This window comes from Mytilus edulis, chromosome 7 (assembly GCF_963676685.1).
Source record: "Mytilus edulis chromosome 7, xbMytEdul2.2, whole genome shotgun sequence".
Lineage (NCBI taxonomy): Eukaryota > Metazoa > Mollusca > Bivalvia > Mytilida > Mytilidae > Mytilus > Mytilus edulis.
In genome coordinates this window covers 26,712,994-26,778,741 of record NC_092350.1, presented here as the reverse complement: position 1 = coordinate 26,778,741, position 65,748 = coordinate 26,712,994, and the positions used below count along the sequence as shown (strand labels likewise).

General features: G+C 31.5%; 1 protein-coding gene across 8 annotated transcripts; it reads right to left on the bottom strand.

The window, feature by feature from the left end:
* Positions 1 to 5,220: 5,220 nt before the first annotated feature.
* On the bottom strand, positions 5,221 to 43,874 carry LOC139481154 (ras association domain-containing protein 9-like). Of its 8 annotated transcripts, none has more exons than XM_071264292.1 (3): positions 43,562 to 43,874; positions 18,873 to 18,992; positions 5,221 to 7,538 (listed from the first exon to the last, which is right to left on the bottom strand). In XM_071264292.1, the coding sequence occupies exon 3, from the start codon at positions 7,536 to 7,538 to the stop codon at positions 6,006 to 6,008; it is 1,533 nt and encodes a 510-aa protein (XP_071120393.1). In that variant the 5' UTR covers positions 18,873 to 18,992; positions 43,562 to 43,874; the 3' UTR covers positions 5,221 to 6,005. The 8 variants fall into 8 exon arrangements, with proteins under 8 accessions (XP_071120393.1, XP_071120391.1, XP_071120395.1 ...); XM_071264290.1 differs by lacking the exon at positions 43,562 to 43,874 and adding an exon at positions 30,898 to 31,178; XM_071264294.1 differs by lacking the exon at positions 43,562 to 43,874 and adding an exon at positions 22,397 to 22,521.
* Positions 43,875 to 65,748: the final 21,874 nt, after the last annotated feature.

Genomic DNA, 65,748 nt, shown 5'->3' with positions numbered 1-65,748 from the left:
TAGCAGTGGCGGATCCAGAAATTTTCATAAGTGGGGCCCACTGACTGACCTAAGAGGGGACCCGCTCCAGTTACGCTTCAGTGATTCCCTATATAAGCAACCAAATTTTTTCCCAAAAAGGGGGGGGGCGGTCCCCCTGCCCCCCCTAAATCCGCCTCTGAAATAACCCTTCCCAACTGTGCTTAGTAGTTGTTCGTATGTTGAGTTTCAAGAGTGCCCACTCACATATGTAAGGTAAAACAAATTCAAATTGCAAAGCGATGAGTAAAATATCAAGTTGAAGTCCTTAGTTAATGTCTGTCATAGTTGCTTTTTTTAATTTGTTGTTGCAACTCATACTAAATCATGATGTGGTTTTGTCATTTGAATTATTACACAGTAGTTCCATATTTTCCCATCTCCTTGTGCCTTCAATAGCTAACTATTTGATGCAAGACTGTTATACAAATGAGAGGATTATCGAGCTATAAAACGGCCAGTTCGATCTAACATATTCTACATAAGAAAATGCCAGTACCAAGTCAGGAATATGACAGTTGTTATCCATTCGCTTGATGTGTTTGATTAGGGACTTTCCGTTTTAAATTTTCTCGGAGATCATTATTTTTGTGATTTTACTTTTTAATAAACGGAATAAGTTAAGTCCAACATGTAGACCGTCCAGTAACATGTAACTGTTCAAATATTTGACCATTGGCTTTTAATGGATTGCCTTGGACTGCTTTAATCTCTTTGGTCGGGTTGTTGTCTCTATGACAAATTCGGATTTCCCCATTTCTAATCGCAATTTCATTACACATATACATCGGTAAAAACGCATCATGTTTCAATATTATCAAATGTAACCTTTTTGAATTCATTATAAAAACTGAAAAAAAATCAAACAGTGACCAGACCTGTATCTCATTTTTCATGAAGGCAAATTTGAATTCCAGATATAATCATTTCCATTTTCCTTAAAAATTATAGAAAGTTGTTATATTTTTATTATTAGATTTAAAATCAAATATAACCAAAACAGTAAACTTATATTATACTAAATTTAGACCCTAATATGAAAAACAATTTTACTCTGCTTCGTTCTGGACGATTCTCATGATTTATCTGCAATAGGAATGCTCCAAACCAAATGTTGTAGACTAGTCTTTAAGAATAAATTAAGGATGTAATAAATACAATGTATAACGTGGAGGGATTTATACATCATCCATGTTAAACAATAGGAAAATAGTTATGTCAACTTTATTATTGACTCGAAGCCATAGTCTTGTATCGTGTTGTTGAATTTATATGAATTGTCGCTCTTTTCATTGAGTTGTTTTATTGAAACATTGACTTTCTGCATGGGCAACTCAACTCCATCTTTGTACTCAGTAAGGATTTTGAACATAAATATGCGTGACAGTAGCTGTAAAAACAAATTTAGGTACTTAGAAATAAATCAAGGAAATGTAGTTTCCACATTGCTTATAGTGACATTAGTTTTTTTTTTATTTAATCACAGCCGCTTAATATTAACATTATGACGATTGTACTGTCATGAAAAGACATGATCAGGTATTGGCGAAGAGAAAAGAATTCCAAATAATCACCAGATTCGTTTTTTATATATTTTTTTTTAATTTTTGCTGTTAAATCATTCAAGTTAGTTTGGACTACGAGTTAGTATTGTGCCGCTTTCATTACGTTACGATTTGTGCTTTTGACACTTTTATCATATATATCGAAAATAATTGATTTCTTCACAAAAAATAGAATCTGGTGATCCCATATATATGTTATACAATTAAATCGGACATGTATTGGTAGTTTAAGTTGCATCCATCTTCTCCTTTTCATATTTCCGAACGGGTGCTTTTACAGTTAGAGTTCTCATCTTTATGTAAGATGTTGTCTGCAGTTTCAACACATCGACAAAGACGAATATGTTAGGATGGCTATATCGTAAAACTGCTTGTTCCGGTAGGCACGAAAAGACTCGGCACCATTCGTTGTTCTCTTTTCCTCGGGTTCAGGAGGTGATGCCCAAATGGTTGGTGGAAATCTCGAATTGCCATCTATATAAAATTCCAATATATAATCGGCAGACTTCATGCATTTATCCATAGTAAGATGGAGCATCGGCTATTAATTCAACCAGAGACATATACTACAATTGTATTATATATATGTCGTTGATTCAACAAAGCATTCTTCAGTCATGTCAGTTAAAATGTAGCAAGTAGGCCAAACCAAAGATTTCTCAATGAAATTTAACTAATCCTTACCCGAGTCAACTAGTTATATCTAGTAAATTGTAGATATAAGATTAGAGCATTTTCTTCATTAAAAAGATAAAATGAATAATTTATCTAATATATATTCAAATATTTATAATTTAACAAGTAAATTTTCTGAAAAGTAATAAATACAAATTGCGGAAACGCATACTTTAAATTTGCGGAAAACTTTAGTATTGGGACTTTGAAAAATTAGCGGAAATGTAATACGCCCAAATTTTCTGTTTTCATTGTTTTATCAATCCATAGTCAACGACGTAATTGACTTGTCGCTCTTTTTATATGATGCTGTTGTGTTTATTGTAGATTTAAGTCTAAAACAAATAAAAAGACAATATATCAATTTTTATTAAAATATATTTAAGCGAGGTCATATTTTTGTGTAAAGCAAAACGTTGTCATGTAAGGTGTGTGGGTGTTTGTGTCAACTATCTTGTTTTAACAATATAATAAACTGTCTAGTCTAAATCAAGCTCTAACGTGTTACATTTTTTTTCTTCTAAAATCGTATCCAGCTTTAAATGTAGAAGGGAAAATCTAGGTTAAAGGATTATTTTACCATGCTTTTTTTTTCTTTGGTTACATCTTCTGACATCAGACTAGGACTTCTCTTGAACTAAATTTTAATGTGCGTATTGTTATGCGTTTACTTTTCTACATTGGCTAGAGGTATAGGGGGAGGGTTGAGATCTCACAAACATGTTAAACCCCGCCGCATTTTTGCGCCTGTCCCAAGTCAGGAGCCTCTGGCCTTTGTTAGTCTTGTATTATTTTAATTTTAGTTTCTTGTGTACAATTTGGAAATTAGTATGGCGTTCATTATCACTGAACTAGTATATATTTGTTTAGGGGCCAGTTGAAGGACGCCTCCGGGTGCGGGAATTTCTCGCTACATTGAAGACCTGTTGGTGACCTTCTGCTGTTGTTTTTTCTATGGTCGGGTTGTTGTCTCTTTGGCACATTCCCCATTTCCATTCTCAATTTTATTTTTACATATTTCAGATGACATCCTTTCTGTTACTTCTTTTTTTTTTTGTCCCATTTGATAGTTTATTTGTTTTTATACGTCCCTGGCTTTCAAGGGTTTGGGGTTGTACCTGATGAATTAAGACCGGTTAAATTAAGTACATCAAGAAAAGCACTTCGGCTGCACGAAATTTCTAAAGAAATTAGTTCATTTATTAGCAATTGATCAATACCACTGCTGGTGTACTGTTAGCACCCAAGGGTATGATCAACTCAGTAGCCAGTACTTCGGTTTTGTACTGACATGATTTATATTCAAAATTTTCTAAAAAAAAATCGTCGTTATTTACAATTTACAACTCCCTCAGGCAAAGCTGAAATTTGATATTTCGACTCTTTTATGATCTCTTTGGTCACAAACAGTTCCTAAAGTGAAACGTTTTATGCATCTATGGCTTTCACGTTAATGAACGAAGGCATTCCTGACGAAGTCTTATTTGGGGGGGGGGGGGATTTGCAGACCAGTAGTCAGTTCTTCCGTTCTGACATGATTTATTTCAAGCAATATACTTTTCTAAAATATCGTTTGTGAATTAAGCCTGAAAAAATAAACTAACCAATATTGTGCTTCATGCAGTTAATTGATTCTATTAAATTTACATGTTTAATGTCTGCCTATTGAATCGCTTATATCTTGGTAGAGTAACGCAACCTATGTTTCCGTACTCCTAAGTTTCCCAGCCTCAATGAATTCAATAAAACGAAACTGCAAATGTGATCATGTTGGTGGTTTCTTTTCTGCAAGTCTGGATTTATATTATATATATATAAAAGAAGATATATTATGATTGCCAATGAGACAACTGTCTACAAGAGACCAAAATGACACAGAAATTAGCAACTATAGGTCACCGTACAGCCTTCAACAATGAGCAAAGCCCATACCGCATAGTCAGCTATAAAAGGCCCCGAATTGACAATGTAAAACAATTCAAACGAGAAAACTAACGACCTTATTTATATAAAAAAAAAAACGAAAAACAAATATGTAACACATAAACAAACGACAACCACTGAATTACCACTGAAATATGTTGGTATTTGGTCGTTGCAATAGATTTCCAGTGTAATGTTTCACCTTAGAATGACTTGGCTATTCTAATGATGTCCTGTATCGTTCAGAATGGTTTGGCGATTCTATTGATGTCCTGTATCGAGCCCTTATACATTTGTTATGACTGACTAACAAACTTTTATTTTGAGATTACTGTAGTGTCGTATATACACTGAAATTTGCATCTGATATATTAGTATGTGCTATCGTTGGGTAGATAAGTTATATAAGTGTTGAAAATCCCCAAATATATAAATATCCAAAAAGTATGCCACTGTTATAAAGAACCTTACAAGTCAATGGAGCTTATTGATGTTAGGGTCCTGAATGGTAAAGTTGTATAAGTATCTCTTCGAAAGTTTTGATCTGATTTCATGCCCGGTAAAAATGCCTCTTACCACCTAAATTTTTAATTTCTCATTGAATGAGCAACATGACGGCCAAAACAAGATGTAAAGGAACAGTTTTACTGTTTACCTTTTCAGAGCACCTGGATCAACTACCGGTAGTATGTTGGGTTTGTGTAGCATTTTTAGTAACCATTGTTTTGGAGACACATAGTTGCTTGTTTTTCTCATGGTGATTTACTACCTGTATTTCATCGAATCGTTGTTTTGTTTTATTGTTGTACCTTTTTGCTTTTTTGTAATATTAGTAAATGTCTGCAAGGTAGAATGATAATCTAACACTCGGATGAATAGTTGTCTCATTACAATCATGCCACATACTTTTTTTTTATTATTGACTAGAAAATACGCCGCACAGTTAAAGGGTTAGTGGTCTCAAAGTAGTCTCTCTTAAGCTTACGTAATTAAATGACTATACGTTTGTGTTTTAAAATAATGCTTAAGAACAAGTATATTTCTTATATAAACGATTTAATTCTTGTATATGCACAAATATCAACAAGTTTAAATATCTGATAAGATAACAGGAAGAGACAGAGAGAGAGAAAAAAAGATAAAAGAAAGAACATTTCAAACTACGAGTATGAATACACATTCAGTTAGGAAGTTCGAAAAAAACTGAACACAAATGGTGCTAACACGAGGTACTGAATGCTATAATCGTTGCTTACACGTGTGAGTATTAATGCTGAACTTTGCAAAATTTTCGTCTACATCTAATATGCATCTATATGTATATAATTTTAACGCATCAAGTTTTTGTCATATATTCATTTATAATTTAAATGTCAATGAAGACTCTGATCGAATCGCTGTGAATCAACACGTACATGTACTTTTCATAGTAAATTTCGTTCACATCCCTCTCAAATTTAAAGTAAAAAGAAAATCAAAATTATCTCGATTATTACAAACTATGTATAATCATAAAATATCCGGATATTTGCAACAGAGGTGGACATACCTCATTTTTTGCCAAAATCCCCAAAAATGTGTTTCAATCTATTCTAAAAATTGGCTTAATATCCAAACATTTGTAGCACATTTAAATATCTAATGACATGATTACACCCTTTCCAAAAAAGATGTCACTCTGTGTGTGCTGATAGAATTTGGAGTGCAACTCCCAAGAAACATCTACATAATTAATCATCTTTTAAGTAAACCTTGGTCAATGTTTATACTAGTGTTTCTAGAAAATTGTATGGCGTTGTGGCATCGTCACTGTGCATAGAATGTTTATACTAGAGTTTCTAGAAAATTGTACGGCGTTGTGGCATCGTCGCTATGCATAGAACTAAGTCCTGTATCGGAATTTGAATCGTCGTCAACAACTTTGGCACAACAATCTGACCGGGAATTATTGTTCATTGTAGCACTAACAAAACCATCATTTTTTAAGTGACATTCTGATCTAGACTTATAAGAATAAATCTCAGATTTAATTCTTTCACTAATTAAACTATCGTCAAACATTTTGCCATGCGGAATAAACAAACAATTCCGCCGGTGTCCATTTTTAGGTGTACTTTCTTTGCTATACCCAAATTGGGAATCGTTGGATGTATTGTCTGTGTCGATCGAAAATGTATCGTCGTTGTCAATGAAACTCTTTTTAAAAGGATCATTTGTTTGACCTGAAACACCGGATGCACTGGAAGTTAAAGCATAATCCTGACTAGGCACCATTGTTATAGTTTCTATGTTTACATAGTCTGCAGAAGAGTTCGAAGGTAAATCGGTTGCCCTATATTCTTGCACTTCACTCGAAACTTTGTTTTCATTTTCAAATCGGTCTAGTATTTCCAGTTCCTTTTGAAGTGTTTGAATTGTCTTTTGTTTATCAGATAATACTTTATCACAAGTGTCTATTTCACGAGCAATTTCAGCTGCCTCATATTTCTGCATCATATTAGCAGATACAATTCTATTAAGTTCGGCCTGTAAACTCGAGAGTTCTGTTTCAAGTTCACTGTTGCAGAACTCTTTCTCAAAAACGTTATCGTTACCACAAAATGCTTGATTGAAGGAGGCTTCTTCGTTAATTTGGTAGGATAATTCCTGAACTATAGAATTCTCCTTTTTGATTTTGGATTCTAATTGAAGAACTCGTTCACAAAATTCAATATACATTTCTAAACTATCTGGGCCAATCTTTCGAAGAAATTCGTCCATGCTATCCTCCAAACCCCCTTTCAAATAAGCATCTTGAACATAATCCGTGCCATTTGTTTGCATTCGTGTCTGATGCACGTTTGTTTCGTATAGTTCTATTTCCTTATCTATTCCTTCCAATCTATATCCCATATCGTGTAGTTTTCGTTCTTGTTTTATCACAGTTTTTGCTAAATCGTCTATTGATTTCAACCTATTGGAGGACTTGTGTTTATGGGTGCTTTCTTTCGGGTGACTACTATGTCCATCTCGAGTTTTGTGACGCGATCGCCGCCGGTGCCTTCTAGCGTGAAGGAATTCACCGTATTCATCAAATTCGTCAACGTGTCTCATTGAAAGTTGAACATTTCTCTGTTCTTCATCCCAAGCCTTCCATATTTTTAGAATTTTTGTTCGTCCTTGCAACGGTCTTTCAACATCTCGCCATCTCTCGTAAACTGTATATTTGTCTGTTCTTTCGTCTTCGTGTTTTCCGTCATTGTAGAGTAGCGCATAAATGACATCATCGCACGTCGTTCGTTTAGTCAAACCAGTCACCCAGCGCTGAGTTCCAGTAAACCACACTGGTATTTCGGTAACCGCCTCTGTGCCTTCCATCTGTAAAAGATACAAATCATTGTTAAATATATGTTAAAAATAATGTCGGACTCTGCGTACTATGCATACTAGATATATGATCATTAATGGTTATATCGTTTTAAGACTAAGACTTTATCGTCCCATGCAAACCATATGCTTTTCTCGAAACTGGATTACCTGGCGCATTATATTTAAAAGTCATTTTGTGTGAGAACATTACGTGTGAACATTATGAAATAAACGATGCACTTGAATTGTAGAAGTTAAGCTACACAAACAATTCTTCACAAAGCTGTAAAAATAAACATTAGCAAATAATAAGGTAATGGTATGATTGGGCATGCATACCGTTAAGCGTTAACTATTCAATATTAAGTAAAGATTACACTATGATGTTCACTTTTTGCCTGTCAAAAGCACAGCTAATTCTTTTATGCCAAATTCAATACTGTTTATTTGTATAGAGTGCTTTCAATACATGTATTTGTATGCTGTTTTGTTCGGATTGTATGAGATACAGACCTGTATAAATACGGATACATGTTACACAGCTGTTTCACTGATAAATTAGGTAAACAAAAAAAGTTAACAAAACAAATTTCGAAAAATGATTTTTTTTTTTTACATAACCCATAAAATATATTTTCTTCTACAAAATTTTGTTTCACGTAATTTCAGTTTTTTTAATTTTTGGTTCCCATAAAGACAAAAAAAATCTAGATACTAGTATTTATAAACTGCTCACGTCTTACTTTGTTAAAATCCAATTAAATAATTTCCGAAGTCGTATCTTACCATACATGAGTACACGACAAAATGAGAGATTTCTATAAATGAATGTGTCTATAACTATCAACGGAGGAGGGCTTCATTAAAATAAACTTTTATGTTGCTTTTAGAGTCGAAAATCTCCACACCTGAGAAAATACTTTGGCACAATGGACAATCTCAAATGTCACAAACAATATACTGTTATGTATATTTAAAAACTTTTATTCAAGGAAAATAATTCTCCTCTTATTTTGAGGTTTCTTAATCTGTTCATATACGTAACAAATTGTTTATCTTTCTAGATTTCAATTTATTAAAAGTTGAACTTTAAATAATCATCTTACGATGATTTTTCTGTATACAATAGACTCTTGAGTTTATTCAAATTAAAGTGAAATAACTTTTCTGTTTGAGAACTCGGTAATACATTTCGGTGTACTATAAGCATGATTAAATTTAGATTAGTAAATATTTAAAAGGTCAATTGAACAGGACTTTAATTGAGCAATACTGGATTTTTTAAGTTCTTACAAAACCTCAAATTTTTAGAGTACACTCGATCTGAGAACAGAGGGCTTATGTATATTTTGCCGACGCATTGTATAATGTGACTATGTTAGTTGTATTTTAGTCCTTTTTATGACCATCAGTCAATATAAAAGGCATATCCAGAACTAAATAAAATTGGAAATGGAAATGGGGAATGTGTCAAAGAGACAACAACCCGACCATAGAACAGACAACAGCAGAAGGTTACCAACAGGTCTTCAATGCAGCGAGAAATTTCTGCACCAGGAGGCGTCCTTCAGCTGGCCCCTAAACTAATATCTATACTAGAATGTATGTACGAACAAAATCGGATTTAGAAAAAAAAAATACAAAACATTTAATCGTACTTTTTGAACAGCAATTGAAAGCAAAGATGTTCAATTCATAATATCTATTAAATTGTTGATTCTGTATAAACTTAACAAATTGAAATAATGATATGTGCATCTTAATTTTCAACAGAAATACAGAAAGATTATTTTCAGTTCGGGAACTTCCTTTTGACAAATATTTGCTCTCTTTACCTACTTATACGCCAAATATTGACAAGTCTAGAAACATTATGCCACTTTGAATTATATAACGGTGTTTAATTTCTATAGTCATTAATGTATCAAATTTAATTACAAACTCTGCATATAATCATTATTATGCATTAGAATAGAAAAGACTTGTCAAACTACACCATATAGTCGCCCTATATGTAGAATATTACCATATTACTAGTGTCACTTTCATGTTTAAAAACAGGATAATATAGACGAAAACTGAAACTTAACAATTAATAATTCAAGTCAATTATACTCCAATAATATCATTTACGTGGGGGTTTCATAGGAATTTGTAAATAATGCAGCGCTATTTAGTGGTTAAATATCTGGTAGATGCCAAGGCCCAAAAAGTTAAGCGTTTTGGTTGAAAAATTATTTTTTTAAACCTACAACTGATATTTATCAAAGTTTAACATTAAAATTGTCTTACCTGAAAAAACTAGTCTTTCTAAACCGTATTAATTGGAGATGCCAAAACTTAACCTTAAACAAATTTTAGTCCTAGGTGAATGTTCGCTTTCCAAACAGTATAAAGATTTTTTCGTGTGCGATGCATGCCTGCACACGGTAACTTATAGATCTCTTACATCACAGACTGTTTAATCGAGTGAAACTCTTCAACAACAGACATAGATGATTGGTAATTTTGAATGGGTAACACAATTTGCCTGTGGGATTTATGTCAAATTTGGCATAAAGCATGACATATATTTATTGCATTAATAATCTGTTTCTATTAAAATGTAGTATATAGCTATTTGGTTTAATAGAAAAATTAGATATCCATCAACAAAAAAATATATTGAAACAAATTTGTTATCAGATTTTAATTTTCTAATAATAAAGTTCATAACTAAGTTACAAAATTGCAACTTTATTCAAATTGTAGATATATTTGTTGATAAAATCGAAAGCAAATTTGGTTTTATTGGTTATAATGAAATTTTTAAGTATACAACCAGACAGGGAGTCAATAAGTCTATTGAATACTATAATAAATTACTGTTTACAAATGAAACTCCTGAAAAATTATTAAATAGTACTGAATTAAATTATGATATAATTTTACAATGACGATAATTACCCTTCAAAGTTTTCTGTCCACATTCCGCTATGTAGACAATGAACTCGATAATGGAAGAACTGAGGAATGTGGACACTCACCTTTAAAGGAAAATTATTGTCTTTTTCTTGGCTTTCGACTGGCTAAACCGTTTTCATGAAATTTTAACTAGCTTTATTGTATTAAACTACTAACATGATCATCTTAATATTTGTTCACCGTGGAAAAGTCGAAAAAGATGCAGAAACAATCGTCTAGAAAAATATACATGAATATTTTACCACTTTAAGAAAAACATATAGAGAAGTTTTGGAAGACATTGATGCTTTCGTTTCCCCGTCAAAATTCTAAGGGCCATAACTTTGTAAAATGGAAGTCACCCGAATCCAAACGCGAACTCAATCTGTAGCTTACTTAAAATTATATTCATGCAAATAAAAAAATAACAAGATCAATATTTACAGACATAGCAAATAACTTCTGACAAATGATGGATTTCGGCAAAAAAAGAATGACAGAAAATAGGACATCTGTAGTAACATATACCCAAGTAGTGGGTATAAAAACCCATCACTCTTTTAACTAAAAATGAATGTCTTATCTATAAAATTCATTATGCATTTAAGGGATCAACTAGCATTAATTTAACCGCTCCTAATCACTATATCTTCAAAGCCTCTCAATCTAAACCTAAATTTTAATCCGATTTTGACTTTGGTAAGTATTTATTTGAAAAAAAATAATTCATAATATTTAGATTAAGGTCGATGAATCGTTAAAATATAAAAACCTCATTTGCTTATAAAGTTACTTAAATAATCCATGAAATCGTTCTTCTGTGGTTTACCATAAAGAAATAAGAAAAGAATTTAATCTTGTTTTGCATACAAAGATTAAACACCTTGCATGAAATCTCTGTGCTAATAAATAATACAATTGACGTGCAACTAGCGTTAAAACGGGTATGGCAAATTCAGTCGCTCCCTATGTATACTCTAGTGCACAAAGTATACTTAATATTATATATAAAGGCGCAGTTATATTTTTTTACTTGTATACGTATTTAGTTTTTAGATATCAAACTATCGTTAACGTTATTATAGAATTTTTAACAGTTTGATGTTCTCCTGCCGTGTCACTGAATATAGATCTACCGCAGTTATATTGAAGATGTAACCAAGAGTTTACATGGTGCATTCGATTTACTTGTAAATTGTCAAAATGTTTTACTTTAAAATTATTTACCTGCATTTGCTTCCTTAAAATCTCAGTATTTGGAATATATTTTATGTGTACAAGGTTTTATGCATGCGGCTAAATACTTTATAGACTACCATGTGTTTTTTCTACCACACAAACATTCAACAGTTTGTCCGCAGATGCTGGTAAATACTTGATGACAAAACATCTCATTACTTATTTCTTAACCTGTCTAAACATACATTGTAATATTTACCTTGGTATATAAAGGTTAATTGGCCCCATATCTAAGTTCGCCGTAGGTCCGAGATCGATTCTAAGGCATTGTGACAATTCTTTCACCTTTGTACAAAGACTTGACTTTTTCAGATAATAAGAAATTTTATCTCACCTACCTATGGTTTAACAATAGGACCATTTCACACCGATAGTATACCTAATCTAAATAATGACGAAGGATTTTTCCATAACCTTTATTGTGATTACCCGAAAGATGACCCGATATGTAATTTATCTTTAATAAAGGTATCAAAAATAACAGATTAAGTTATTAACTTAACAAAACAATAGATAAACACCGAGATATACTACACTTCCTCCCTATTGTATTCGGGTGTCAACGGTAATTTAGGTTTACAAGTTTAGACAATAATATTTTTGCTTCTACATTGACACGCAGATGAAGTACATTAGAAGTTTAAGGATTATGTTTAATGCGCCCATTGTCTTAGGTGTTCGAAGACTATTTGCTTGCAGAGATAAGTATCTGCTACCTGAGGCTATTATTTGTGACTTTGTCATCATCAGTTTTATAGTTTGTTATCAACAATAATAGCGTTCTAACTTCTATTAACCTAAAATGCGAAAAAAAAATTCTCTGGTCAATGACACAGAGTTGTCAAATGTAGATCCTTTTATGGTAAAATGCTTTAAATCCACAGAGTTCAGTGATTTGCAAAAATAAGTTTGCATAATAATTAAAATTCATTTGTTCAAGCAATATAAGTATGATAAATTAAATGTTAAAAGTTTATATATCGTAATTAGAAGACGCAGTCAAAGGGAAACTTCACACTGCACTGACTTGCAAACATATATCATGTTAGAGAAAAACGGTTTTAATTCAGCAACACAAAAGAAGAAAATAATCGAGTTGTATATATGAACCGTAGTCCAGTTAAAGATGAAATACTATACGTCTCGAATTCAATTACAAAAGAAAATACAACATTTGATATCAAAAATAGTTAAATCAGATATACAACTTCAAACAGATCCTTGACGAAAATATGTAGTTGTATTATTTTTCTATCTTATATTCTAAAATTTAAATATATATTTAATTGTTTATGTCCATGTATACGTAATTATCCTGGTGCACTCGATTCAATGCACAGACACAAAAAAGATTTCAGACGCAATAGGAGGCGGTGTTAAACAAACATTATTTTGTTCCCAAGAACAATAAGAACTACGAAGATTACTTTGACAATATTTACTTATTTACTTTGTATTGTTATAACCTATCTATTATAGTCAATATCTCCTTCAGATTTGATGGTACAGGGCTGATCTATTAAGTTCTTCTGTTGTGTTTTCAAAACTTTTTGTATGTCAACGTACGGCATGACAAAGCGAAAGATAATGTAAACAAGGGCCTGAACCCAGCATATAACAGACAAACATGATCAAGGATGTAGCTCGGTTGACAATTGAACAACTATGCATAATTCTATGAAGAAAAAAATATGCTTACCTAAATTTTAATTCCAAATTAAATTGTAAAGATATGCACAGAATTCCAATTAAACCTATCTCCTTCAAACAACTTTTAACAAATGCACTTCCCGAAGTAAGTCTTGCAATTGCCTGTGAGTGCCTGAAGGTAATAGAACTACCGTATCAATCACAGTGATCGGATCAATCGATAACAACGATCTGAGCGATCCTATCTTGATCTTATTTGTTAAAAGAACCGCTATGATTGACCAAGTATTTGTAGTTTTAATGTTTAAATTAATCTTGAGGGCGTATACGTTTCCCTTTCCATTCAATTGTTTCCTAATCTTCATTTATAGTCTGTAAACAACAGTACACGAGTAAATATTATTGCTTTTATTGTACCTACTTATTCCAGACAAAAGTTAATTATTCGTAGGTAATAAAAATAGTTTTGGTATTTGTATGCTTTGATGGTCTTATATTCCATATTATTCGACCATTATGCTTTTGAGCGACGAACAAAGGTTCATTAATTTTACATATTTAAGCAAAGCAAAAGTTCATGTTCTCAGTTTAAAACTATTATTGAACTACGATAAAATACGTATTTTTATCTAAGACACGTAAAAAAACATCCATGTGAATTGAATTTATCAAGTTAAAATACTCTTAAAATGTCAACTTTCTTGCACCTATTACTTTTTTATATTGTTTTAATTATTATAATGGGGGAATACTCAAAAGATAACAGACGATGTTGAAGCAACAAAGTGCAATATTATTATGTAATGATAAAACGCACACACTTATTTATTATTCCATAACATTTTATATAATTATACGGATATAAAATTGTGTTTTCACTGCCTTTTTAATGCACCTAGTTATGAAATTGGGTTATAAATCAATTTTGCTTTAACAATTTGAAAAGACCAACAACATTTTTCATGGCCATAAATTTTATAAGTGGAATCTTATAAAAATATAATTCAATGTACAAGATAAACGTCTGAAGAAATTTTATTAAGATATTCTTACAAGTTAAAGGTAGATATTTACAAGTTGGTATAAGGAAGTCAATTATTTAGCCAAACATGCAGTTTCGAATCGCTGTTTGATATATGGGGTTTGAAATGTATATTTGCAAACTTTAAGTAGGGCAATATAAGTCCTTGCAACTCAAGTGTTTACATGCTTTTTAAAATGCATTGTATTTTATGTTGTTTGGTTTCTTAGCAGATACCAAGACTGCATCGGAAACTGATAAGTACAGCTATTATAAAGGTTCCTAAAGAGAGACAATAAGGGATTGACATTACATTAATTAAAAGTGTCTAGCTATAGTTGTCAAGTTACTTTAATTGTAAAAACCTGACACCTGTACTCAGAAGTGACACAATCTATGCTTCGTTATAAATCTTCATATGTGAAAGTTCAGCAGGTAAATTTTATAAATAACTAATAGTATATTCGTTTAAATAAGAAGACAAAGAATATTACATTTGAGACCTTTTGTTCTTGTCTTTTCACAACACTCCGCTACTTACAAAAGCAATGCATTAAGATGACTTTGTTAGTCATATACTATCAGTTTTTTTTAAAGTTTTGTATAAATAAGAATTGAGTGAAACTACAATAGGTTGAAACGTCAGGGCAAAGTAACAAATTCATGAACTATATATGTATAGCAGGCAAGAGTATACAGTAATTACTATAAGAATTAAGATACAACTATCCATGAGAGTTAACATGTATAGTACTGTAGTAATCAACTTAATGCAATCGTACGGCTTTCAGCAATAAAAATAAAATACTGTATCGTATAGCCGGTTGTAATAGGTTCCGGACATTTTTTTTTATTTCTTTAATAAACATTTCTTTTTAAAAATATGTACTTAACCCAACTTTAAAAAGATGGGTAAAAATGATAACTTCCTAATACAGATGTTGGTTGCCAAAGACATAAAAAAAACAAGGCTATTACATGGCTGGTATACATTAAAGTTCCCTGTTATACAAGTTACTTTATCGTCAAATTGATTGGAAAAGACATAAACATGTCAACAAAACTGCTTAAGATGGTGATCGATGGTCCAAGTAAACATTAATAGTCCAAGTGTCGCCCAACCTTTAAACTTCAAATTCTAAATCCACATAAAAGTTTCATTGCATAAGAAAATTTGTAACTATGAATGAAAAATTCGTGTCAGAATGTTAACTTTGAAAGTCATAAAATCCAAGAATAAGTATGTACTTAGCAGTCCTTAGACATATATTTGAGAGTTTCTTGTCTATTATTATCGAACAAACTATTTGAACTGAAGTTTGAAGAAATGGGATCCAAATGTTCTTTACGTAACCATGGCGCCAATTCTTTCATTTTTATTACTTATATGACCATTATATTACAACACAGTCCGATTCCGTTGCCTTGGACGAACACGCGACGTGTTCTGTATGTAGTTACAAAAATTCCTTACTTCTAGATACATTACATGCCTGCATGGTTGGATTTTTTTTTAATTTTAAAGGTGTAAAAACTACTCATCTTCTCCTCCTTTCGAAATAAGACCTATTAATTTGCAAAATTACAGTGATAAAAGTTTTGAAAAAGTAGAAAATTGCACTAGAAATTTGATTACAAATAAATGCATTTGAAATTCATTGCTTCTAATCAATTACGTTTGACACTATTTCTTCAAAGAATTTATTTTTTTGCATGTATATGTCATTTTCAGTTATAATTTTTTATTTATTCTTATCCATATCAAAATTAAAATAGTCGCAATTAACCCGTTTAGTTTATTTATAATCCAATAAAATAACAATAATCGATCTCTTGAAATCTTTTTACAGAAAATCTATTTTACCTGCTTTGATGTTCGGTTTGTCGGTTTGTCAACGTAAAATTAATTTCTTACGACTCAAAGTGACAGTTTCCATTTAATCATCTTAAATTATTAATGATGACATTTTAACAGACATGCTATGATTTCTCTGAATGAATAAAACGGATCAGGATAATCAGTTTTTGTGTCGGTGTCCGCAGGCTGGGTGTCTTGTTTATTTTTTGTAAGGAGTGGAAATTTATCATTGTTGGTTTAATTTTTGTCATGTAATTGATATTAATTGGTGATGATATGACCAGAATTACTTGTTTTAACCTAGCAGTTTAATCGTTGGTCGATGGTAGTGGTCTTATTTTTTTTTTAGGGTTTGTCAAAATCGTCTTTATTTCTGCATGGATTGCACATTATAAAAAGTAGAATCACAAAAATACTGAACTCCGAGAAATTTCAAAACGAAAAGTCCCTAATCAAATGGCAAAATCAAAAGCTCAAACACATCTATAAAATATAACTTATTGACAAACACATCTCTGTTGGTAGAGATAATGTTCATACTTATTGTCATACTTCTTTTTAGTATAATGTTTTCTAGAAAGGCTGATCCCGTTTATTGTCTCGCAAAATTCTCAAAATTAAAAAGCTCATTCATTTAATTGTAAATTTTAACCCTTGAGTTTCTTTCATCAATTTTTAATACAAAGGTTTTGTAATGCCATGTTATTGTCTGTTTGGCTATTATTGTTAATATTATGTTTTTGTCGCGTAACGATTCGGTGATATATAGATAAAGCCCATATCTCTCAAAGACACACATAGTGGATAATATAGTAGCTATCAAGAAATATTTGTCAGAGGGTAAACGCAATAAGACCTATTTCTATATTAATACTGGAAGTCTTAAAAAAATTGATTAAAAAAACTTATGCTTTCAACTAGCCTATGTGAACATTTGTATAACTACAATGTAACTTTCGTATATGCATATGAAAAATATGGGCACATGAATCGACGAGACAGTGAATCTTTGTTAGAGTTTTAAGATTTAAATGGACCTACAGATAAAACAAATACAGGGCATTCCAGTGACTTATTGTCGTTATTTACTTTGTTGCATTGTTTACTATATACCACGATGGGTTTGTTCTTACTGCAGTACATTCCACACAACTACAACAATATTTTTAAAAGTATTCATCAAAGAAATGTTTGCGTGACCTACAACGCAAAAAATCTCTCTTATCAGATCTTGTAACACCTTTATTGCAATTTTCTATTGTTCTGCATTTAACCTCTAACCAAATTAAGATGTTAGGTGCAAATTATCTGATAAGATAATGATCAGTTTTGTTTATCATTTGCAGGATCTGTCCTTTACACATCTTATGTTACACAACAGTTGTGCAGGTCATCAATGCCCAGATACCCAGAGGATAACGATGTGTGCACTCGATCATGAAAACCTTCCACTTCTTTATATCCAACAAAAATAGTTTTTTTTTGTCTTCATGAAACTCACTTTTAAGAGCTTTAAACGTCTAAACAATGGAGACGGTTCAAGAAATGATAGAGGGTTTGAATTAAGCAATGAATAATGTCTTTACTAGAAGCATTGTGCACTGCTACATGTAACTTGAAATAGGTTATAATTACTGGTAAGTAAAATTGAGAATGGAAATGGGGAATGTGTCAAAGAGACAACAACCCGACCAAATAAAAAACAACAGCAGAGGGTCACCAACAGGTCTTCAATGTAGCGAGAAGATACCCGATATACCCATTTCTAAAATTCAATGTACCTAAATCAGTGTGCTAACTTATTGAAATAGATTATTGTTTTATATGCAACTGATACATCCATGTATTTCGAATTAGATATCTCTGAAAATAAATTTACGTATTTCTTATCTAATGACATTTATTAATAGTAGATACATCTGGTCTCACTATACCAATAATTAACTTAACGAAGGCCGTACTGTGACCTATAGTTGGTAACCTTTGTTGGACTGGGGACTTATCTCATAGGAAATCATACCAGATATTCGTATTTTCATATTTAAGATTTTATCTATAGAATGATCATTCGAAAACGTTAACAAGACTAACAATAAGTTGGGTTTTAACTATTTAACTTTCCACCCCCTGTTTCCTTAATAGAAAACTATATCCGGTCCTGTTACATTAAACAATTCTATTTTCTATAATGCTGCATCGAGTTTGCATTTATCCATAAAGTCGATGGTATTCAGACAGATTTATCTCATTTATCAAAGTCACGTGACAATTTGAATCACAAACGAAGAGAAATTTGCATCTTAATTGTGTCACCTTCAATAGGAAATGCATTATGGTGCATAATTACAGCTTGTAATTATAAGCCAAATAATTGATGCATTGTTAGATACAGGTGATACTATATGAACAAGTTATGTTGGCATTATAGAAAAGCACTTTACGGAACAATTGTCGACTGGTATTTTGCATTATTTCGCATATAGATCCACGATCTTCAATAAATTTGAGAATGGAAAAAAGGAATGTGTCAATGAGATAAAAGCAGAAACAGTTCAAGATTAATGGTTCTACATGATCAATACAATAATGTGTATAACAGAAAATTGAAAAGATAAAAAAAAAATCATCTCACCTGAAGCAGAGTATTATTTGTTTTACTAATTGTCCAATATTTCTAAGATGCACAGTTCACAGCATTCTTATCTCAAAGCCCAAAGCCTAATTTTCGCACAGCTCACAGCATTGTTGTGCCCTGAAATATAAAAGAACTGTTATTTCTCGATGTATATCTATTGAACTTTACACGTTAATAAATGTTGTAAAATGTTAAATTAATGAACTTATGAACTAAGAAGATATAAATTAGTCGTTCATTGACACGATACCATTTATAGAATTACATCACCTGTCATCGCAGTTTCATTAAAATTACAGATGGTTTCAAAATTCTGAGCTGCATTACATTCAATATAAACAGTATATTTGAGATCTCTATACCCTCCCCCTGGCACCAAGCTTAATCTAAGGTATGAAGTACAGATATAGTTATAAATTTTATACACCAATCAAGAACCCACCAACGATTGGCATAGCTACATTAATTTGATAGTTACAAGAGACATTTCATTTAAACTTTACATTGTCATTATGTATCAAAATAAAATATAAACATTTAAGTGGCACTCTGAGAGTCTATGACAAGATGGTTCCACTAACGAAAACATAATGTATATCATGTATATAAAGTCTCTCCTCCATTTATCTTTATGGACATATTTGACCAAGAAAGTAGAGGCTAATTAATATGCTTTTGGTATATGCTATGTTTAGGCACATACTTCTCTGTCACAACAGGTCCCGTATAGATATATTGTTGCAATACAAACTGTCTGTTCTGACTTAACATGTCATACTGTATAGAATGTGCATAAATAATTTATTTTCAAACCTTGACAATGAAATAAAAAAGACACTTTATCAAATTAGGGCTTCATCAGAAACGACCAGTCACATATATTTGAAATCCGATGCTGAATAAAAAAAGAAAGAATTTAGATTGCACTGTATCAATGCGGGTTCTTGGATATTTAAAAAAAGCTTTTTGACCAACGGTAAAATAGAGAGAATATAGTCAAATTCACATAAGAGAGTTGGCACCTATAATCGATCTGTTCACTACTTTTCCAATGTGCTTGTTCTAAAATAACTGTCATATTGGCCTCATATATGTATCAAACAACCCGGCACTAATCAAATATCATGTATAAGTTATCATGCGTTATCTTATTGACATCGACTTAAAAGACGTATATGTATTTGTTTATATGTGTTACATATTTGTTTTGCGTTCATTTTTTGTACATACATTATGCCGTTAGTTTTCTCGTTTGCCGCCGTTTTACATTGTCATTTCAGGGCCTTTTTACAGTTGACTATGTGATATGGGCTCTGCTCATTGTTGAAGGCCGTATGGTGACCTATAGTTGTTAATTTCTGTGTCATTTGATCTCTTGTGGAGAGTTTGTTTCATTTGGCAATCAAATCACATCTTCTTATTTATATTAAGAAAAATATAATGCATTGCTGTCTATACAGAAACGAACGATCCAGGCTTTTCTGATATTATTAGAATGATTGCTAACTTCAGTTTACAATATTGCAGTTGTTTGTAAAACATATGAAATGAAATGTCAAATTCGTTAGTCATTATAAACAACTGTAGTCATATTTAGAGATGTTAATTGATATAAACATGAATTCATGTCACTACACTTTATTTGTTTATGTATTCAAAATTGTTGTTCGTGCTTTTTTTCTTCTTCGTGTCATTTAAGGTAAATCAAAATTAATTCAGATATACCTCTATGAATTGCGTGCTTCGTCGCGGAAATGGTTCACATTTTTAACATTTCAGAATTAATTGTATCATAAGTGACCGTAACTATTTAATGTTATCAATGTAAATCCACTGAAGACCATGAACTGCAAATAAATCTTGTATAATTTACCAAATTCAAAAATCAATCTCGCCGTGGCCAATATTTACTGTTCTTTCGCCCAATAATATTTTGATTTGACTACCGCAGACCTCAATTGGAATCGTACAAGACATTTATTTGATAGTTCAAACTCCCATCGATTAGTACTTAGGTTCTAAAATCTAAAATGTAATGTTAGCTTAGTGATTTCTTGTACAAATATGCTTTCCAATTTCCTTATTAATATATAGATTATGCTACTTCACATAAGTAAACTGAGGCAAATTAAAGTAAACTTTATAGATAAAGAATAATATATTTGAACGTAATACACAATTAAGACCTTTTAAAATCTTGGTTAAATACCCATGAGGACTTGAGAATTGGAAAGTTGTATGAATTTGAGATATACATAGTCCGTACGTATACAGTAAATCTGGACCAAATCGGCTGATAATTTCTTATACTGACACAATCAGTCTAGTCATTCTCATTAATTTCTTATTACGAAAGTGACAAGTTTTCCTATAATGCACAAAGTTTTGTAAACAAATGCTGTAGTTTGACAAACAAATCAAAGATTTCTCACATGTTTCTAGCCATTTATCGGCTTTGGTATTCGGTAAACATGTATGTTAAATTAGAATGGAATATTATACCTGTATTTATTTTGAAATTTGATTACTCGCGAAAAATAACATTCAATTTGATTTAACTATGATCCAGAATTTTGATAGGGGGGCTCAAAAACAGAAACATTTATAGGTTGGCATGTTAAAAGACTATGCAATTTCTTTATATGTAGCACCATAAGGGAGTGCAGGTATGAACTCCCAACATTTCTGCTATATATGTGTAAGACAAACAGGCAATAGACACAATTCCAATATATAAAGAACATAAGGGAGTGCAGGTATGAACTCCCAACATCTCTGCTCTATATGTGTAAGACAAACAAGCAATAGACACAATTCCAATATATAAAGAACATGCAATTGGTGAATAACATACACGGACAAAACATTGGAATTCAAAGAACTTCAACAAAAAGTATCTTTTATAGTGAACAATTCATTTTAGTAACTCAGATCGGACAAATTATATTTTTCAAAAAAGGAAATTAAAACGAAAGCCTACCTTTCAACGTGAATATAAAATTAAAAGCTTCCTTCATAAATGAAACTTCTATACCGCTCAATCCATTTACTTCCCTATAATTTTAATAAATGCTTGATGCGTACAATGTTTTCTCCTTTAACGACACATTTACTATATTTACGATCAAGTTCCAGTGATTTGAAATGTACATTCCAACTTAATTTGCATTAACTAATTCAATAATAATTGACTTACCTTGGCCCTAAATATAAATCCAATTAGTACTATAGAAACGACATAAAAATGTAAATAAGTATACTTATTTATTTTATCGCTACATAAACTTCACATAATTCAAAACATAACCGTCTATAGTATGTTCTACCAAGGATCTCTCGCTATCGAAGATGAATGTTCGGTTATCCAATCGGATTACAGGTATTTTTAACTTGTTTGTATTATAAAACAAATACTGGGGCGATCAACAACTTTAAACCTTATAGTAGCACAAAGTTAGGGCCGTTTTTTGTTCTTAAGCTAAATATGCTATGAATACATTGACATAAAAATCTTTGCTTACCTCGATCAATATTTAAAAGAATAAATTGAGGAGTATAGTATTACATACATACACTATACATCATCAATAACAGTTGATTGAAACAGTCATTCAACTAATGTCCTTTCCATATACGTGTAAGAGTCAATAACGTATTTATATATATATCATGTACCTCTCGAACATTGATACAGCTTTGGGTTATAATTAGAAAATTAAAATTTTGTATTTGGAGAGATCAAAACTGGATGAAAAAACACTATGACAGAAAATATAATTTTAGGGTTATTATTAATTTCTTAATCAATTGAGTGTCATTTGCATAACGTCCAGGTCCAGTAGCAAATATTTCATGCCAACAAATTAAATAAAAATCAAATTGTTGTATAGATTATGTAACGAATTAAAAGGGATGAAGGGCAGAACAGTACGATTTGCCCTAGATGTAAAACTGTATGTATAATAAGTATAATAACCAATTCTTTCTTAGAAACATTTTATCGCAATGTATGTGAACAGCTTTGACATCCACATGACTTTACTAAACAAACCTTTTACATGTGAGAAATATTATTATTTGTTTTTGGCAATTGTTTATTATATCTTCTATAGTGGCGCTTTTTAGTATAACATTGATAACAAGAGGCTGTCACAACGACAGCAAACCGGATTTATTAATATTTATTTGTGTCCTGGCAATATCACAAGAACCATTACTGATGAATGGTGAAAGTGAAAATCGTCAATATCAAATTTGACCTCCATTTTGTCATCAGTATCAACATCTTAAAATTTGAAAAGCTTAGATTGAATGGTTCATTAGTAAATGCAACAACGTGAATGGAAACGCCATTTCACAATCTTTCAAGAACCATAACTCCTGAACAGTAAAAGTCAAAATCGTCATAATTGAACTTGACTTTTAATTTGCCATCAGTAACAACATATAAAAATTTCAAAAGCTTTGGTTGAATGGTTCATGAGAAAATGCACGGACACGACTGGAAACACCATTTTTCAATCTTTCAAGAACCATAACTCCTGAACGGTAAAAGTCAAAATCGTCATTGTTGAACTTGACCTCCATTTTGTCATCAGTAACAACATATTAAAATTTGGGAAGCTTAGGTAGAACAGTTCATGCGTAAATGCACGGACACGACTGGAAACTCCATTTTTCAATCTTTCAAGAACCATAACTCCTGAACGGTAAAAGTCAAAATCGCCATTATTGAATTTGACCTCAATTTTGTCATCAGTAACAACATATTAAAATTTGGGAAGCTTAGGTAGAACAGTTCATGCGTAAATGCACGGACACGACTGTAAACTCCATTTTTCAATCTTTCAAGAACCATAACTCCTGAACGGTAAAAGTCAAAATCGCCATTATTGAACTTGACCTTCATTTAGTTGTCAGTAACAACATATTAAAATTTTAAAAGCTTTGGTTGAACGGTTCATGAGTTAATGCACGGACAACATTTGATTCCCGGCCGCCCGACCGACCGCCCGCCCAACCGCCGTACATCCCCAAATCAATAACCGACATTTTTGTCACAAAAATCCGGTTAAAAACGGCAAAAAATGTTGTATATATAAAAAAAAGAAGATGTGGTATGATTGCCAATGAGACAGCTCTCCACAAGAGACCTGAATGACACAGAAATTAACAACTATAGGTCACCTAAGCTCATACCGCATAGTCAGCTATAAAAGACCCCGAAATGACAATGTAAAACAATTCAAACGTGAAAACTAACGGCCTTATTTATATATTAAAAAAAAAACGAAAAACAAATATGTAACACATAAACAAACGATAACCACTGAATTACAGGCTCCTGACTTGATACAGACACATACATACAGAATGTGGCAGGGTTAAACATGTTAGCGGGATCCCAACCCTCCCCCTAATCTGGGACAGTGGTATAACAGTACAACATAAGAACGAATGTCTGCATGAGATAATCGAGCACGATAATCCAGTTATACATGAAAGGCATCAAATCTCTGGAATGATTAAGAATAGATTAAATAGTAAAAAGAATATAACACTTTATACATTTTCTACATCAGAAGCGCTTTTCTAAATCAACCTTCATCCGGAAAGCTCATACAAAAAATGAAAGCCAAGGATCAAAGATTTGTATAGTAAAATCCTTACAAGTATGTTTGACTGTCTAAATTAGTGAACAATGTTCACCCTTAACTTTCAAGTATTACCAAACTTTGCCATAACAACAATGTGTCCAAAGTACACGGATGCCCCACTCGCACTTTTATTTTACATGTTCAATGGACCGTGAAATGGGGTAAAAAATATAATTTGGCATTAAATTAGAAAGATCACACCATAGGGAACATGTGTACTAAGTTTCAAGTTGATTGGACTTCAGCTTCATCAAAAACTACCTTGACCAAAAACTTTAAGCTGAAACTCACACTTTCATTTTCTATGTTCAGTGGACCGACGGACGGACGAACGCACAGATCATAAAACATATAACGCCCCTCTACTATCGTAGGTGGGGCATAAAAAGCAAGTTGCGCATTCAGGTGTAATACCACAAAATCATGGTACGTCACATCCGGTTGTATACGAAAATAGGTCGAAAAAAAATATTCCCATGAATTTGACAGTTGTAGGTCATTAATCCTACATTTTGTTGCAGTAAAACATTTTCTGTGTCATAAACATATGCCAAAGCATCATTATTTTTTATCTTGTGTTTCTATAGAATATTTTGGAAACTTGAACTTACATGGTTACTAAAGCTTGTACACAGATTAAATAAGGGGGGATTTGATTGGTTAACTTCCAGTGATGGTTATTTTCTGATATGCAATGAAATGTTATGTGAAATTTTTTCTATAGTACTGGACAGGATAAAAATTGTGCACAATCTTTTGAAAAGTGCAAATTTAACAAAGACTAATAGGGGGAAATCATTGGTGGCATTACACCTTCAGTCCAGTATGCACTAACGAATTTCTTTCAAATCAATATGCTGTAATATCTTATACTTGCAGAATATAAACTGAAATGCCAATTTTATTTGTTATTTTAGATACTCTTTGGGATTTGCTGTGTATCATGCATCATATTTAGGTTCATTTGGTCCTCACTTTTATACGTTCTAAAAAAGAACTGAATCATTTACTAGTAGTACCTGTAGTTCTTATCAGCATAAAACAAATTCTGCCAACTACATGTACGTCCACAATAACTTTAATCAGATGTATTAGTATACTGAAACATGCTCGCGTAATACATCTTTTATAAATCGAAGGAGTATTAAAGTAGTATTAAATGCATGGTATAGAAAATATGTTTACAGGATATTCATTGGAGTTTTATCGGCCATGCTGCAATATAGTGCTTATTTAAAATGTTCTAACGTAACGCCTTGATATAAAATACAAATGATTATAAATTCGCACCTGTCACTTTATAGTAAAAAAGGAGATAAATCACATTTAAATTTGAATGTTTAAAGGGTACGGATTTGATATTTTGTTAAATTTAAGCGATGGTATTAAATTTATATACAGATTCACACTTTTAAAATGCATATTCAAGTTTATGTATGTGTACATTAAGAATCTTATTTTTCATTATGTGAAAGCTCTTCCCCAGTAAAATAGATTGAATTTTGGAATCTTTTGGACTAGTGAATTGTTTTATTTTCCTTGTTTTCTATTTTTTATTTGCTTGTTTACTGAATATCAAGCGATAGGACGAAAGAAGACTTGAACCAGTGTGCTTTGGTGGGAATTAACGCAAAAACGTTGCATAGAAAGATAGTATATTTGATAGTATATTTGATAGGGACAGATGTGTACTTTGCAATTGTTAACCTAAAGAACTCCCACAAAATAGGTACAAGAGACTCTTGTTTTGTACTGAGATCATGTGACCTCGGTCACCCAATATGCAAGCTATAAGTAAACGTGTACCGTGCTATGTCTGTGTCTAAAACATTTTTAAGCAATCCTTTTTTTAACAGCCAACAGTCACAAATATAAGGAGTATTAGCATGCAGATATTGGCAAAATTAGATATGAAAAACAACACGTCACACAAATGCAAATACAGATTAAATGATGCATATCATCCAGCTTTTAATTTGGAAACAAACTATTCTTGACTATGTAAATTTTGATGAAATCTGAACGTCACACATGTCGAATACAAGAAACACTATCAGTTGCCTCTTTGAATTATTTATAGATATTGAAAACACACCAGCCACACTGGAATTTGTATATGTTTAACATTTTCATTAATTGTTCCTCACATATATATATAAAAAAGTCTTAGTTATAAAATGCATGCTATGCATTGCTTATAATGCCAATTTTGCATAATTAAAAAAATTCATAGTAACAGTTGAGGCTGCTTTAGCTAGTCTCATTTAGTAACAATACCATTTTGACCATGAATTCCAAATCATTTTCCTCGTTCAAGATGAATAGTCATCCAGTTAGGTATAGCTTAACTGTACAGGAACATCCAGTTAGGTAAAGCTTAACTGTACAGGATTTACATACAGTTAGGTAAAGCTTAACTGTACAGGATTAACATACAGTTAGGTAAAGCTTAACTGTACAGGAACATCCAGTTAGGTAAAGCTTAACTGTACAGGATTAACATACAGTTAGGTAAAGCTTAACTGTACAGGATTAACATACAGTTAGGTAAAGCTTAACTGTACAGGATTAACATACAGTTAGGTAAAGCTTAACTGTACAGGATCTACATCCAGTTAGGTAAAGCTTAACTGTACAGAATTAACATACAGTTAGGTAAAGCTTAACTGTACAGGATTAACATCCAGTTAGGTAAAGCTTAACTGTACAGGATTTACATCCAGTTAGGTATAGCTTAACTGTACAGGATTTACATCAAGTTAGGTATAGCTTAACTGTACAGGATTTACATCCAGTTAGGTATAGCTTAACTGTACAGGATTTACATCCAGTTAGGTATAGCTTAACTGTACATGATTTACATCCAGTTAGGTATAGCTTAACTGTACAGGATTTACATCTAGTTAGGTATAGCTTAACTGTACAGGATTTACATCCAGTTAGGTATAGCTTAACTGTACAGGGTTTTTGTTGTGTGTTTTACTTAACCGACATATTGTATAGATAGGCAAATAGAGAGGAAAATGTGTTCGCACATAAACTGGTTCAATCCCACAACTTGTTAATGCATTTACCAGGCCTGTTTGTTCAAGTCTCGTTCATTGTCTTTGTTTAAATGTCTGTGTCCACGGAGAAGTCAGGTGCAGGTGGTTCTGTTGTACTGTCTAAGATTTTTGTCAATTTGTATTTTTCTTTTACTTATTATTTGATATTTAGGCAATAACTGAAACATTTTCTTTTTCAAATATTTTCCCATTGATAGTTTTCGAATTATGCAATCCTGGCTCTTTTTCAGACAATGACTTAACATTTCTTCGCACAGTGTATGTGACTGAAGAAAAGGCAACATTATAAAATTGTCAACAATTTTCTAATAATTTGATAATTTTCGCATTATTAGATAATGTCTGATGTAATGACTTCTGTAATCGTTTGATCCACTTCCTTTAAGAATTTAAATTTTAAGAAGGAGCGTCATCCACTGTTACAAATTTTTCATAATCTATATGTAATATATAGGTAATTTTCCAGTCAATGCATTTGAGCTTTTAAGTCGTATAATGTTTGCGTAAACATTACCTTATTTTCTCTCTAATGAGGACCATATCTTAAACGTATTTTTGACATAATGATTGAAAAATATTTCATTCATTTTTCTTGTTACGACACTCCAATGAATTAAAGGTCAAGTAGAAAAAAATCTATCTCTTTCTTAATCAATAGCTATTAATGTCAATTCTATTCATTTGAATCCTATTTTTAAAACGATGATTGATTGAATTAAGACAGTTGTTTGCTTTACTATAATTAACGTCTTTTGACAAATATTTCATGTATATTCAAGACGAAAACAACGAAAGTGCATCGTTAGTATACCTGGACAATGAGCTGGAGATTTTTACCCCCACTTGACAAAGATTGGAATTGTGTTGGATATGACCAGAAATGTTACCTTGCAGCATACAGGCCATGTACCGACCGTGGGGAAAATGTAATGTCAGAGGGCTTTATAGTATACAGTTCAGCCTCTGTAATTAACGTCCCATACCAAATCAAATGGACAACCTATCAGCATGGGTTTTACTGCTGGACAGGATAATTCAAGGTGTCCATAACTCAAAAGTATAGTCAACTTTGAAGTGGTTAAAAATTGTAAACATTTCAAATAATTATTAGTATCACCACTAAAAGAAATAACCAAAGTCCATATTCTGTATCTATGTAAATATGATGCAGTTTGAGTAAAAGTTTGAAGCTTTAAAGCATATTATAAACCATTATAACGTACGTCATTAAAATACATTTATTACATTGTTCCTTTTCCTTTTCTGATTTTACTTTGCGAAATATTTCGGATTGAAACGGTTGTATTATCGACATAACAATCTAAGAACTAACTGAATGTTTTGGATTATGAAATTAAAGGAATGGAACAAAACTTCATTTTGTAACAAACATTCATTAACGTCATTTCGTAAAGAAATACAAAAAAAATCCCCAAGTAATTCAAAAATGCAATTACCACCAACAATGCCTGAAATTTGAAGGTCATCTTATTACGGGTTTATCAGCTCAAGTAATCGATTCCAAAATGATTGAAATCTACACTTATTGACAGAAATCAAACATTTTGATCGAACTATTGTAAATTGTGTACAATACATGGGGTTAATATAGGGTTAACAAATTCATATGAAACCCATTAATATATTTAAATGGTTGCGCTACATCATTTGATAAAATTTGACAGTCACCTCTTGCTTGACAGAAATCTAGAACATACGCAAAAAGTGTTAATGGCTGTTGAACGAATGACAAATATCAGACCAGATATCCTTATAAATGGATGATTAATGTTAATCTCCAGTAAAAGCGGCCTTGCATCATCATGAAAATATTTAAAGATTTCAATACTTTATTAAGGGATAACATAATATTTGATTTGTATACAAGATTTGTAAAATTTGCATATCTTTTAAGCAAACTTGTGACGAAACTAGAGAACGTTGACCTTTCAAAAAGAGAAACTCAATAGTTTTGTTATTATAGTTATTAGAGAAATAATTGAAGAATGCGCAATTTATTTAAACTGTGGTTTTGATATTTGAAAAACTTTCAAATCATAAGTAAAACAAAAACGGACAACATAGCAAAACACTAAAAAGATCGAATGACAAACAACAATATACGAAACACAAAACAACATAGAAAACTAAGAGCAGAGTAACATGAACCCCCCCGAGGAACCGCGGGTATATACCCCACAAGGAACCGGGGTATGAACTCCACAAGGACCCGGGGGGTAAGATACTTCTATCAATTATCTGATTACTGTTGGTGGCTGTAGAACGTGTGAAGTTATATGGTGTTTATGGCATATCCCTCGTAACGAGGTCCTCTGTAATCACAGTTTGAGGTTTTTTTTAATTAAGAGTACTCTTTGGTTTATTTCATAAAATGACCTCTAGGAGAACACACTGGTATAGGTTTGTATGAACTAAGTTAGCCTGTCTATAGGCTTGGAAAAGGGTATGTCGTTACTCCAACACGAGCAGTTGTCAATAGGAAATCGAGTCATCTAATTTGTAAAATATCCTTGCGTTTAAGAGATCCCCCCCGAGTGTCAATTTTCAGGGAATGGTGTAGATATAAAGTGTACAATTTAGGACATGTTACTGTAATAACCTTAATTGAATGTATCCGTGGTATCTTATATCCTCAATGTCAAGTTCACTGGGATACATGAGAATAATCTATTTTTTAATTGGTTTTAGCAGAGGTATATAATCCAATTGCATTATAAGTATCTGGTTTTATCAGTTAAATAGCTTAAATAAGCCGCTTGCACAACAAATTGCATGCAGATATAGAAAAAATATATTACAGTTTTGCAACGTGCGTTAACACTTTGATAGTTTAATTTAATTCATATTAATGCTTCTGTTGCATAATATCTGTAAAGTTATATTGATTATTTTTTTTAAATTATTGTAACTTTAAAATATCCTTCTCTATAGCTAGTGACTAGAGAATCATAAATGGAATCTATTTCAATTTCATTTCTAATAACCAGAGATTCAGAACTGATTTTATTTCAAATTCTGCATAAACTGTCACTAAATTATTTATGAAATATAAACGCTGTATGTTATAGTCATTCATCTTACATCTTCCTAATTATGAATTATCATCAACTGCATATGAATGTTTAATATATTTTTCATTTGTAGAGATTTTACCAAGTTTATTTGTTAACGACAAAAATGAATTTTATACAATCATGAGAATTCTATGGAATTGAAATTAAAAACGATGAAAAAAGAATAAAAATCAGTATTTTAAAATTATAATAAAACGGTACATACCTTATAAGTCTGAAATATATCACCTGTTGAATGTTTTATCATACGGTGTAATTGATTTAAGTATCTATAAAAATATCCAATATCTCAATGACGTTAAATGGTCGAGATTTTATTACACAACGTGTTCATATCATATCGTCTACGAGTTGTTTACGGAAGGCATGGTCCCTAAACAACTTTAAATATGATCAAATACAAGTGCAATCTATATTCCATCTAATATTAGTCACCGCCCTTTAGTAATCACTGATTGAAAGGTTAAACGCAAAGCAAACATCTTTAACTGATTTAAATAGAAACTCGTGATAAAACTTGTTTAAAATCACCGTTAAAACGGATTAATAAAATATAACTAAGCTACGTACATGCTAAATAAACTACTATCTGGATTAAGAGATTAGCCTGTATTTCCACACTTATAATGGATTGGGATAATTTGTATTTGTCAAATTTTGACACTTTTTATGATACAAATTACTAAGTTTACAGTATGTTTACAGTTATAATACACTTTGTAAAACACTTTAAGTGTCATACATGGTCAAACTTTTAGGGATTAGAGATTTGACTTGCAGAGAAAAGGGCATAACATGCGGTTGATTTTGTGGTTGACAAAAATTAACATTGGAATCTTGCAGTTGAATTAGGCTTGCAGCGAAAAGGCATTGCATGTGGTTGACTTGTGGTAAACCAAATTTAACATTGGAAAATTGCAGTTGAATTTTAATTCCCCTTTTCCAAACAAAATTAAAGACAACGCGTTCATTTGATTCAGTTTCTTTATTCAATTGTTCAAATCCTCGGTTTTATTTTACTTAACCAACCTTTTACGTATACAAGTATGTTGCATATAAAGTTTCATAGTGTGTACATAGTATACTAAGACTAAGTGTTAATCTCTTTATTGATAATTAAAGACAGTTTGATCAAAATTTACTCAGAAGACTTCCCGTTATACCAAACTTAGCCACATAAAGTCATAACAACCAAAGAACCTTGTTTCACATTTAAATCGAAGACATTGAAAATGGAGACAATGATACGTCATTCGTTTTGCAAATAAAGGCTAAATTGTTAAGAATTTTCATCTGGATCTAGCCACTGCTGAATAGACCGTTAAAATAATGTTATATATAACAACTGTATCCTGATGACTATTCTGTCCAATACTAAACACACTTATCGTCATAATGAAAAGACTAGTCATGTAGTACAGTGACATTACGAGTTAGGAGCGTAAAACCATTGGTTGATCCAGAGGGAGGATTACTGGGGTTGGAACCCACCCTCTTTTTTACGATCATTGCATTTGAAAGGAGACATATGGTTGGAACCCCCCTTTTGAAATTGGCTAGATCCGCCATGTTTTTTTTTAATTGTTTGTAATACATTATATGATGTCAAAAAAGCGGAAAATCGAATAAAAATGTTTTCGATGAAATTTACCCAATTCGTTTACGTAGTTACTGAATTGGGATATTCAACATTCTCGTAACAGTTACATGTTATTTTTTTTTTAAATTAAGAATTGACTTTATAGTTAAATAAATGGGAATTACGTACCTTATCTTAACTTTAAAATTGTCATCAATAAAAAGCCCACACACAAGTCCATATATATATAAACAGATTATATTTATTTTTGTATTTTGTACAATTTATCTCGTGCAATTAGAAATCTTTAAACATCTGAATAACACTTAGAAATAAAAACAGAGTTTGAGCAAACTTATTGATTATCGTTTTCAAACAAACCGAGTACTAGAATACATATTTTCGTTGACATAGTCTAAGTGTGGAAGTATTATATAATATTTCCATAGTCAAAGTTAGAGAAAAACAGATGACACAGATTACATAATCTTATTTTCTTAAACATGTTTTAGGTCAATTGCTAAACAAGTTTGCTTCTTTTAAACAAATAATTTTATTCAACTAAAAGTCAATACCAAATTTGAGATGAATAACTGTTTATATTTTACATACCATTATCTGAAGGGAATGCTCTGCTGAAAGTCAGGAATTATGACCGAAGCACCGAGTGTACTTTTTGACTTTTTATTGTTAGTGACTCTAAAAGTACCACGTTTAAATATTGTTACTCTAATCAAAACTATCATGTATATTTCTTTGTGTATTGGAGACACAATATTTGTCTTTAAAGCGGGCGTGAAATATAAACACAAATAAACCTTTATTGCCCTGCTTAACAAACAAAGCACAATAATTACAATCGTAAAGTATGTATTGACTTTGGACAAATATAGGTAATTGGGAAAATCTTTGATGTATTGCTTCTATTAGTATTCTTTAACCCAAAATCGTGTATCCTTAATATAACCTATAGTTTTTAAATTTGACACTATTCTTAGATACAAGGAGCTAATTGAGTCATTTTCCTGAATGCTTTTTTGATTTAAATGTCTCATTATCTGAATTTATTCGGACCATTGAACGAATTTACACTACTTGATTGAATGGGTCATTTTATGGCTTAGCTCTTCATTGATTTATATGGGTACAATCTTGTTTGACGATGTAATTTGATTCACAATGACAACAAGGAAACCACAAAAAATGATATCTACCCACGCAATATGGTACAAATACCATAAACGTACTTTCCAGAATAAAATAAACATTTAAAACTTTGAAAACGAAGGAACAAATCTATTTTTAACCTACACGAAAGAATAGATAGGATAGCAAATGTCCCAAGTCTGTGTTCACCTAAGATGAATTTGGCAATGGTTTTCAGGCTCTTTTCAGTCATATATATTTAAATATATTTTCGCTTTTATAAATCCCTGGATTTCAAATGATTAGGTTTCAGCTTTCTGTATGAAAATAAACAAAACAAAGAAGGCATTTAGACGCTCGAAATTGAATAAGTTTTACTTTGACTCCAGACATGTTTTGATATTCTTGATTATCCTTTTAATTTGAGCTTCCATAACATAGTATGTTCTTGGTTTTCTAAAACTTTAGTCTTAATGTTAACTGATATACACGTTAAACGGTTATAATAGAGGAACATGTAATGAATGGAATGATGAAAAGGTGTGTTAATGTTCAGTCACAAGTATTACATGACTTTTCAAAGTCAAGAAAATATTACAGGAATACGAATATGAATTAAGCTATCTTGAAACGCTGAGTCGAATGTTAAACATCCAACATGAAGACCTGTTATCAGAACCGAACCCATTATTTTCAATCGACCAACACTTCTTTATACGGTCTCCGCAGTGCAAAGCCCTATAGGTGGAGGTGGATCACATGCTTATTTGGTTTGACCTTACCAGGGGTTGGGTTAATACATAACATCTAGAACTCGATATGAGTACCTACACATCATGCTCACTGATATTGGTATACTTTATAAGTCTTTATTAAATTTTTACGATAACAAATAAAACATCTTAATATTCATGGTATAATGAGTTCTCCCCAAGTAACCCCAAGTAAACGCTTTTGCTATAAAACTTAGCTTGACAAGTTCATTCCCATATCTGAACAACTGGTAATGATAAATAAAAACCCAAGTCCTATTTTCTAACAGGTTAGATCATTCTACAGCATTTTAGACTACATGTGTTAACTTTTTTCAAATTGGTCAATTTAAAGTGTCGAAATATTTACTATACTAGTAACTCAATATTCAAATATTTAAATTCAACATTCTAGATTCGTTATTTGAATCTAAATTCGAGCTTCAAATTTCGTTCAAAATTAAATATTGTAAATAACTCACCATGTATGATTTTTAATTATGAGGACATTAGGGTTCATTTGCTTTGTTCAGAAATACTTTACATAGAAAAACTTTTATTTCAAGTTCATAAGTGGGAAAAGAAGACATCAGAATACGTAAAGAGCATTCATACATCATTTTAATTTAAATTACATAACACCCTGGATGAATTCGCAGAGGTGGGATTGTTATTGCTTTATAGAAGAAAAAAAACAGATTTTTGTATCAAGTGAAATGAAGACTACAATCTGTGGATGCCTATAATTTGGCATTGCACAAGGTCATGCTTTTATAAGATGTGTTATGATTGCCGAACAGAAACCAAATGACGGAGAAGATGACAACTATAAAAATAAGGAGTAATGTTGTATGCGCATGCCGATGTCACAACCATCCGTAAAGTCAGTCAAATGAAGTGAATGTAAGCAGTTATAGGGATTCAATACTAAGAAAAACCCATATTATGTAGTTGGCTTTAAAATTATCTTGCATGAACAATTCGTAACAATTGAGTTCCGAATCTTACGGCCTAATTTATAATATAACAATTTACTGGAAACAAATATGGCAGACATGAAGACAACCACTAAAAAGTAAAATCACAAAAATACTGAACTCAGAGGAAAATCCAATCGGAAAGTCCATAATCACATGGCAAAATCAAATGACAACACACATCAAAAACGAATGGATAAGAACTGTCATATTCCTGACTTAGTACAGGAATATATTTTCAAATGTAGAAAATGGTGGATTAAACCTGGTTTTAAAGCGCTAAACCTCTCACTTTGATGACAGTCTCATCAAATTCCGTTATAATTACAATGATGCGTGAACTAAACAGGCATAATAAATAAAATAGTCAAAATATGGGTGCAGCAGTCATCATCGTGTAACAATTTTAAAAGGAACAATTTAACAGAACACAAAAAACATCTATCTACAAACACATTCATTGATTCGCGTGTCTGACGTCAGAAATTTTTTAACGTCACATAAATTTGTCGTTCAATGTATATACAAACAATTTGAAAATTTCACATGGGCAATGTTAGCATACAGGGTTAAAAAATCAAAGTATGTAAGAACTAATTTCAAAAATAGACCGAGATTTAAAATAGTCCAAAAGTTATATAGAATTTATAAGAATCCACAAATAGTTCATTCCAATACGCGATTGAATAATTGTGACGTTTGTGGTTTAACGTATTTGCTAATTCATAATAGAAATATATCATAATGACATATAATAGAATAATATCATATTGACGGGATCTTTTAAAGTACAGAGTCACGTTATAAGAACCAAAGAAACACAAAAAGTCGCATATACAAAACACACCAGCAAAAAATGAAAGATAATACAAACACATTGACGGGATGTATAAGTACCGAGCCACGTCAAACGGATATCACATAAAACAATCCAACAGTAAAAGTAATATTAATAATAGAACAAAGACACGTTGTTAAGATGATAAACAACATCAGTACGCAGAATCTATACATCAAGACCATCATGTATTATTTGTGAAGTTGAAACGGAATATTTTCAACAAGGTCTTGGTACAACTAAACTACAGACTCCTGACTTTGGACATAGATTGCTGACGCAAAACCCTCCTCCTAACTTAAGACAGTGGTGTAACAGTATACAATATAAGAACAAACTATACAAATCAGTTAAAAGGCTTAATTCATCAGATATAGTCTTGTTCTTCTCAATAGGCACTATCCAGCTTAGTTTGTTAAAAGTTAAAAATGTACCATCCAGAAAGAACAGGTTGTTTCTAATGTCAGTATACGTATATCAATAAATGGCCTTTGACATTTTAACCCCTTAATTAATAGGGATCTTTTCTATCCCATATGATCAATTTGACAAAAGATATGTGGTTAAAATAACAAAAATTACGAAAATCAAAAGTTTACAACAACTACTCGGTCTTTTTCCGAAAATCGATTTTTTGTAACTATAACTCGATCTTTTAACAACTCCAAACACTTCAACATGTACAGCATATGTCCAATTCTCAAAACATTTTTAATATTTCATTTTCAACATTATCTATACCAACATCAAGACAGTTAAATCACATACCTTACTAGAATACAAAGATGACACTTTACATTTGTGAGCTTCCATACAGATACATAGGGTTTGTTTCATATAAAACCTTTTAATACATGTTAATAGAAAAACAAAGGACATTGGGTATTCACCCATGACACACAACCAGTACATGCACAGCAAAAAATCACTACTACCTATAAAACTGTTTGGATAATTAAAAAAAATCAGACCTCATGTTCCATTACTGTCATATATAGTTGCTTTTATTATTTGAAATAATTGTTATTTCAGTGAAAATCGAAGAAAATATCATTGCCTAATTACTCAGACCTTTCCGGTTTTATAGGCTCTGTCAATCTAATTAAAAACATACAAAGACCATTATAGTAATTTTTTATGGCAGTTAAGTAATATTCTCGGTTTCACATGAGTTTGAACCTTCATTAGTTGATTATGTTATCCTCAATGGTATTTTCGTATTCTATTGAAGCACGCGAGGAATACAAAAATGGTTAACAGCGCTGTGACAGTCACTTTTAATTTTGAAATCATTAGTTGGTTCGATTCGTCCCACGTCGTGTTTAAACACTGTGTAAATAATGTTAGAGCTTATTAATGAAACATGAATGCAAATTGATTTCGTCAAACCTTAATGATTATTAGATTTTATGAGGAATGATGACAGATTTTTATGCAGTAACATTTACATACTAAGTAATGAATCAATTTGTGAATATGTTTTAAGATACACCATAATTCTTAATCCCCTCTACTTGATAATTGATGCACAAAGTAGTCCGCTTATCAGGGTTGGGTTTTATCGAAGGTCTTTACAAGTATTACAGTGTTGTCAGTATCATTGATTTTTGAAGAGAAAATCAATATATTTTAACACACACTACTTACGAGCATACAATTTCGCGCGTAAAAATTGGTAGGAATAATACCCTACACACATCCGTTCCCATGCTGTAGAAAAGTTTTCCTCAGGTGTTGATCTTCTAATCAGATTACGTAATATTACAAATTTATTAGAACTCTCCAGTCATATGTAAGAGCAAGGTTAAACATACATGGATTTTAAATGAAGCAAAAACGGTATTGCATTTGGTTACTAGGCTTCCGATTTCCCATTGATAAAATGTGTATTATTTTCTATTTTATTGCGTTTTTGTTTCTAGAATTAATATTGAAACATTTCTTTATCGCTTTGTTCGATTATTAAAATTAATCTCACAGTTTGGAGTCAGTTTGATATTCCCGATTAAGATATTTGCATCAGTTAGTCAGATATCTTTGAAATGAAAAATTAATGAAATATGACTAAAATCGCCAAAGTTGTATTGGTGTGTAAAATAAAGAGCTTTTATTAATAAAAAATAAAAGGAAAATGAGTAAATAATTGGAAATTGCAGCTATACTCATTTAATGTAAATATAATATAACTAGAGACTCTAAAGAGCATAGGTCGTTACCTTAGTTTATGTGGCTTTTCAACATTGAAATATGGAATATAATTCGTGACTATGATCTCCGTTTTGTTCAAATTATTTTTCCTAAATGTTTTCTTATAGTTCTGGTCAAAATTGCAAAACATGGCACAGATCGTCATTTAGGTGTAATAATCCCTATAGAGAGTCGACCCGACTGAAAGTTCTTTATGACTTGTCCTTTCTAGTGATTACTTCCCATAAATATTATTCCTTTTATCCACGGTAGTATGCATGGTTTTCAAGATAACAAATAAAAACACTAACAATGGTAATAACTCATCATTTATGTGCAAGTACTCGGTTGACCAGAGATTTTTTGCCGTATGACTTATCTGTAGATCTTGTCTTCCTGATAATGTTTGCCATGTAAAAGTTCTATTCATCGCTTTTATATTGTTTTACAAAACGCAACAAATTAGTAATTAAACGCATACGATTTTGGACATGCATTTTAAAATCGCGGAGTAATTATTTCGGCTCCACAAGCAAGATAAAATTTGTTAAACAAAAATACATTGAAGACAAGAAAATATAATAGGAAACACTGGCAACTGGCAACATAATATATATATACTCGAGGACACAGAATGATCGTAATGCTAGGTATTTATTTGGATTAAGTACTTGTTGCTTGTCTTTGTTACAGTCCAATGCTTCTGTTGTTTAATTTGATTCCTCTTATAATTGATGTGTTTCCCTCGGTCTTGGTTTGAAACCCGGATTTATTGTGGGCTAAATCGATTCAAGACTATTGAACAGCGGTATACTACTGTTGCCCTTATAAGTAATTATAGTAAAATATCCACGAATATATTGACTTGGAAAGGATATTGGATGTATGTAGTAGTACTTAAATATATAATTTATAAAAGTTTGAAACAATCAGTTTCAACTTTCATGTACATGTATAAGTAGTACGTTAATGTTCTCTTTCTCTTATTTCCTTTTTATTTTTAAAAACATGATAAACAATTATCTATATAAGATTGACAATGTCAACGTACTTCGTCTCGTCCTATACGTTACGTTTCCACCATTTTCTACATTTGCAAATGCCTGTACCAAGTCAGGAATATGACAGTTCTTGTCCTTTCGTTTTTGATGTGTTTTGTCGTTTGGTTTTGCCATGTGATTATGGACTTTCCGATTAGATTTTCCTCTGAGTTCAGCATTTTTGTGATTTTACTTTTTAGTGGTTGTCTTCATGTCTGTCATATTTGTTTCCCGTAAATTGTCATATTATAAATTATGACGTTAGATTCGGAATTCAATTGTAACGAATTTGTCATGCAAGGTAATTTTAAAGCCAACTACATGATTTTACTTTTTGTCAGCACCAGAAAAGTAGGATGGCGTAATTAATTAACCTCGCTTTAGTTAAATTTCAAATTAAACAAAACAAGCGGCTACAGAGCTGAACCTCGTCCTGGTAACGTTTTGAAATCAAGAGATTGGCCGGAAATCGAGTCTGAAATCGTCCTAGTGACGTCTTGCATTCAAAAGCAGTTGGCTGCCGTATTGTATAATGCATACACCCTTTTTATGTCTTGACGACGTAGAGACTAAACAAACAAACAAAACGATTAACATTCATTATTCAGCTATCTGCCCGAACACTTTAACAAATAATTTTATAACTTATTAAGAAAGTTTTATACAAATTAATTTCCTCAAACCACAATGACATTAGTCTTTATGATGACAAAAAAGTTGACATACATAAGCAATAAATCAATGTACAGAATACATTCATGACATATCAGGGGCATAACTTACTCCTATTTAAAAAAAAAGGGATATATGAACATTAAAAAATGAAAATGGTTAGTCGTTCACTTCATTATAAATTATTTTATACAAATAAGAGCTTATATATACCCTAAAAAAATGCTAACAGATGAGAAATCTACAAAACAAATACAAAAGTCTAGTTCTGATCCTCCTGAGCCAAATATAATTATTTCAAATGGAAAAAACTCATCAAAACTGATTTACATGGCATATAAACCAACGGCGCCTCTACAACAAGAAAACAAAACTTAAAGGAGTTTAGTTTATCACTACCATTCCATTCATTTTGATTTTAATTTTAAAACTAGTATGTACATTGAAAGCTTTGGTTTCTGATCTTTAATGAAATTTTCGATGGTAACTTCCTCAGGCGAAGTGTACTTTAGATACATTTGAAAATAATAATTCAAAAGTCCCGTTTATTTATATAGCTCTTCATGTGCTATCTGAAGTTAATTATGGCTTTTATCAGCATCATTCCTGATTCAGGTAAAACCAAACCGACATCAAACCCATAATAGTTATCAAAGGTACCAGGCTTATAATGTAATACGTCAGACGCGCGTTTCGTTTACATAAAACTCATCAGTGAAGCTCAGATGAAAATAGTTGTAAAGCCAAACAAGTACAAAGTTGAAGAGCATTGAGCACTAAAATTTCCAAAAAGTTGTGCCAAATTAGGCTAATGTAATGTATGACTGGGATAAGAAAATCAATGTATAACGAAAAAAACCATACTTTTGTAAACAGGAAATTCATAAAAATAACCATATAATTGATATTCGTGTCATCACCGAAGTGCTGACTATACTGGGCTGGTGATATCATGGGAAACGAAACATCCGACAGCGAAGGCATCGACCCAGTGGTGTAAATAGTTAACAAAGGTACCAGGCTTATAATTTATTACGCCAGACGTTCGTTTTGTCTACATAAGACCCACCACTGAAGCTCAGATCAAAATAGTTATAAAGCCAAACAAGTTCAAAGTTGAAGAGCATTGGACCAAACATTCCAAAAAGTTTTGCCAAACACGGCTTCGGTAATCTATTACTGTGATAGGAAAACCCTTAGTATAACGAAAAATTCATACTTTTGTGAACAGGAAATTTATAAAAATTACCATATAATTGACATTCATGTCAACACCTATGTGCTGACTACTTGGCTGGGGATATCTTGGGGACGAAACGTCTACCATCAGTGGCATGGAAGCAGTGGTGTAAATAGTCATATCAAGTGCTATTTTTATTTTTTTAGCGAACTGGACCGATTTCGCTGCTAGTGGACTGCTAGTTCATGTGGTATGATCAGCTCAGTAGTCGGTGACTTGCTACCTAACAGATAATGTATAACTTATCAAGAAATATATGGTTGCAACTATCCCAGGTATATTTAATAAAGATGAATTAAGCTATTATGTTAAGGCACTTTATGTTTTATCATAATGCTCTTAATGGGCTTGGGAACCTCTTAAAATCGTTTGCTTACAAAGTTTTTGATTTGAGCATTCCTGATCAATATAAATTCAGAAGATCACTTCAAACACATAACTTTTATAAAACTTGTTATTCGGTGTGAGCCAAGGCGCCGTGTTGAAGGCCATACATTGACCTATAATGGTTTACTTTTATAAATTGTTATTTGGATGGAGAGTTGTTTCATTGGCACTCACACCACATCTTCCTATATCTATGCACATATCAATACTTCCAAGAATTGCCCCGTGATTAAGTGATATTGTAATTATGTGGCTTTTTTTATTTAACAACCTTCAGTTATCTCTAAAATTTGTGTTATTTTTGTCGGCTATTTTATTTAAATTTTTGTGACTATTTTTGATAAAAAATATAAATTATACAAATGTTACATTAATGGTATTTTTCTAAGAAATTACAAATTTTAACATATTTCATTATGTGCAAATTACATATTAAGTGTTTTAGAGTTATTATTTTAGACCTCTTGCAGTGATAGTAATATTTAATTAGGTTTGAAGATTTCCAATACCCGGCTGTAGCTACAATTATAAATTTTATAATTTGATAACAGGCTTAAACAGAGCAAGCGACAAGTCCATTTTTTATAATTTTTAAGATTTTTTTAAGCCTACAACTTTTACGGTGATATTAATTATCTGTTACATTAACAAGCAATGATAATTTGGTTTACAGATTTCAATTATCATGTATACTGCAAGTCCAAACTTGACGTTTTTAAAAGGTTCAGATGAATCTTCAGGATTTTTTTCTTCTTTTTACAGGGATATTATAATCAAAGCTCATCTTAAACAAGAAAAATGACAAAGCAGTTTTAAGATTTACTAACTTTTGGTTTATGTGATTTTGACCCGTCTATGAATTATAAGGGTACATTTTGATAAATATTTCTGTGGTGAAGCAATATCTTCGTTTTTGTTGCAGTTTTAGGTGGTCACCCAGTCTTAGATCTTTAGCAACTAGATCAGTATCCTGATCTGTGAATTTAGCGAGTGCATTCTACGCTATTCCCGATTGTTACATTTTAACCGAATGTGTATTCGCATGGTGGCTGATGAACCTTATCGACGCACCTGGGGTTGAAGTCATAAAACTTTGATCCGTGCTTGGAGCACAAAAAACATACTCGAAACATGAAATCCAGCATTTTGATTGGTTGATTTTGGAGTATGAGTATAAAAAACTGACTCGAAAGTTTTATGACTTCATTGCCAGGTCTCGTTCCTTTTAGAGTTTATGCACTTCCATCAGGATTTGTTTACTTCTATTGGTATCTTAATTGATTTGTGAGATTTAAATTTCGATAGCAAACTCATCAAAAGATACCTAAGGTAAAATTGTGTACGTCAGACGAGGCTTCGTTGTCAACATATTACACTCGAATACAAGAAGTAAAAATCCCAAATACAGTACGGTGTTGAAGAGCATTGTGGGCCAAAAAAAAAACCACAAAGGTTTTGCCAAATACAACTCGGGTAATCTTTTCGTTGAATAGACAATTCTTACTATTTCAAACAATTCAAAGTTTTTATAAAACAGTCCTTTGAGGGAACCCCCAACAGCAGTTGTATCATCCAGAAAGGCAATGGTAATATACCGCGGTTCAAAAGTCATATATCGATTGTGTGAAAATAAACTAAAACCGATGGAAACTCATTAACTATAAGAGGGAAACAACGAAACAACAGAACACTAACATGCAACATAAAACAAACGACAATGTCGTTGCAAAAAGCTCAGCAAAGATATCAGGATAATTATTTTGTGAACAAAACGACTAATCAGTGATAAACTATTGTCGCGTCTAGTTTTTTTTTATACTTTTCTTTCGGGAAGTAGAGATGATATCGGTCTATTATTTTTTAGACCAAGCATTTGTGAAGCTAACACTTCAGCTAGTGTATCATAAAAAGTAAACAGAGAAAACGAAGTAAGTATCTACATATTTTTGTAACAATGATTTGTCTTATAGAACATCGTCTTAATATGGTAGGAGGCAGTAGTTTTGAAAATTAGAAAATCAACCGGATAGAAAATGATATTAAATTCTTACCTTTTAAACGGCGTGGCATTGAAAACTACAGAAAAACGAACGGCCTTCAATAAATCCTGAGGTGATTGTGATATATAAAATCAAAATGACTAAAAGTAATAAAATTTATCTCCGTTATTGGACAATAACGGGAAGTCCTTTATCATTCTGTGACGAAAGAGCCAATAAAGAGCTGAAGCTCATTGAGTCAGAGTTTTTAATATTTTCTAGATCAATAATGTTAGACACACCACAAATTTTATAAAAGGACAGATTTATGGTAAATTCTGACACAAAAAGCCGCTTTTTATTTGCTAGAGAATTTTTGCGGATTAGTGTGAATCGATTTATTGGGAGGTTTAATAGCTATTTCGTACGATTAAAATTTAAAGTTTAAAAGATATTTTACAGTTAGATCGGCATGACGCTAAAGAGGCAAATAAAAAGGAAATTTCATGAAAGTGAGATATTAATGGGAATTCATACGCCTCATTTGTTATCTATGTTCCTCTTGCACATTAAATCAAATATTTGCTTTGTAGAATAAGAAAATATATGGGGTTTAATGGTTACATAACTTAAATGTGTCATCACGACATCAATGCGATTGGGTGAGAAATAAAGATTTGTAAAAAAAAAAGAAAAAAAAAAGATTAGATGTCAAGTAGCTGGGTCAATCTGGTGACCATGAACGAATTCTCCTTTTTTTTTACAGTATTTAAACTAAAAAGCTTAAACATAATCCAATATTATTACGTAAATTTGTAGATACATTAAATTGTGAAATAATAACGAGTTTGAAAGTAAGCAAGCAAACAGTAACCAATACATTATAATCATCTTTAATGTTTCATACGAATTTAGGGTAGATGAAGGTAGTAGAAAGTTATAAAAAATCTATTCATGTTTTACTTTCTATAAAACTGTAATGTTCAAACGCAGACTTTATTTTGAACTTTATAGTTAACATTGAAGACTCGGGGCGAATTCTCTTTCACGCCTACGCAGTTCAACTCTTCCGATCTGCTTACGTCTGGTGGCAAACCTTCTATACAACGGGTTTAAGGATTATAGCAAAGAAAACAACGAAGGAAATAAATAGGTTTTGCATGTTTGAGTCCGGACTCCCGTCGTAAAGGAATATTTTTGGTACGAAAAATGTTTGCCTTTCGGCAAATCACATACGAACCACTCAAGAAATAGGTTCACACGTTTTCCAGCATGAAGAGAAAATTTCGATTGGATATGACTGTGAATGTAACCCAAACAACTACCTTCAAATAAACGGTCGTTATCATTACGCATAGTAATTTGTAAGGACACATATGATATAAGATTTAATCGAAGTGTGGGATCTTCATACTGTACTCATAAAATGTATTCGTTGTTATGATCAAAGAATTATTTAATTAAGTATTCTAAATAAACTTGAAAATATCGCAATATCTTTCATATTTTGAACTACTCTCCGAGAGAAGAGCACGGAAAACTTACGACAAAATGATATATGATAACTTTCAAAGTTTAAACATCTGTCAAGAACATCTTACCGAGCTTCTCTGTATTCATGGGTCGAAATGAAGTGTATAGATAAGAAATAGGAGAACAGGCTAACTATGGAAATAAAAAAAAAATATTATCCTTCTATCTGAATAAAACAAGGGGAACTTGAACTTACGGTTAATTGACGATTTATGAGTTGTAGTAATTAATGTAACTAATTTACGAACTACCTAAACTTCAATTGCAAATTCTCAATGAACATTACCAAGTTTAAAAACCATATGCAGGTTTCTCTTATCCCCTTTTTTAACACTTTTATAAGATATTAGTACATTATCAAATTAAAAAAAAGCAACAGATATTTTGGTTTTCATCGTCGTTCTTTGGTCTCTTGAGGATACTATTTTTTTTATCTTTAGACACGTGCGTTTACAAATTATCTAGATAAACGCACATTGTCCGCCAAGAAGTTACACCTATATATTCCTCTTATATACTTGTTCAAATTTATTCTGTGAAGATTTATTCACTAGCGCAAGAGAATGTTTTAATAAAAGTTAAACTATGGTATATTTGACGCCACCTCTAAAGTAAATATATCTTCTAAAGGATATAAACGATATGACCGTTTCCTATTAAAGCATAAATACCTATTAATACCTACAAGAACCCTTTGTAATAAGAAATTGAATGTCATTCGATACGATTGATAGATCAATTACAAGTCTTTGAAAATTTTATTGATAAGTCAATTGAACTTTTGACACTTATAAGTATCTGTCCACAGACATCCAAATTTAATTATTGTTAGATGTACTACGAACTCTTAAATATCAAAGTTTCCCACAAATAGAATTTGAAAATATACAATTCATAAACAAAATGGTGATGCACAAATTTAAATTAATTTCGGACCATAATGATTGTTGGTCCAAAAGATCTAGTTACCTCTATATAGCGTAAGACAATGTACTTTTCTGCACTTGAAATTAAAAACAAAAAAACTTCGAGGAGCTCAATGCCGTTTCACGAAGAATTTTCTTTAAAAAAATCAAATATACCAGGCTTATAATTTACAACGTCAATTGCAAGTATTGTCAAAACACGACACGAGATGCGAAGAGCTTTGAATACATTTTTTGTAATTTGTAACGTTTTATCATCAGCAACCTGACTGAAAATTAAGTATCTATGTAATTTCATGTCAACACAGACTTATTGGCTGATGATACCCTTGACGACGATACGTCCACTAGCAGTGTCATCAACTTAATATGGTATTAAAGACTTTTCAAAGATATCAGGCTTATACTTTAATTGCCAGGATCGCGTTTCACCTACAAAAGTCTCTTGCGCTAGAGTAGAAACAATTTGAAAAACAAAACAATAACAACGATGAAGAACATCAAAAAAGAAAATACAAAAAATTTGTTAGAGTAGAATGCACTTAAATACGTTTAATGATTTGATTAATTTTAGCATTATTAACACTTAGCTTACATGCAGTGTCAATGACATTTTATGCAAGAACAAGATATTCTTATTATATTCTTTTGCTGAATACGTACAGTACTTCTGTTTTGAAAAATCGGTTAAAATAATAATGGTTTGGTATTTCTTTTTTCCCCCGATTGTCCCCCTTTTAATTTTTTTTCTGATTGTTCCACATCAAATATCTAGTTATGACATTCCCGCTCATTATGTTATGATGTTAACACGTATGTGTTGAGAGTGGTTGATTGATATTTCAGCTGTCAGTCAGTATTCAAATCAGTACTAACTGCACCAATACTTGCCGTCTTATTTTATACTCATATACACAGGTAAATAAACTCATCATAGATACCAGGATTAAATTTTGTATTTACGCCGAACGTGCGATTCGTCTACAAAAGTCTCACCAGTGACGCTCGAATCTAAACAAGTTATAAACGCCACGCATGATATACGAACGAAGGTCAATACATGGGAAACTCATGCATGAATCGTGCACAAATCCTGCAATATATAAAGTATGCGTAAATCACATGATCACCACGTTATTTGCACGTACTTCACATGCGTGTATCGCATATTTTTCTAAACGCATGATTTACGCATGACGGCTATTCGTAAATTATGTGTGCATCGTGCGAATATTTTGCGTTATAAATCTCAGGTAAACGTAAATATTCAAATGCGCTTTCGCATGTATAACGTCATGCGTTTATCACATGTTTTCGCATTTTAGATACATCGATGATGTTCTGTATCTCAATAACCCTCATTCAATAAGTTTTTAGAAAATAATGATACTACCGAGAGTATAAGATCTGTAGAATTAATCTTACGATAAAAATATTTATTTGAATTGTTAAGGAATATTTTAGACTTAAGATTGTTTTGTGAAAAGGGCTACTGGTTCAGATCTAAATCTGTTCCCTGGTATTGACAACTTTAAACTCGAATGTATGACACACGTGATGTTTTCATCTTTCAAATCATAAACTTCCTTTTCTCAGCAGTAACATACCCTGTGCTCTGTTTTATGGCGTTAACATATCTCAGTTTATACGTTCCGTACGAGCATGTTTTCACTATACGGACTTCATTGACAGTGGTATGCTCCTTACACAAAAACTTCTCCCAGTGAAATATGCGAAAGAACGACTTAAGTTTACAATACATACAATGTACGGTCATCTTTACGAATGGTTTATCCGATATAATGTGTCGTTGTTTAACATCTAATGTTGTTATGGTCTTACCATCTTCGGCTAACTTGGCAGTATTTGATCTGTATTTTTACCGATTTTATCCTATTCCCAATTGTAATATTTTGACTGGATGTGAATTCGCATGGCGGCTGATGCAAGCATAACACGACACGTTACCTTATCTAACACTTTAGTGCAAGAGATTCCCTTAATTTGTTTTACAACTACGTTTGTAGTTTCATCAAACATGTAATTTAAAAAAAAAATAGCCACGACCTTGAAAAAAAACGAGCTGAGATATAGTTTTATCTTTTAAAATTTGATACATTTGGTCTCTGTCTCATATTTGCAACATTTACAAAAACAAATTTATAGTAAAATACTTAAAGATTTTTAGTTGTCGTACTGTTTCTCTTCATATATTAAATTAAGCACTAGTTATCACATGTAGTTTCAATTTATGTGAAGTGGGCATCTTTTTTTTAAAACAAAGTACAGAACCCAAAAAATAACTTTTTCACCTGATCATGATGACTCGACGACACAGTACGATGTATGTGTCTTAGCTTGTTGTTTTCCCAGTAATGTCACCGCCTGTGTCACTGAATTATCTCCTCTGTAGAGTAGATATTTGACTTGTATTGGTCACCTTTATAAAATAACTATTTACAAAACTATACATTTTTGAAATACTTAGGCTTTTTTACCTCAGGAATAGATTTCCTTAGCTGTATTTCGAAAAACCTGTAGGAATGTTTGGTCTTCAATGCTCTTTTATTTCGTACATTATTTGGCATTTTTACTTTTTTTTTAAATCGCGCGTTTCTGGTGAGTTTTTTGTAGACGGAACAAGGGTCTGGCGCAAATACAAAATTTCTTGTTTCTATGATGAACTTATTTATCATGTCCTTCAAATTTCGTCTTTATTTAATAACTTTCTATTATTTAACAAGAATTTTATGAATTGCAATGCAAGGGAGGTAATTCATTGTAGATATTTGTACTACCTCATAGCAATCGTATCTCTCTGTCATGGCGAATATTCTGTGTATTTAATATTTTTAAGAATACGAGGTAAAACTAAGACAATATATAAGGTCTTAACCAAACACGCGTATGTATAGATAGATAGATAGATAGATATTTTAGTTTAAAGTACTACTTAGTACATATCAATGAAATAAAATATATTAGATTTATTAAACATATGCAGTCAATAAATATGTATATTTATACCAAGCAGCCTTTAGAGGCTTATGATGCACTGTCATTTATGTACGAAAAATTATATGAATTATTTCAAAATCATATTACATGTCATTATATCTGAGGTTTAATTTCTAATGGATAGTTTCAATTTATCGGTTCTATTTATTATTAAATGAGGATATAAAGTTATATAAAGTATCTAAAAGATTATTTGTTTGATGATGTAAGAGTTGTAAATTGAAAAGTAGGAAGATAAGAGTTGTCTCTCTTCGTGCATATAAACATTATATAATGTGAAAAATAGAATTTGTAATTAAGATAAAAATAAAGATTTTTATCACCTTGATTTGACTAAATACTCACAGTTGTCAGTTGATCTAGTAATATATAATAATCATTCATCACATTTACTGAGCTAGCAAAATAATACATAATAGTTAACAAAGGTACCAGGATCATAATTTAAGACTCACCAGTGACGCTCAGATCAAAATAGTTGTAAAGCCAAACAAGTACAAAGTTGAAGAGCATAGAGGACCCAACATAAACACTATAGTAAATTTTTGAGAAAAGATATTTCAATGCTTACATGCAAAAATCTGATACTTTTAACAAGTACATTACAAGCACATGTAACAACGATCATCCAGCCATTTACAGACCAGACCCTTGTATGTATAATACTGCTTTTATAAAACATATTGATAACTAATGAGTGTAATTTGCCTTTTCTACTTGGTATATGTACAAAATATTTGAAACAGAAAAGAGGACTTAAACGTAGCCAATAAAAAAGTAGTATTCAATATGATACAATGTTCAGTTTAAGGATGAGCTTCTTATTTAAGATAGAGAAATTCAAAGAAGTTTTCTCCGGCACTGTTGAACAAGATCGAGCATGTTATTTCCATTATTTTTCTTGATTCTGATACCGGCAATGTTGTCCATGATTACAAAGTTCACAATCATAATGATCCTTATTTTACAGAAACTATTGATATGGCAGTCAGAAATTACGCAATGAACAATTTAATAATTATATACATCTGCATATATACAAATAACAAATTTTTTACTGAATAACATATAATTTGTAATCTGTTTTTCCCTTGTCATTTGACCATATTTTAATATTATCATACTATATGAGGCAGCAGTAGTTTATCGATATTCAAAATTCATCAATCCATTTACAAGATAAAAAAACAAGGTTAAAAACAAAACCTAAGATGAACTGCACGAAATCCAAAGTTGAGCGGGAATGAGTGAGTCAACGGTAAAGTCTAATTTTTTGCATGAATACGTATCTCAGGTCATACAAATTCAATTTGAGTCTAAATGTTACAAATTGAATAGGATACAATTTGTAAATTTATAGATTAGACGTCTTATCTGGTATTTTAAGATAAAAAAACCGCAAAGTATGTCTCTTGTGAGTTGAGACAGAGTCACATCGTACCGGTATGGGCCAACCAGCTCGGGATACTGACCGTAAAACGTAGGTAGTGCCGATTTCTGTTTTACCTTTTGTTTAAGCGACTTACAAGTGGGACAGAATGTATGTACTGCTGAGAAATGGGGAATGAATTGACAATTGGAAATCATCACGTGTTTCATATATTATAGTTTGAAGTCGTCCATGATTGTCAATATAAAAAATCAAGATATGAAGCAGACTGTTATGATAGTTATTGAGTGCTAAGAGGTCATCAACATATCTGAAATTGGAATTAATGGACTTTGCAAGCTACCTATTTCTTTTGTCTCTAAGAAGGATTCATATGAATATTGTTTCACGTGAGAAACAAAAGTGTTTATATCAGATCATAAAGATCAAATTTTGCTTCCCACTGTCACCTGTCTACGACAATTTTCCCAGTAACTATGTTGCTTCATACTCATAGAAAAAATATACTACAGTATATCTCATATTTTAATATTTGAAACAAAACTAAGGATTGTAAAAATTAAAGTACTAGTGTTTCTTAATGTTTCTTTAAATAATTCAAATTAGGACATGAAAAGGAAAATGATTTACAAAACAGAAAAACCCGAGTGTTTCGTTTCACGAACATCATTTACAAAAAAATGACCCTATCCTTTATGTTTCATGTCAGCACAAACTGTTGACGTAATTGGCGGTGTACTCGGCGGGGCGTGGGTGGGGAGGGGAGGGACAAACACAAACGATGATATAAAACCAGTGGTATCACAGATATCAGGCTTATAATTTTAGTCACCAAACGCGCGTTTTGTCTATAAAAGACACAATAGTGGCCCAGGAGTGAATTTCATTCTCGCAAAAAAAAAAATCACTCTGTGAAACCAACATCAGGCAACAATGTTTTGTATTTATGACTATTAATTTAAAATGAATATCTAGTATTTTTGCATTTCCCTTAAATAATGTTTTCTTTTGCCTTTTCTGTATCTTTTTACTTGATAAATTACGCCAACAGTAGTTTACCGGTGTTAAATTCTCAAAAACCGATAAAAGAGGACAAACCAAAGTTACAGGTCCATTTATGTCTATATTGAAGGAAAAGTCCAGATATGATACAGACCTTCTTGTTTCAGTAGTCCTCTTTTTCTCAAAACTACACGGATACCCATTTATGAGATACAAACATTGTTGGTAGTGTAGGTAATTGAGGGACAGGGTATTATAGATATATCTTACAAACACTCGTTTGCATATAAATGTTTGCAGCAGGTCTGCAGCAAACACTCATTTGCATGGTAAATTGTTTGCAGCAGACCTGCAGCGTATTTGCAGCGGGGTTCACAGACTCTTTGTTCGATGCAAGTCTGCAGCAAGTTCGCAGCAGACTTGCAGCAAATGTTTGCAGGAGGCTGATTTTTTCTGTAAGGGTATGTTTAAAGGGGCACTAGCTAAGAGATGTATAAAAATCTAAAGTATGATTCGTTTTTGTTTAATCAATTATAAAACTGAAATAGTGAAATAATAATTTGCTTTTAGCAGCCAAAATGGTTCAATTTTGTCAAATTATGTTAAATAATATTGATAGTGAAGTATTCACTTGCAAGGGATTAAGTCGACCTCATTAAATCCGTATTCATGTGAACTTCAATTTAACCTGATTTCTAAAACTATATTTTATTGTACATGTTGAACATTTTTCATTCATTTGTTTATTGGATAATTTCTTAATTTGTGTGAATTAACATTGATACAGTAAATGTTAATTACTGCACTTTCATGCCACAACACATACTGTATTGGTACATGTATCACTTATATTAGTATCCATATAACAGAAAAAAATGAAAAGAGAATAATTTTGCATAACCTTTTGAATACTATTACTTTTTAAATATTTAAACATATTAAGACTAATTAAGCTGTTGATAATATCCACTTGACATACTTGAAATTCTATCATATTACTTTTGGAGCAGTTGTGAGTCTGTGAAGCATGCTCAAAGGTTCTTTATGTGAAATCATTGTCATATTGGTCAATATTTTTCTTTGCTTCGACCAGATTAGGAGGGGATATTATCAAAGAATTGATAAAAAATCAGCACAAAGGTTCTCTTCCTAGATCATATAGCCCCAAACATCATGTCAGGCATTGTCATTACTAAAAACCAATAAATGTATTCTAATATGAGGAACATTTTAACAATTTTTTTTACTAATGATACTGATGATCCACCACAAAATAATATAAATACAACCATACAAATAGTAAGCAAATACATATAAAAAAAGATGTGGTATGATTGCCAATGAGACAATTCTCCACAAGAGACCAAAATGACACAGAAATTAACAACTACAAGTCACCATATGGCCATCAACAATGAGCAAAGCCAATACCCCATCATCAGCTATAAAAAGCCCCGAAATGACAATATAAAACAATTCAAACGAGAAAACCAACGGCCTTAGTTATGTACCAAAAATTATACAAAAAGCGACTATGTAACACACAAACAAACGACAACCACTGAATTACAGGCTCCTCATGTTATCAAATCTCTATATCATCTCCCATTTAGAAAAAAAAACACATGAAAAAATGAACCTATTATGTGTTGCTCTCCTAGCTACAAAGTGAATCAAAAATCAAAGATGTGGAACATATTCGATCATAATCATTTGGTAACTAATGTAATTACTGTCTCTTCCATGCCCATCTTGAACATAAAAACTAAATATTGAATAAACAATTCTCCTAATGCTCAGGTTGGTTGTCATCGTGCAACGCCGTTAATAACACCATATAGGAAAACATAGAACTCCCTTTTGTCATACATTCAAGTAACTGTCAAACATCAAAACATACTATCCACACTCATCTGTGTCCACACTTGTAGATATATCTTAAAATGTTTATTTATTTTGTCTTTGAGAAAGTGTTGTATGAAATCGGCTTCATATTTTACAAAAATTCGTCGACCAGGTACACAACAAGTACCCAATGGAATGTTGCCTTTCGAAATGCACAAATATGTTCTTGATCGAAATGTTTAGCATTTGAATAATACCATCATCTTAGTGTTTCGGTTTCTTTTTTTAATCCGCGCAGTTGTTGTTTTCTTTACAAAGTAAGACTTTTAACTTATCACAGACCCTCCAATTTGTTCTGAATGAATAAACGAATAACTGATGAGGACTGTGGCTATAATAACTTAACATTTTCTTTTTTCACTACGTCGTCGTAAGTAAAGGCAACAAATCCAGGTTACCAACCAAAACCGAGGGAAACATAGCATTTTTTTCATGATCTTCCCTTTAACTACTTGGCAAATACTTCCAAACTTCACCTGGATATATATTTGGGAATCTTGTTATAATCATAACCAGAATGTCTATGACTAAGGTTGCTAAAATGAGCGGTATCCGGACAGGGTAACAATGATCTGCAGATCAATATCTATCACTCATCACATTGTCAAACGAAACAGATTATCCGTTTTAGAGTTACTGTCCTCGAAGTGTATTTTTGGGATATTTTACAGCTTTTAATAAATTATTATAGATAGAGAGAAACTTTTTTTATGAAAATGAAATTGATCGTGAAAAACAACTACTCAGAAAAATATTATTTACAAATAAGTAAACTTTGTGTAAATCGTCAATTTGTGCTTGAAAGGAGATTGACATTGAAGAACATGTTTTACTAATTTTTGCAAAAGAATTGTTAGTTCCTTTTATAATTTGACGACAATCAAGATTGAGTTAAACACATCATGTTCCTGTGTGTTAAGTTTTTGATAAAAGTCGGGAAAAACGAAGGAAAAAATGAATTGTCGTTGCTTTATAGAAGAGACATTTGTCCATTAATAAGACTAAATCAAAGAAATAAATATGTAAATATGTTAACCGTTAGTTCTTAAATTATATTGAAATATTCATATATTAATGCAGGATACAAATGAATAAAATAAACATGATTTTCTTAAAGGGAAGGAATCATTGACATATTTTAAACAAATTGTCGATGATGTCGAGTTATCTCTCTTTAATCAATATTTAAACGTTCGTTTGTTGACATATAAATGACATGAACTATTGGGCTAAGTCAAAAGGGCATGCAAATAATAAAACAAAACTTCAGAATAGAACAAAATAGAACGACAATTATGAAAGCCGTGTTTAAAGTTAAACGTATTGGGCATTCATGTACAAAGAGATATAATTTTATAGAATACTGATAAGTATATAAAATTTTGCATGTGCATATCATTATCCCAATATTGATAATACTGTACCGCATTATTTTCATTTTGCGTCCCATTTTCAAATCTGTTATCTATATATCTGATAGCGTTTAAACTCATGTTAAACCAGGGCAACCATTTAGTATGTAAAAGGTTGGGTGCCCACAATCATGTTTAATCACGCTATATTAATCTTTATTTGTTATAAGTCATAAGGCTCAGCCTGTTATTCAGTGGTTTTTACTTGTTGTATATATCATTTGTTTTTCGCTAATTGTTTTGTATATACTCATACCGTTAGTTTTCTGATTTTACCGTTAGTTTTCTGATTTTACCGTTAGTTTTCCAGTTTATATTGTTTTACATGTTTTGTTTCGAGGTCGTTTATAGCTAACTATGCGTTTTGAGTGTTGCTCATTGGTGAAGGCCGTTCGGTGACCTATAGTTGCTTACATCTACGTCATTTCGTCTCTTGTGACGTGTTGTCTCATTTGCAATCATACATAAAGGCAACAGTAGTATAACGGTGTTCAAAATTCATAAATCGCCCGAAAGCACACAAATCCAGGTTACAAACTAAAACAAAGGAAAACAAAGGAACAATAGGAATACTGAAGTGCAACAAAAATAAACAGCAACAAACCACATCTATTATTTGTTTGTCCAATAAAAGCATAAAGAAGCCATTTGGTTTTTTTTCAATCCGTATTTATTCATAACTACTGCTTTCAAATCAAAGTATTCTGCGTTAATTAATATTGAAAACAATATGTTGCTTTCTTGTCAAATATATTTTCATCAATACCATCCTTGTTTGATGAAATGAATTTCTACCAAAGTGTTTATATGCGTCAGCTTGAAAGACAGTGGGGTGCATTAATTCTACATAATTATATTCCTTTAACGATGCAACAGTTTGTCATACAAAAACAATATTGTATTAATTCTTATATTTGCATGATATTTATTGACTTTATTGATACAGCATTACAAATGAATATATAGATAGTTTTTTGTAGTTTTTTCTGTCTAATAGTTCATTTATAGTTTAAAATATTTGTATCATATTGAAGACTAATGTTAATTTTTAGAGCAGGCCCAGAATATAATGTTCACCAAGCTATATTAATACACATATAACAATAATAATAATAATAATAATAATTTATTTTGTTAAATTGTCACATACATATATGCTTATTTCTTAGTGGGAATATTATGCATTTTTATTTCCATTCGTATTTCGAAGTTAAACCAAGTCCTTAAAATAATTATGCTACAAATTCAGTTGTCGGAGGGTTTTATCTTAATACTAAAACGATTGATTGGCGATGTAATATTTTCATGCTAAGAATTCAAGCTATTTAATGTTGCATAACATCGATGTTTAATGCGTTTCCCTCGGTTTTAGTTTGTTACCCCGATTTTGTTTTTTGTCCATGGATTTATGAGTTTTGAACAGCGGTATACTACTGTTGCCTTTATTTAAAGAAAAGATTTGAGAAAATTCGATTAATTGATTGGTTGATTTTCGTTTAGGGACATATAATGCTTTTGATAAATCTTGCCTATTCAGTACATGTTTGGCTTTGTGCGTTTCTGATAAAGGTATAGAACTCAACTGATTTATAAAATATAATTTTCATTTGATACAATATATTGACTGGGATAAAATTGGGTAAAGAGTGTCACTGTGAAAAATGGTACATTGGAAAAGTACACTAATTTGCTTTGGAATGGGACAGATACGAATCCTCTAAATGAGTTACCCAAAACTTTATTTATCTTATGTATAAAGAGCAAGACATACTCCTTACACAGGCCGTTGGGAACTATGTTCATTTAAACGCTGGATTGACTGCGTATTTATAAATCTTACATAGAGCCCGAGTTTTAATGCTGGTTATGAGAATTCCATGTGGCCATGTTTTATATCACAGTCATCCTTTATGGCAAATAGAGAAAGAGTCATCACATACATTACTTTAGGAAAACAAAAACAAAGTTATTTGTTGTTATTTCCATTTGTTTGGTGTGTTTGAGCTTTTCATTTTGCCATTTGTTTAGGGACTTTTTATTATAAAAAAAATTCAGAGTTGGGTATTTTTTTTTACTTTTTAAGGTACCATTTGGATTGTAAAAATACCATCCTGCAGTGGCAGTCATACCACATCTAATTATTTTGATATTGAATGAATTCGACGGACAACCCTCCAACCAGAGGAATGGAATTCCAAAAGGTACGACATCGTGCCCTGTTTCTTAATCTTTTACGCCTATGTATAGAGACATATCAATGTAATGTTACACAAATATGAAAATATATTAGCTTAATTCTTAAATTTCTAGCTGTCTGTATAAACAATGTATACCAATAAGTGACTGAATGAATCAGACATACACTTCCTACAGGAACTTTTAAGGTTCACCATATATGGGACGTTTCGACAGAAACTTAATTTTAAACGAAATGTTTTATGTTATATTTGCTATTCTCGTCGGATTTTGTCTAATGCTTAGATCGTTTCTGTTTGTGTTACATTTTAATGTTGTGTCGTTGTTCTCCTCTTATATTTAATGCGTTTCCCACAGTTTTAGTTTGTAACCCGGATTTGTTTTTTTCTATCGATTCATCAATGTTGAACAGCGGTATACTACTGTTGACTTCATTTAAGATTCCATACAGGGAATTCTGAAAAGCAGCATATTTTTTACAAAACAGCTGATATTATTCGCGGTTTCGATATCGGTTGTCAAACCAATGTAAAAGCTTGATAAGTTTTCGCGCTCGCTGTTCTAATCGTTTCAATTTTAATATTATGTACATCTGTCTGTCGATTGCTTCATTTTAGAAGTTTTCTTCTGTAAAATAACAAAACAAGTTGACAATAAAATAACCAAATAAATGAAGATATTAATAATAAGTCATAGCAAAACATTATGTTCATGTACCATATACCACATATTGTAAGCATAAAAGAAAAATTGTTTACTTTTACTAACATCTGTAACGTTAAATATATGGCTCGGTTCATTGAAAAGATGATACATTCAAAATTCAACCCTATCGCAGACGACATCAACTAAGTAAGTACTTTAATCCAATTGCTTGATTTTTAACTATCTGTGTAGTGATTGTTGTTTACAATGTATATATGTTTTTGTATTTTTTCAAGGTGTTGTCAACTCACTCTGTCTTCCTTCATGGATTCCAAGTGCACTTTACACGACCCTTCTTCATGCGGTTAAAGCAAGAACAAAATTTTACAAAGCTTAATTATTATTAGAAATAAATGCAATTAATAAATGCACGTAACATGCTGTTTTAAATATTTACAGCACGAAAATCTAATTAGTGGACTGATTGGTTTAGCAAGTTGTGCTTTTCACTTTAAAGTAGAAAAAAGTAATAAACTTTATTCATTATGAATATAATGACAACATATGGTACAATGTATAATAAAAAAAAACAGCAAGCAATTAAGTCCCGTATACTCTCTATACATAAAAAGATATATGCTCTAAGGTTTAACAAGTTTATACAAAGTTACATGTAATAAAAAAAAAGAGTAATATGTTATGGCAAACGTTCATCTATATGAATCATATACCTAAGAAGCTAAATAGTAAATATAAGCTCACATATTCTGCGACATATAACTCACTTGATAAATGTTGACCATTGATAGACTGGTTCAGTTTAATTCTGAAAAAAAAGATACGCATACATTGTAATTGGTTTGTGTCTAAATAACAACAACAAAAAAACTCGTATCAAATATGTTTTTAACAAATTGTTTAACTTCCATCCAACCTTCTCGTTATAATGGTTTTTTTTTATCATTTCAAAAGATTTTCTGCATGCTTTAGGTCTTTAAGCTTGATTTTGATCAGTCGTCATAGATATAGGAAGATATGGTGTGAGTGCCAATGAGTTTCCATCCAATAACCCATTAATTTCTTTTTGATTATGCTGTGACAATTTATAAAAGTCAGGCACAACAGTTTAAACGTCATCTGGGGAGGCATCAGAAAATATATTTCATGGGCTCCGTCTATATATATATAAACTTTAATATGACTGCTTATCTCATTTATATCAACGGAAAAGAAGTTATACAGTTGTAAAAACGGAATTTTTTTTAAAGAAGATTGTTATTCAAATTGAGAAAAACTATAACACATGCGCGTTATAAAATTCTCAGTGCAAACAATTATATAAAAAAAAACCACTGAATATATCCAAAGTATACAGAACTAATTTTCCTGATTTCAACTTTTAAAAAAGATCATTTATATCAGAATGAGCTACTTATAAAAATAAACTCATCATAGATACCAGGATAGATAAAAGACCATCATACATAAAAGCAATTTTCTGGCCGTCCGAATTCGTTTTTTTTTTTAATAATATTGGTGATTTAACGTTTTTTCTGTATTTGACGTATTTTAAATATTGACTAAAAGCATACCCGCAGTAATTGTCCCCTTTCGTTTGATACATTCAAATTAAATTACGACCATGATAGTGGCTAGTTAAAATACATGTTTAATTACAATCATGTGTTTTATAACATACACGGAAATTGCGCAAATAAAAATGTGCAGATTCTACTTAAATATTTCTGTGAATAGAAATCAATAGAATGACTAAACGACATATACTGTTATAATGAAAATGTCGTCAAATAATATATTTATCGGATTTTCACCGTTTGTTAATCCTTTTACAAATAGTCTCATTTCAGTGTCAATTTATACTACAATTGTACATCTAATAATCTTTAGAACAGAAAATTTATGGTAGTATTATATTATTCAACTTGATAATTACATTTCAATTAACTGTAAAACTTGGACCATCTGTGACTGCAGTATGAATGTTTCCAGTAACGTAAAACGTAACAGCTGATTATAAACTTAACAATTCCTCCATTTAAATTCATTCCACTGTACTGGACCGCGACCATGTCTGTTTCATTTACTAATAATTAACGTTTTTTATTTGGATTTGTATTTATTTATCTCTTTTATTATTCAAATGCTTGCTGACTCTTGGCTGCAAATGCATACATTTTCATGGTAACGCATGTATTTGTTATTAAATGAACTGGACTGCTATATTTGGATGCAACATCTTGATAGACTTATCTCTTTGAAATGGTTCTGTTGGTTGGCATAATAAATCTGATAATTAATTAAATCCGTTTGAAATTTGACTTAAATGTACCGATGTTGGTTTTTTTTTTTATCATATCGCACACGTGGATCTTAAATGCCGACCGATTAAATTAGTCGACTAGTCTATCTTTTCTAAATATTTTAATCAGAAATATATTTGATATTCTTTAAATTATGTGATTTCTCGTGTTAATTTCGATCGGCCTTCCAGTTCTTTTCATTAAAGAAGTACTCCTTCCCTTTTACTAGCAGCTCTATGTGTCTTGTAATCTCGTTAATACAAGGTTAGCTCGAACAACACTAAACTTTTTTCTCATGCAGTAAAGTAAATGCTTATTGATGTCTATTTGGCTCTTTAGAATGTATAAATACTCATGAGTAATTTCGAGTCGTACACGTATGAAGGAATCTTGTTAGCTTTCTTTTTACACAAGTCGGAATCCCAAATCAATATTATAACAAAGTTGAGGAATATCACATATACAGTTAAGTCAGCTATATATATATCTTCACTTACAACTAGAATTTGATGATAATGTTTGGTCGAGAACACAAATTTACTAAAACAAAAAGGTGTTTTCTTTTTTTTCAATTTTTATTTTTCAATTATTGTGCATCAACATCCCAGCAACGTCTACATATGTAATGTATATCTTCCATGCTAAAAGATCGCTGCTAACAGGGAATCTTCATAGCCAAGGGTCAATAAAGATAAACTGGAAGTCATCTAATCTGAAAGTTATGCATTAACCGTCATGGATTTTGTTGACCGTTCTTGAATATCCGCGTCACAGATCTATGACAACAGGTACATGTATGCTCCACTTGTCAAAACCACTATATAGTCTTCTCTTTTATTGTGACATCAACGAATGTGGCATATATCGAATCATTAACTAACCATCAGAATCAGAACAGAAACTCATAACCCTTGTATGCTTAGGGTAGAAATACCTACCTGCTTCGTATGATATGACATTTATGAACAGTTAATTTACATAAAATAACCGAATGAATAGTAATTGTATTTAATGCTTGCAAAGCGTTGCTGACTGGGGAAACCAATGAGGAATGTTCCCCAGGAATGTTATCAATCCGTTAGTTCTCAAATGTCATGTACGCCATAGTTTTCCTATGGCAGTCAAACAGATCACCACTTCATCCCCGACAGCAACTTTTCAGATCTATACAATAAATAGACTGTTAACATAATTTCGTCAAAAAAAGGCAAGACAAATTTGATGCTGGCATGGATGACAACACTCAACTTAAAAATATTTATTTTGATTATGGTATGTGCCAACAACAAAATATTGATTATATAGCTCATAACGTGTCTATGTATTTATACATCCCTAGCTTTATTTTCAAAAGTTTCGATTTTAGAATATCTGTGAAGGTATAAAAGCGCTTTGGACGCCCGAAATTTATAAGTGTTATTTTCATTTGCATGGCAAATACCAACCAACGACAGCCATTGAATTGTGGGCTCTTTATAATGGCTAGGTACATAAAAATAGTGAGCTCTCAACCCTTCCACAGTTTGCACAGTTGTGTAATACTTAAAAAAGGTAAATTCACAAATTACTTAACTCCAAGGCAAATTCAAAAAGGAAAGACCATAATCCAATGACAAAATCAAATGCTCGAACACATCAAACGAATGGACAACAATGTCATATTCCTGACTTGGTACAGGCCTTTTCTTATGTAAAAATTATTTTAATTATATGTTTTGTAAGTAAACATATTGTTTTTTTACTTGAAAATTACCTTTCATGTTTAAATGCACGTACAGTTACTTGCGTATATTTCTACATTTGGTATGTATTCTTATGGATTTTCACACATTCTAAATTAAAGACAAACTTATTGTTTTTCTTTCGTCTTTATTACTGTTTCATAATAGATATAGAACCTCTTTTAATACACATAATAAAATTGTAAAACTAATATTGTCCCAATAATATATCTAAAATCTTATAAATTTTGTTAATTTTCAAACAATGTTCCACTTTCCCATGGAGGTTACCCTAATTCTCCAATAAAACAGTATTATGATTTGTCTATCGCTTTGTCGGCAGATATTACTGAATTTTATCCGTGTATTTAAATTGTTCGTTAAGGCAAAGAATTGTTACAGAATTTTTATTTAGAGTACATAGATATATATTATTGCATAAGTCATCCAATAACCTTTGGCTGTAAGTTAAAACCCTCTTTAAAAATAGAAAGGGCTTCAAAAACAATATTTTGCCAGCAAATTTGTTTGTTCAATTACTTTGATGAACTTTATTTGATTAAATATCATTAGAAATATCATTACTTAACACACTTGCTGTTAAACGATTAATCTTTGATTTTGCATGTTATAAGCAGTCAATTTTATCAACCGTGTAATATTTTAAGAATATTCGATTGGTTGATTGATGTTTTAACATATTTGCAACGAAAGGAAATTAAAATAAATCAAATGGATAAGTTCTGCAAAAAGAGTCGATGGGGATGAACAACGGGAAATTTAGACTAAAAAATAGGGTTTGTAGGATTAAGGCATACATCTTGATTTAAAACAGACCATCTATAGACGCACCAACGTGTTGTTGTAAGAGTTCTTTAACCGTGGTGCACAGAGAGCGTGATATTCTCCCAATACGAAGCATATAGCAACTTAAGATTTTAATATTAGTTTGCTATAAATTTAACGGTACAGTGGAGATCACTTCTAACCTCTCATCAAATCTGTCAGAATCTGTCAGGAGAACTGTTCTTGGACAGTATATAGAACTGTCATCCTGACACCTTTTAAACAGTTCTACTTAGAACTGATCCTAACATTTCTATCCTAGAACAGTTTTAGACAGTTCTACGACTAGAAAAGTCCTACGATTAGAACTGATTTAGTCACTTCAACGGCTAGAATTGATTTAGTCAGTTCTATCCATAGAACAGTTTTAAGAAATTTGTCTTAAATATAGATAAGTCAGAAGAATATAATATATATTAAAAAAAATCTCATCACAGCACTGTTTTAACATTTCTCGAGATGCCTTAACTGCAGTGAAGTCATTTAGAAATATTTTACCATTCTGACAGGTTTGGTCAGTTCTACGGCTAGAACAGTTACACGGGGTAGAACTGATTTGGGCAGTTCTACCAAGAACAGTTTAAGACAGTTCTATCTAGAACTGATCTCCACTGATCTCCACTGATCTCCGCTGTATATGATTGTCTCAGTAATGTTCAAATTCTAGATAGTCAAACAAAATTGGAAAATATAGGTACTGTGCATGCGTTTTTCTAAGTTTCTGTACAATTTGTTATCCGTAATGATATGTCTGTCCAATACTGAGTATAGTGTTTGAATCTAAAATTAAAATTAAATCAATTAGTCATTGTTTAACTAAAAGGAATGTATTTAATTAAACGAGTTTTTTAATTGAACTTTTTGTACATGTATACTTTAATAATGGTGTCGTCTTTGATAAAATGATCTGTCATTGATTATGTCATCTAGGAATGGTTTCTTGATCCAGTGGTTGTTCTTTTGGTCATGGTGGAAAGTTTCTTTAAAAAAATAGATTTATACACTTATACTTAAAATGTGCCTACATGTAACATCCTCTTTTTCAACAGGTACACTAGCGTTAAAGTTAATAAAGACAACAACAACAAAAAAACATCTTGAGAAAACTATTCGAATAGTCCTTGTTCAACTGAAGAGGAAAATGAAATAACCGAGATGATAAGATCCTGTGGCAGTCTCATAGGAAGTAGCTGGGACTGAGATTTAAGATTTCCAAACGGAGTGCTGAAACCACCTCGGATCCACTGCAGTATTGATTGGTTTCATTTAGCCAAATGGTTTAAAAGAAAAATATACTTTCTTGGTGATTTTTGTTTTAAGTAAATGATATTTATTATGAGTCTTAATTTAAAAAGCGATTTAAAAGAAGTGTAGTATACTACCATCGTGAGAGAGCTGGATTGTACTACCAGCGTGAGAGAGCTGGATTCATATCATAGTTAGTTATGCAAAATAAAAAATGTACAGATTGAAGGCAATTTACTCTCAAAACTTTTTAACACATGCAGTCTTGCTGCTCATTTAAAGTTCAAATGTACAACAAGGGAATTTAAGATTCGCAAAGTATACAGCTGCCTACACCTAAAATGTTTTAAACTATAAACAAAATGAATTCACAAAAGCTATAACTTTGTAATAGATAAGCAAAGCACAGCAAACATACAAACAGAAAAGAACATCACCTGTATTGCTGTTTTTCATCTCAAAGTCACAGTGATGCAGCCTTCAACACAGAACAGAATAAGTTCATAATTGACATTGCAAATATTGATTAATGATTTAATTTACTAGTATTCGGTAATTAAGTATTGCGTCAGCTTAAATATATGACAATTCGAGTTTAGCATGCCTAATGTTCAAATATTAATATCTGCAATCATATCAAAGTCTTAATCTTAATGCACATACGTGCAATTTTAAAATGACGTAGTCATAAATTATTAAAAATACAAAAGAGTACGCAGTTTGAAATTTCAAACGTTAAATGACAATATTTGATATTCATAAAGAAGCAATAAAATTATTTAATTGTGATATTTTATGTAATAATATATAACAATACTGTAATTCATAGAAATGTGTGCATTATTGCTTTAAAGCTATGTAATATAGATCTATTTAATATTTAAAAGGCCACAATTAACTGATGGTAGCATATGTTGAAAATCCATCAATACCTATTCAATGAAATGTTTCCTATCTTCAATACCCTTGAGGAAATTGAATACTTGCATTTGTAAAGTGTCTCTCATTTGATTTAAGTTATGATTTATTATACTGAGTCAATTTTACAAACAACTTTATACTGTGACGTTAAAAACAATAAATTTAACAAAACGTATGTTAAACAGAAAATACAAATCGCAACTTCGACGCTTGTTACGTGTAATTGAAATTTTATTCTTCTAGTACACCCGAGACCAAGTAGAATTAGCAGGATTTCTGTGTCGGTGTTTCTTTCCGTGTACTCCGGCTTCATCTACGAATACGAATGACAACCAAATGTATTGAAAGCGATGTTAGACATATGCAAACAATCTATCAAACAAATAGATATAGAAAGATGTGGTATGAGTGTCAATGAGACAACTCTCCATCCAAATGACAATTTATAAAAGTAAACCATTATAGGTCAAGGTACGGCCTTCTACACGGAGCATTGGCTCACACCGAACAGCAAGCTATAAAGGGCCCCAAAAATTAGTAATGTAAAACCATTCAAACGGGAAATGGTTGGAAGTTAAAAAGATAAACCGTTTATAATCAACACGCCCAAATGGGGCTAAACAGAACAACTGAATGTTTTTGACTGTATCCAAAGACAACAACTAAGTATTCCATATATTATTACTGATAAATGTTTATCCATCCAGTTAACACTTATTGAACATGTCTATGTGTATAGTTTAATCATTTTTTCGTCGTTGATGTTCAAATTATACAAGTAGAAATTTCTTAATCCTGCATCATTCACAATAATCAAACAAACGTTAGGTTGATTTGTCTTAATGAAAATCATACATAGAGATTTTACAAACCATGTTTAACCCTGCCGCATGTTTTCGCCTGTCCCCTTTGTAGTCTTGTATGTTTTTTTTAAATTGATTAATTTATATGTTTTGGAGTTTAGTTTGACGTTCATTTTCACTGAACTAGTACACTATTTCATTTAGAGGCCAGCTAAGGACCGACTCCGTGTGCGGGATTTTCTTGCTGCTTTGAAGGCCCATTGGTGGCTTTCGGCTGTTGTCTGCTCTTCGGTAGAGTTGGTGTCTTTTTGACATATAACATATTTCCATTCTCAATTTTATTGTATATCATTTCCCTTCTTTTCGTATCAAATT

Coding starts and splice junctions, on each gene's coding strand:
- LOC139481154 (XM_071264292.1), bottom strand. CDS start 7,538: ATGGAAGGCACAGAGGCGGTTACCGAAATACCAGTGTGGTTTACTGGA.